This window comes from Rhamphochromis longiceps, linkage group LG15 (assembly GCF_057381845.1).
Source record: "Rhamphochromis longiceps isolate RC_006_pf linkage group LG15, R_longiceps_female_GT1.1, whole genome shotgun sequence".
Lineage (NCBI taxonomy): Eukaryota > Metazoa > Chordata > Actinopteri > Cichliformes > Cichlidae > Rhamphochromis > Rhamphochromis longiceps.
Window position 1 is genome coordinate 17135340 of NC_140571.1, and position 71672 is coordinate 17207011.

Below are 71672 nucleotides of genomic sequence, written 5' to 3' on the forward strand. Positions count from 1 at the left end.
CCAGTTTGGTCTTAAATTTGATTTAGAGGCATAGCTTTGGGCCAACAAGTGAATCCCAAAGAGCTGGAAATGTGCCGTATATGTGTGCAGTGAGTCCTTAAAAAATTGAGGAAATTCAACAGGTGGAGGAGGAAAGAAGTTCCAAGGCTCTTTCTTTTCAGTTGAAAATTTCAAATGTTTTTATTCTTATGGCACTGTCATGTTTAACTTAAAAAACAAAAACCTTCCAACATATTTTGGCACACAAGCCTTCATCAGGGGAGTCAGTAGATCAATTCTGGGTCCCCGTGTATGATTTATTGTAGATTTCTTTAACATTTTGTGCACATTTTTTTGAAAAGAAAAGCCTTTGAGTTTTTCGATGTTTAGTGCCTCAAATAGCAGCTAAACAGTTGACATTTAGCATTTCAGTTGATCAATCTACTGTTTGATAAGGTCTCGTCCTAAATGGTCTCATTGGAAAGGCAGCTGTCAAGAAGCCATTCTTAAAAAAAAGAAAAAAGAAATTGAGCAGAGTCCAATATTTTAGCACTTTCACACACCGAAGGAAATGCTGATCAGTGACCACAGACAGACAGCTAAAGGATAAAATAGTTTATTTTATAGTCTCATAGTAAAGGTAGGCCTCAACTTGCAAGACAATTGTTGGCAGTATGTACAACATACTTGTAATTTCCATGGAATGGAACTGGACAAAGACCTACTACACTAATAATATCCTTCTAAATAGAAATTAAATGGAAACAATATACATACACACACATTTCCTAGACACGAAAATGCTTCCTTTTTTTTTTTTTCCTTGGAGGGGGGGGGGATTCAGCAACATTGATTTTTACTGTGTAAAGCACAACACACTGACATGGACTTCTTTTGCTTCCCTGTACTGCAGGAGACGGGGGCTACTTTTTCAGATTCAAAACCTAGTTCATAACCTTGAAGAAAACTACATGTGACAAAATCAGCATCATCTCATGACTTGTGTGATCACTAAAGAAATGCATAACATACTGTTTGAACTTGAAAACATCCAATTAATGCTTTTTTGAAATATATAAAACGAGATGCCTAATGTATTCAGCCACCTAAAGTCATCCACTACTTCAAGCTAAAGGACAAAATACGATATAAGTTCAGGAATATTCTCCTTCAAAACATCAATTTCAACAGAACAGGTTTCTCTCTCTCTTTTCTTTTTTTAATCATCTTGTGTTGACAAGTGTGTGCTGCAGGAAACGTCTGCAATCCAGTGGGGCTGAGGTGGGTTATCACTTTTAACATTTGCTCCGAGCATCTTCACATTCTTTACTGGAAAAAAAAAGAAAGCTACAAATGTTTTATTCATTTTTAAAAAGGTAAATCTTTCCAAAACTTTTTTTTTTTAATCTAGGTGTGTGTGTAAATTCTAAACAAAAACAAAAAAAATACATAACATAGCAGTGCTTGAAAGAGTACACCTGGCTCATCCTTCCTCCCAAAGGGAAAAAAGATAACTTGGGGGAGGAGGAGGAGCTTTACTGAGGGTACACACACACACACAAAAGAGCCTCGAGTCCTTACATAGCCAAGCTGCCTCTTTTTAGGATTTGGATTGATGTTGCTAAAGAAGGGGAGGATACCAATGATGGAGAACAAAAATCAACAGAGAAAGAGGGGTGGAGGAGGAGGGGAACCTGAAGCTCTCTAGGTGGATTGAAGCAGTTGTCTTTCACCCTGCTTACAACCTCTCTCCCGTGGGTGGAGACTGGCTGGAGAGAGACGATTGTGGCGGCTGTTGTGAGGAGATTTGATGGCGACGAGTCTCCAGTGCGAGCCCATCCAGAGATGGAGGAGAGAGGATGACGAGGGAGGCCGAGGTGGTCGTTGGCATGAAGGTAGGAGAGGTCGGTGAGCCTCGAGAGCTTTGAAGGCCGTCTCCCCTCTCGCCCTCCGCTGTGCTCTGCTGCCTCGACCGCACCTATTTTTTTTCCTTTTTTTATTTTTTCGTTTTAAGACGCTCGGCTCTCTAGCTTGCCTCCACGCGCACCTTCTTCCTGGTGGGTGGCTCTTCTGCCTCCGACTCCGAGCTGGAGTCGGAGCCGCCGTCAAAAGCCGACACGGCGCTGCCTTTGGGGTTGGTGTACAGGCTGCTGTCAGACGAGGAATAGTTGGCCTGGAGCTGAGCTGAGCCCTTCACTTTCTCCAGAGCGCGGACTGCGTGGACACAAAGGAACAGAGAACTCAAATTTACTGAAGAAACGATTGGTCTGAGGAAACACTGCTGATCATAATTCTCTGCTTTTATAAGCTGGACAGAAACCTGATTAGGATGCATTCAAAGCACTAACAGATTACTTTCAGCGCGAGATCTTGAAGTAATTAAACAGATTTCAAACAGTCAAACTTAAGAGTGAATCTGAATCCTGGGGCCAGAATCGCCCCAGCAAAGATACCAATCTGGATGGCATTAGAAATTGTGAAGGAGGGCATTTACTTTGGACTCTTACCTGCAGTTTCATGAGTTTAACAACTTCTCTTATTGGCAAATAGCTCTCCCGTGGCTATTCATACTACACCAAAGTAAAAAAAGTAGTAAATCAACTATTAAATGACAAAAAAGTTACAGCACCAATTTCTGTAGTTAAACTTCTTTAGACCGACAGAAAGGGCAGCTTCTTTGGGCCGGCCCACTCAACATTAAATTGGGTTGTTTGTCGCCCACAATGTCACATGAGCTCAATCAAACTGCTTCAAAGCCTGAAACTGGACTGTTTATTGAGCCTACAAACAAACAAACAAACAAAAAAACCCCTTAATTTTACATATATTATCTTATTTCTATCAGTTTTGCTACAGCTGGCATTTTTGTGCAATCTAATGCTTAAAAGGGGGGAAGGGAAAAAATCAGAGTGATGACGCAGGGGTCTCACAAAATTTTAGCCTCCTGAGACCATGCATCCTTATGTGGGAACACTGCACTCAGGATTTTCTGTATCCTACACTTAACTCTGCTCAATGAAGCGTATTATACTTTGTTAAAAGATGGTGACTTATTGTATTATAGTGTAAAATAAAGCAAATGCAACCATTTTCGGCTCAGTTATCAGGAGGGTTTAAGACTTTAAGAAACAAACGTGATTCATATACATATGGAAAACATCCTCATTTTGCACAAGAGTATATTAATGCACCATGTCTAAGCTACACCTTTCATTGAGTTTTGGAGGATTTTAGGTACATCAGAGAGCAGAACATGATGGTCCAAATTTGCTCAAGGTCTAAACAATGACAATATTTAGACCTTTGTCTCTCCAAAGTCTCTGAGAAAGCTTCCTGTGCTCAACAGTTAAAACCATTTTTGTCTCTTGGATTCTCCAGTAATGCTTGGTACGAAATGCACATTTGTAGGTCCTTTTGCTTTTTATGTCGAAAATCAATCTTGTTTCCATCATTCTGAGCTTTGCCAGGTTTGTCTAATCCTTCACTCTGGTTTTAGTAACCACCATCTTCGTTTACATGACTGTTATGAGCTTACTGAAGAAAGCCGATTGTAACCTGGTTACTGAGAAGCGTGGAAATATTAGCCTTAGAGCAACCTCGGCCCTGGACGTAAAAATAGACAAGCACATCTCATACATAAACTTTAGAAACATGAGGGAGAGACGTTAGAGGGGCCATTCTCTTTTAGGTGATTACATGGAGGTACAAGGAGGCATGTTATTAAACGCTCAAACATAATGATAAAATGTTGTATTTCCCCCATGTAGTTGCAGATGATCCTATAGTAAATTTAGAACAGAAAAGGGGGCAGACTTGTTCTTTTTCTAAAAAAAAAAAAAAAAAAAAAATCTGTTTATGCGTAAAGAGCAGTGTGTTCTGAAACTATTCACACACACACACTCCTTTATCGCCAAAACATTCAAACAAACATTTATTGTTCGGCCGTCCACGCTTGCACCTATCAGGTGGAAAACCTCACAGCCGACCCAAACCAGCATTAATCAGCCCGCCTCTCCCCGATAAGAAGTGTTACCTTGTTGCTCAAGCAGTGCGTTCTGCCTCTTCAGGTCGTCGATGTCCTGCTGGTGTGTGTGGTTTTTCCGCCTCATGTACTGAATGTACTCTGTGGCTTTGTCTAGGATTTGAGCTCGAGACGCCTGTTTGGTAGACTGCTGTTAGTGACACATGCAAAAATTGAAGCAATGACGCAAGTATACAGAGTCTTTATCACATTTCTAACACAGTAACTCTAACCCCTGCCATGATGCTACGCAGACTGGCCCCAGAGAGCAGCACACTGCAGACTCAAACCACTGCAGGACACTACAGGGTATCTGAGACAGCAGTGCATTTCTCTACCTAGCTTGCCTTCTTTTAACCCCCTGAAATCTGCTAGCACTTCAGTCTGACATGCATAAGCTTTGTCATACCCCTGACAAGTTACGGTCAGAGGCCTCTCCTCGATTACAGCAGACAACAAACACTGCAGCAGCAACCAGCTCAGATTACAGCTTTGCCATCATGCCTACCTGGTGTCTGTCAGCTACTTGACCTGTACAAATTATGGCTGGGTATCACTGATTTTAAAAAAAAATCATTTAAAGGCTCCAACTTACCTTCTGTTTAAGAAAAACAAGTCTAATTTAAATTAAAGTGACAGTGACAGCAAGAGGTGTCCACCATAGAGAATGTGATACAATCCCCCGTTTCTAGGGAAAAGTGAAAAGTGCCAGATGTGTATGAGTGTCAAAGAAGGTGCCGAACCAAAGTTGCCTGCAGGTTTTTCTTGTGCAAACACTCGCTAACCAGTAGCTCAGGACAACTGGAGAAAGTGCTACACTCACTGGAAATGAGAACGCTTCCCTTAGAAGTAAAAGCTGTGCTGCAGAGCTGAAGCAAACATGATTTTCATTGAATGCCAATGATCTGTTTCCTGCTTGTGACGCAACAGCTCGGAGAGTAGCTGGACCATATTTGTAGACAACTCCATCACTTCCATTCAAACAACTGCAGCAATATGCTAGCGATCAAAGCAATCACAAGGCCAAATGGTCAGGGAACAACCTAGCAACAGGTGAGTCACTGGCCGGTCTGTAGGCCTGCGTGCCTGTGTCTTTAGCAATTATTTTCCTAGCAACTGCAATCAAACCTCCAGCAACCAGTTGGGGATTATGTATCCTTCACAACAGGCAGTTACCAGGTGGTCACTAACCACTCTAAGCCCAAGGCCTTATTCAGTTGATCTTTTATTGCCACACATCCAAAATTGGCAATAAGTTAATTTCACATGGCTAGCAATGGCACGTTTACAAAACTTCAATTAAGGTCATGCGTTGCAAAGAACACGCCACTGGAAATAAATTTAAGTATATTTGGGATTTAAGCTTTATTTAACTGTCTATACTGAGGCCACTATGTAGTTTATTCGAGTTGGCATATCTGCACTGCAATTTTGCTACTCGAATAGCACTTGTGAGTGGAACTTATCTCTTCAAGTTGAGCTGCTCTCTTCCCGTCAGTTTGGCAGATAGAGGCACAAGAAGTGCTCGTCAGAAATGCACAGATGGAAACGGCACCAATCGCAGTCATTGCAATGAAATGCAGTTACCTTTGTAGGGCGATGCATGTCTGGTCACGAGGTTTCATAGGATTTTGCAGTTACAACGTACCCACAGCATAAATTTAATGCAAACATTTAAACTCTACATTACTCTTATTGATAAAGGTAAGCCAAGTAGTATGGATAAATATATGTGGACATTTTCCTCTGCCTCAGAAGGTTAACACTGCTAACTGGACCTTCACCCCATCCACAGATGTGTTGCTGCCAGAGGAGGCAAAAAATGTCCATCAGATATATCCTACAGATGATATGGATGTCCCCAACTACTAATTTCATAACCGCTTTAATGCCTTTGCAGGTTAAACACTGCGTTAAAGGGGATACGAGTTGATTTCAGCTCCTTACCCTGCAACAAAACACATTTGGGCAGAAACACAACCCAAATATCTCCAAGTCTGATGGCAGTAAAGCTGCTCTTGGGTAGCGCTTTAGCAGCTCTACTGCTGAATTACAGCTCACCCCAAGAAACTCAGAAGGCTTTAAACCTTACTTCAACTCAAAGGCAGAAGCGGACTGACATTTAAGGAACAGACGTGTTTCTTCTTTCCCAAAAAGCAGTTAATCAATGGAAAATTAGAATTTAGACTGAGGATCAAGTCTAACAGTCAGGAAACAATAAGTGTGGCACCACCAGCCTTCCTTCCTTCTAGATTATAGGCTCAACATGCTTGCACTGAATGCACTTTCCAACGCTCAACTATTTAACACGTCCACATATTCTAAAGCAGCCAACATACTAGTGTTCATTATCTTGATCAAAACACTGCTTGAAAGAATTTTCCAAGATGCAATCTATCACATTTTTTTACTCTGCTTGTTTACGACATACATTACGGCCATTAGTGCAGGGGAAGGGGAGCTGTTGGGTAAGAAAAAACCAAACACTACTCAAGCCAAAATACCAACAAAAAACAGAAAAAAGATCAGAATTACAGTCAAACCACTGCAATCTTCTGTTTAACACTAGAAGGCCAGAACCACTAGGAACGTGAAAAAGATGCTCAATCATTAAAAAGGTTTGTTTATTTTGTAATTCGTCCCATATTTAAAGAGTTAAGCCTTCTGGTTAATCTGCCTGTTTATGATCAGCACATTGGTGCAAGTGATATGCCATAAACCAGCGGTCCCCGACTTTTGCGCCACGGACCAGCCTTTAAGGTGTCGCGTATAAATACAACAAAATAAAACTAGTACCGGTACCGAAAAAAAAAAGATTTATTCATAACACACGTGAAAAGACTCAGGAAAACCGAGTTAACGATAAAAACGATAACAAAATAACGCTGAAAACCGATAAAAACCTTGAAAACCATACATTTCACACCTGAGCCTCAACTCTCGCGGCCCGGTACCAAATGACACACGGACCGGTACCGGTCCGAGGCCCGGGGACCGCTGCCATAAACAGCCTCATAACCATTTATGCTAGTGTGGCTCGATCAGCCACACTCATCTCAAAGAAGGTTCACAACTCCCAATCCGTAACTGAACAGGGGAAGTCCATATTCCTATTTTTTACGTTAATGCAAGTTTAAGGTCTAAAAATTGGCAAAATGTTTATTATTGGGAACTGTGACCAAAGACTGTGAACCTGCCCAAACCACAACAGACTGCCACTTGGTAATCTTTGAAACACAGACTCAGAAGCACAAAAGTACACTGATTTGATACCCAGCCATAACTTGTTTTGTTGTTTTACAGTGGGGCAAAAAAGTATTTAGTCAGCCACCGATTGTGCACGTTCCCCCACTTAAAATGATGACAGAGGTCAGTAATTTGCACCAGAGGTACACTTCAACTGTGAGAGACAGAATGTGAAAAAAAAAATCCATGAATCCACATGGTAGGATTTGTAAAGAATTTATTCGTAAATTAGGGTGGAAAATAAGTATTTGGTCACCTCAAACAAGGAAAATCTCTGGCTCCCACAGACCTGTAACGTCTTCTGTAAGAAGCTTTTCTGTCCCCCACTCGTTACCTGTATGAATGGCACCTGTTTGAACTCATCATCTGTATAAAAGACACCTGTCCACAGCCTCAAACAGTCAGACTCCAAACTCCGCCATGGCCAAGACCAAAGAGCTTTCGAAGGACACCAGGAAAAGTATTGTAGACCTGCACCAGACTGGGAAGAGTGAATCTACAATAGGCAAGCAGCTTGGTGTGAAAAAATCAACTGTGGGAGCAATCATCAGAAAATGGAAGACATACAAGACCACTGATAATCTCCCTCGATCTGGGGCTCCACGCAAGATCTCATCCCGTGGGGTCAAAATGATCATGAGAACGGTGAGTAAAGATCCCAGGACCACACGGGGGGACCTGGTGAATGACCTGCAGAGAGCTGGGACCAAAGTAACAAAGGTCACCATCAGTAACACACTACAACGGCAGGGAATCAAATCCCGCAGTGCCAGACGTGTTCCGCTGCTGAAGCCAGTGCATGTCCAGGCCCGTCTGAAGTTTGCCAGAGAGCACATGGATGATACAGCAGAGGATTGGGAGAATGTCATGTGGTCAGATGAAACCAAAGTAGAACTTTTTGGTAAACTCAACTCGTCCTGTTTGGAGGAAGAAGAATACTGAGTTGCATCCCAAGAACACCATACCTACTGTGAAGCATGGGGGTGGAAACATCATGCTATGGGGCTGTTTTTCTGCCAAGGGGACAGGACGACTGATCCGTGTTAAGGACAGAATGAATGGGGCCATGTATCGTGAGATTTTGAGCCAAAACCTCCTTCCATCAGTGAGAACTTTGAAGATGAAACGAGGCTGGGTCTTCCAACATGACAATGATCCAAAACACACCGCCCGGGCAACAAAGGAGTGGCTCCGTAAGAAGCATTTGAAAGTCCTGGAGTGGCCTAGCCAGTCTCCAGACCTCAACCCCATAGAAAATCTGTGGCGGGAGTTGAAAGTCCGTGGTGCTCGGCGACAGCCCCAAAACATCACTGCTCTCGAGAAGATCTGCATGGAGGAATGGGCCAAAATACCAGCTACTGTGTGTGCAAACCTGGTAAAGACCTATAGTAAACGTTTGACCTCTGTTATTGCCAACAAAGGTTATGTTACAAAGTATTGAGTTGTATTTTTGTTATTGACCAAATACTTATTTTCCACCCTGATTTACGAATAAATTCTTTACAAATCCTACCATGTGGATTCATGGATTTTTTTTTCACATTCTGTCTCTCACAGTTGAAGTGTACCTCTGGTGCAAATTACTGACCTCTGTCATCATTTTAGGTGGGGGAACTTGCACAATCGGTGGCTGACTAAATACTTTTTTGCCCCACTGTAATCGATAGCTAAACAGCGATGTCCATGTGGTGATTCGGACTGAGATAACTATAGCCGAGCGTCTTATCAAGCCATTTTGCACTGTGTGTTTCCTGAACTGAAATAAAACCCTTGTGCAGCCAGTTGCTGAACCCACTCTAAAAATTCTCTACGTCAATGATGTCAAAACAGGAAGAGAGCAACAAAATGTCCTCATAATAACTTCCCAATGCTGCTCCAAGTACTTAGACTGCATCACTGCCTTCCTGTTGCCAGTCTGCACCCTTCTACCATTTACCCTCCACTAATCAGCTGCCCAATCAATGCCCTCCACATGAAGCAACAAAACATCTGCATCTCTGAACATCTACATGCTGTTTTCTAAACATCATAAACAGTAAAATTCACATTTTAGCATAGACATGACACAATAACAATTCATTCAAATTCAAATATTTTTCATACATGAGTGTGTAGTTGGCATTTGTGTGGTAGGCAGACTTACAGGCTGAGTGTTACCAACCTTTTCTCCCTGCAGGGAGGGTACCGAGTCTCGGAGGCTGTGAAAGCTGTCTTTGATGTGGTCCCTACGCTTGCGCTCCAGCGCATTGTGGTGTGCCCGTTTGTCTGCCTGCAATGACAAGAGTCACAGGGCCTTAAGCCAGGCAGCAGAGCAGCGTGGGTAGAGGGACAGCGGGTGTCCAGCCGTCCCAGTCAAACGTTCACAAGCCGCTCTGCTGCCAAGTCGCACTCTGCAGTAAAACACTGCTTTGTGCTTTTAATTCAGTGCAGCCATCATTATTATTAACCAACCATTACAGAGGAGGAGGACTCATTTAAGATGTAGTTAATATCCCCAGTAAGGCATCAAAATTAGTTTGTCTTCAATCTATAATAAAACACTGAGAATGATAGTCACACATTTTTAAGGCCATCTTTAAACTGCTCAACAGCCTCAACCTGTAAAAATTCATTTTACTATTAAAGATGTAAATCCTTTCCTTTTCACCAACTTCAAAATTTGTGAAACATAACCCTCCTTTCTTCTTTTTTAATATCAACACACTTATCTTGTCATTTTAAAGAAATTCATATTAAAACAGGGACTGCAGTTCACTGAAACTCATGCAAATATTATCGCTCTGTAATCCACAAGATAAAAGGTTTAACCTCACAGTCCTCAACGGATTTCAATATCAGCAGCCGATATGACAGATTCTACATAGAAGGCCAGATCTTAGTGTAGACCGTCATTACTCTGATATTTTACCCAAATTTAAATATGACCAAAGGTGAGAAAACTTTTCTTTTTAACTAAACATAAGGAAGATATAACATATTTAAACACAAAATGCTTAAATTTATTAGACCAATAGTCATAAAAACAATCAAGCTAATATTTTAGAAATAGTCCAAAACTTGTTTAAATCTAAAAAATTATATTGGTATTTATTAGAAAAACTGCATTTGTGTTTTTTAATACCTGCATTTATGCCGGCACACTGTACTCATCTGAGAAGTCCGAATTTAAGAACATCAGTCAACCATAGAAATCTAAATAAATAACTTTAAATTTTGCAAATTAAAGAGCATAAAGTGCATATTGGTGGATTAACAATCACAGAAACGTGAAAAATTATTTTGGTCATCACCAATAGTGTTAATCTAGTGTGACATAAACCTTACATTGGATAGTGGTCTAATAAATTTGCCAAGCACTGTAGATGCATTATTACATCTTAACATGCTAACAATGAAATGCTACTTCCAGCTCCCTCTTCATTTGCTGCAAAACTCTATTGTCTAAAATAGACCAAAATACGGAGAAATCGCTAAATTTGAACATGAAAACTAGTCACTGCAAACATGATGACAAATAATAGTGTCAGCTAACTCCCTGATGAGAAAGTAAACAGTTCAGCAGTCATGAACAGAGGTTGTTTTGCTCTCCAACCTTTATGGGGTTCGGCTTTTCACCGTAAATTTGAGGTTAATTTTAGGCTGTTGTATGAACTAAAATACAACATTTTTCATGTCTTTTGTCAAATCAAATAACTAGCTTAACTATAACAACCCAACACTATTAACAAACACCAACTAAAAACAGGCACATAACTAGCTGTTAATTCAAAACCACACATCTGAACTCCAATTATTAAACTCGAGGCATAAAACAGCTGCCATTAGCACATGACCAGAGCACTGATCAGCATGTAGTTCGGCCTGTTTTTAGGCCAAACAATTACAGCCTCCAATCAAATCTGACTCCTGACTAATCCATGCTGTCACCAGGCTGAGCCCAACTCCCAATAAGAGCCTCCAAAATCATCTGTACATCCACCATCACACAGCTTCAGCAAAGCACGAGATGTGACTAAAATATTAGCAATGAAAACAGAACAATATTTGTGGTCACGCCACAGTTTCAGGCAAAGAGAAGAGGAGACAGAAGTCAGGTGACCTTGTGTCATCTGACTCATTTTGTCCATGGATTACAACAAAAGCCAAAGTGGCCACGAGTGAGATGAAGAGCAGGTTAAGACAAGCCTTTCGCTGTGATCTCGGTGGGCGTAAAGCGTGACTCAAGTAATACTTTAAGCAAGTAAACATCCTGCTGAAGGTCTTAGCAAGAAGATAAATGCTGCAGAGCATGAACACATCCTAGACACCCTGAGTGTCACTGAAACTGAAACTTTAATTTAAAAAAAAAAAAAAACCCAAACAAAACCCCACATATATACCCTTAAAGCTACCCACAATGCATATCATGTGACTCAGTGGCAGCTGCTCCTACAGTGTGTTGCATAAAACAGAGACCAACCAGAAAGGAGAAAAAACCACCAGGACCATGTGCCTCATTGTGCCAAGCACTCCCTCCATTAATCCTTGCATGAACAAACATGACTGCTATTGATGGCATGTGCAATTACCAGTCTGGTGGCTGTATCTATGGATGCTTCAGCGACGAGACAATAGATACAGAAAGTGCACGTGGTTGACTTTCTTGTTCAACGACAATGAGGGGAAGACTATTATGTTCAGTATATTAACAGGAGTAAAGCCCAGAGTATGTTAGCATTCATTTATTATAGAATTCCTGCTTGTTAAAAGCAAGTGGTGACTTACAGACAAGCTATTTAAAACACTGGAACTGCTTTAAATACAGTTACCAATCAACGCTGGCCATTAGGTTTACTTTCCCTTTTGTAAATGTACAGTTTATTTGGCTAAACTCAGAGCTGGACGATAAAAATGACAAAAGAAATGCCCATGAATAAAGTTTTGCTCAATATAAATATAAGATATGGTCACCATAAAGCTGACAAACCTTATTCCAGCATGTTTTGACAGATAAGACAAAAGACCAATGATAATGAGAACACAGAGCCACGTCAGCATAGGCTGACATAGGAGGTGTAGCCAGTAGCACCACATATGCTAGTGTTTGGGCTGCAGCAGTACAAGTGAGTGTGATTGAGATAAAACAAAATAAAAAGTTTAACGACGACTCGCGGCACAAGACTCAAGCTACGAGAACTTTGCTGAATGGAACTGTCCGATAACAAGACACGATGCCAGTAAGCACAGTCGATAATGTTGAATTAAAGGAACTGACCATTAACATTTCTCGTACTTTCAAAGCTGTACATGGACTGTAGAGCGACGGCTGGACAGCTGTGTCATTCTTCGCCACCACACTGGCTTTGTGGTCAAGTTGCACATCTGATCCATATGAGCGTCACTGCCCACTTTGTTGAGACGGCACTTTGCTTCTTATTCGAAAAAGAAAGTGTACTTTACTGATCCCCGTGGGGAAATTCCTCTCTGCATTTAACCCATTCACTCAGTGAAGCAGTGGGCAGCCATTGGGCGCCCGGGGAGCAGTGTGTAGGGACGGTACCTTGCTCAGGGGTACCTCAGGGTAGCTGTTCAGGGGAATACAACCCGTTCCTCTGCTTCAGGGAACAGACGTTATAGACATAACTGTTCGCTTGTGCCTTGGAGCACAAGTGGCCCTAAACTATCTGAATGTTCTCCTTTGCCTGCATTTGAAAGGTTCTTGAATTTGTACAGACAGTCTGAATCTATATTAAAAAAAATATATATATCATTTTTTTTAATATCGGATTAATATCTAGGTTATACTTATTTGGAACAGACCAAAGATTTCAGTTTTCCATTTGTGTTTGTGTTCTTGGTTGTATATCTTGGTATGAAAAAGAACCTCTAAGCTTGACCGAAATTGTGAGTCCATTTACAGCACGATTTATATTTCAGACTGATAAGAAAGAAATTATTGTTTTATGACTTTCTTTCCCATATCAGCCAGCCCTAGTTAAACCTCACAATAAACTCCAATCCAATAATTCCATAAAGCTGCTTTTGTTTCCTCATTTCTTTCCATTCGTTTAAAATTAGCAAAAATAAGCTTCACAGGCGGATTTTGACAGGCCTTTCACGCTTCTTCAAAGTCTTCGTTCACTATTAAGTGCTGATTTGAACAAAGTTCCACCACAGATATATATTTTAGTGCCTTTAAGTTACTCTTTGGCAATGTAAGTCGCACTCTCAAGAGGATGTTGAATATTTACAAAAACCATCAGAATTTGAATTTATAATAAATGTTTTAAAAGCATATAAATGTTAAATGTTCATGCAAAGTTTCATTGCACCAGTTAAAGAGGAGACAGGGTACATAAAGACATTTAAAACCACTGCAGTTTAAAACAGTTTCAAGGTCTGCAGTAGTGACTTATAAGTATAAAATGTAAGTACTTTTTTTTAAGGGAAAAGTGGTTCTGTTCGGACAGTAAATATCACATTAGTAAAGATAAGGTTAGTCATTTCATGAAAAATTTGATTTATTTAATACCACCCACCTCATGACCTCAGAGGTAAATGATTTTTAGTGGTACACCAACTTCAGTCTGTTTAATTGAGGCAAGATTTTACCTTCATCCTATGAATATTTTATATAATTTAATATTTTTACAAGCCCGAAAGCAAAAAAACAAAACAACTGTATCTGAGAAGGTCTAGAGGAAACGCAGTTATTTAGATTTATATGAAATGACCCAGCTGTCTGCACTATACATGCTCTAACCTACATAATTATAATTTATATTGAACACTAATCTAATAACGATTAGCGGTTAATATGAAACTGCTTTTTTACATTACAAAATTTTATTAATCTGAGTACCAGTGAGGGTACTTTTTACTACTGTTAAATGTGTCTTTGGGAAAAGAAAACATCTCAAATTCTGTTTGTTCTTGTTGTTTCTTTTGAAGGCAAAAAAAAGAGTGAAAATAAGCTGACAGAAAACCTTGTTTTGGGAAAATTAAACAATATAATTGCCCCCAAATATCAAGATGTGACCCCATAGTACCGAAAGAAAAATAAGGAATCATGCCTCTTTCTGAGAGCAGATTAAAGGACAGACACCACACCCTTTACATAAAATAGCCACAAGATCTCCACGTATGTACTGTCACGTAACCTGACATACCTTTCAACAAGTCTGTTCCTTCAGAGAGCCAGGACTGCAGCAATGTTTTCTTTATTTCTGACTTGTGTAGGAAATTTTAATTCCAAGTGAATCCACTTTAAAGGTTACATCATGCACATAATTACATTTAACTAGGTCGCCAACACTAAACAGCTGCTATAAACACAGCAGTATCTGCATCGTCAAGCTACCTTGTTGAGCACATCAGGCTCCACAAAAAGCAGGTGTCCTATTACCTGCTTGCAACCATTATCACTTCACTGTAAAGCTGATACGTTCTGCTGGCGGCCTACGCCAGCTGAGCTTCTCCTCCGTTCTATTCATACCTGATCATGAGACATTACATAACACCACCAGGTGCCTAGCTGCTGCTTCCTGGCCATTCCTTGACCAACTCACCTTCCCCGCACGAAAGCCTACGCTGCTGTCAAAACTTTTTCCACCAGTAACCATGGAAACGCCACTAAAACAGATTCGCCAGCAAGTGAAGCAAAGTTGACGATTTAAAAAAAATGTCCTCTTTAGGACATATTTAAGATCTTACAATGACTGGTTTCACTGTTCATTAGTTTATACATTTCTGTTCTTGGAGCTACAAAACAAATCATATTTTGCCCCTCGTACATTTTCTAACCATTACACACTGCATACCATACATACATTAAGTGCTTAGCAGCCCCTTTGCTCCATGACTAGACAGCGTTCAGTCTCTTATCTCACCTTCCAAGACATATCTACAGACAACAGGCCCACTTTCCACATCACTATTCAAGTTTTGAGAACTATTCAATGTCTGCCACACCAAAACCATCATTACATTTTATTCCTATCTCTGTTTGCACAGCTAAAGTGGTGAATTTAGCTTTTTGGAAACAGAAATTGCAATCTGGGAAGTGCAATCCTGAGAAAATACGAGCCACAATCTAATTAAAAAATAAATAAATAACTGAGAGCATCTGAACAAGCTGACAAAAGTATTCTTGGTGGTAAATTTACTTGTCTGTAGATAATTAAACCACGAAGAGACACCATTCTGTTCTATTACTGCTGTTTGGCAAAACAAGAAGGAGGAAACTTCTTTTTATCCTTTATAAAATAATGATATTTCTCCACGCATCTGTGAGCACATCTGCCAATGTTGCAACATTTTTTTATACACTTGAGACCACTTTTTTTTTAAGCCATCTGACAAACATCCAAAATTACGACTAAGGTAACACTTCAATAATTGTGCAAAGCACTGGTGATTTTTTTCTAAAAGCAACTTGCCAGGTTTTGCTCTAAAGCTAGCTTTTCTCTAACTGTCTGAAGCAGTAAGTCGGGGTTTTCCTGCAAATAAAATTAACTGTGTTAAATATATTTACTCTTTTTTTTTTTAATGGGGTTTAATCTAGTTTAAATTCACCCCCCAGAAACAGAAAAATGCATAAACTTCTTGTAAGTAAGGCAACCATAAGCAGACCAATGGGACTTGCTTGCATAATCAACCCCGAAAGGCCCATTTTAAGCAAGAAGAAAAATGCTCCTACTGTTCAGCAGAAAACGAAATATTTTCGGTATGCATGTATAAACTAGACAACACAAGCAGAACATTAAAGTCAGTATTGATCAAAAAATAAAGAGAGAATTGCCTCAGGTCTGTTGGGGGGGAACCAGCAAAAAGGCTATTTTCTAATCTTTATATCACTTCATGTTAACATGTTAACACTAATATTTCCTAAACAGCTCTTCCGCATTTTAATTCTAGTTATTTGACAGGCGGGGAAACATGGTGTTTTTGTGTGCACCAACCAAATCGTGCAGGGTGTTTTTTCCCCCCTAGCTTGTATGCATGCAGCTATACGTCATTCATTTAGGCTGCCAGCCTTTTCGCTGCCTGTAGAGAGAAGATGGCTCTAATCACCGTCTGCAATACAGGAAAACATCCCGCTGCACCCTTTCCTGACACCAAGCCCTGTCCGAGGAGATGCAGCAGCCTCTCTACCCGTTACGCCCCCCTCTGCATCTGCATCATGGATGCAGAACAAAATGTAAACGCGCTCTCTTTACTAAGATGACCTACATGTATGATATGCAAACCTGATTGTGAGCGGAATCCCCGCGGAGGGGAGCAAAAAAGCCTGGGGTGGAAGAGGGGGGGAGACGACTCAGGCCACTAACCTGCTGCTACGGAGCACAGAAGGCTTTGTGTTAACCGGAAAAAAACAACAAACACGCGCACACACACAAAAAAAGCCTCTGTAGGGATAAAGCTTTGGTCTAAATATAGATTTCGTGTTACAGTCTCCCTATGGTCGGGTATACACAGGATGGGGGATACCCTGCAATACACTGAAGCCGAGGATTATCGCTTCACTTGCAGAGATGCATGAACAACTACACGCAAAGCAAAAAATACCGTCCACACACACATATATAAATAAATTTAAAACATACACGTGTTATCATCGAGATAACCGCACTATCACATTCTCTCTCATGACTAGCCCCCACCACCCAAATAGTGCAATCTGACTAATACACCATAATAAATAAATAAAAATTAAATAAGCAAAGTGGTGATGAATAAGTTAACTTAGCAATAATCAGAGACACATTTTTTTGTGTCGACAGTGGACAAATCCAGCATTACGCACCACAGAGTGATATCTCGGTGATTCTTCCTGCAAAGAAACAGAACAAAAAGTACAATTGTAGCCACAATTCTTCGTAAAGCTCCACAATCTCACTGTTTTCGCTGAAGAAAAGTAAGATAATTAATCAGGTCAACAATGAGCTGATGCAAGAAAGCCTACTGTTTCTTATCATTTAGCTGGAATCCCGATAAAATTACTCAGAAGATCAGAGCTAGCCAGCTTACTGCCAGCTAGCGCTTAGCCGACGAGCTAGTTGAGCTAAAACAAATTTCCAGCTGGCGGAATAACATCCTTAAAAAGCAAAAAGCAGCCATACTTACGTCACTATCGACTTCGATGTCATCGTTATCACTCATTCTTCGATTAAATAGGCTAGTTTAAACGGACGGGTGGCTAAAAAAACAACATGAATCAGCTTAGCACCGAGCGGCGCTCCTATACACGGACAGCTAACAGCTCACGTTCTGTTTGGACGGAGCCGAGGTGGACTCTACGGGCTCCACGTGACTGCACTCCACACACGCAGCTGCCACACCGCTGCACACATGCGCAGAAGCAAGAGGGCTTTTGGGAAGTGTAGTCGATAGGATTGTTTTTCTTAATTTCTCAGATGCAAATTAATATTTGTGGAGCATTTTACTACAGGTAGTATTTATAAAATATATAATTTCCCCTGGATGAGTCAAGAAAGCATTATACAGAAAGTCTGAATACCGTTGTAAATGTAAGCAGTTGTTATTTCTAAACTACAATATCCAGGAGGGATTTCGCTTGTATACTACGTCACAGCGTCTTTATTTTTCTGATTTGCATTCTGGGAATTGTGGTTGGAGTCGTATTTGTATGCCAGAAGAGCTAAACGGGCCATGGCTGAGACACGTGGATTTTAAGAACATACTGAAGAAACATAAACTCTCACATGCTCAGGCCCAGCTACAGCAGCCTACAAATATACACCAATCAGGCGATTCATTCCTAGTATGCCTCTCCTTCTTTTCTGTTTTTCTTTTTATTTCTTTTCATCTTGTTTGTGTTTTATGTGATTCGTTTTCTTTTTAGGGATCAAGAGTATGAAATTAAGATTGACTGAGTCCTGTCCAAAAACTATAACTTGTGTTGTTTTCTTAGTTTTTTTAAAAAAAATGATAAAAACAATAAAATATCCTTGGGTTATTATTTGGGATACACAAAATAATGTTAATGATTCAATTGATAAACTAAAATTTAAGAAAACAAACAAACAGACCTTTCTGTAATGCCAGTGGAATAAATGCAAATAGGAGCTGGTCTCTGCACAAATAATAGCAAGAGTAAGAGCAATAATCTGCTCTGGGGCTTCCTTTTTTCACTAAATTGTGCTGTAGATAAGGAGCTTACACTGTGGATTATTCTGCACTGCAACAGTGAATCAGTAATTGTTTTTTTTTATGGCTGGGAGAAGCCTCCTCCATTCCCCCACCAGCAGGTCAAGAGACCACATCAGCTGCAGGCAACATCCTGTTTGCTTTCCCTGCTGCTTTACACCTGCACTGACCTTCATCCTTCTGTCAAGCCAGTCTAGATCATCTGCCTCTTCTATTTCTTGTATACTCCGCCAGTTTTGGGCCCCATCTACAATTTTCTTGAATCTTATTGTATGTCCTGCAGCAGGATGGCCCAACAGGGTCACCTAGAAATATGGTCAGTAACAGCATACCTGTTTTTAATAGAAGACAACACAATAAGGCCAGGCTTTAATAATGCATCTGCTGCAGTGAAGCCTCTCCGTCTTCATGCATGACAGCAAGAAGCCATCAAGCTGTGTATGTGCACCAAAATTGAATTTAAATTACCTCGAGGGATGGGTTATGTTATAGAATAATAAGATGATGAAGTAGATATAGCAAAAGTCAAAATTTTCTGCTGTCTCACCACACCCTTAATACTGTTTCTCACAGGCCTGAGCTGAGTTATGAAGTGTGGAGCACCATTACAGTTCACAGTGTTCAGGCTGCAGGAAGGTAGAGACACTGATTAACTATAGAAGAAGAAAAAACTATTAAAATCCAGGTATAAGGAAGACTTGGCTGTAATTACAGCTAGAAAAGATGATCTGTCCAGACTGAACCACCTTCCCCTCCCCCCCGTGTCCTTACAAGATTGGCCTGCTAAACCATTAAAATGCCCTCCTTTTGTCCCCTTGCAGCGTACTGGCATACTGGAAGAGCCCCAGTATGCAGACACCATTAGAGATTTTTTTTGTCCTTCTTGCCATTGTTGTTGGTGCATCACTTATGAAAAGGAGGAAGGGGGGGGGGGGGGGGGGGAGCACTGCAGTGCCAGATAAATGCTAGAAAAGTTTCACTACATCCTTAAACTGTCTTAGATGATATTACTGTAGATTATTCTTGTAAACTTTTATCAATAAATCAGTTAACTATACATTATCAGTGTTAATCTAAATGGAGCAAATGAAATACAGTATACTAATGTAATATGAAGCGTGACTGTACTTAAAAATAATCCAAACTCATTTCCTGAACCCCCCCCCCCCCCCCCCTCAAAAGAAAAAAGATAAAAGTAAATAAATAAGAGTAAGTAATGTCATCCACAGAGAGATAAGCATGTTTATCTCAACTGCGCAGCACTAATTAGTATATCAAAGTGCGTGGGTTATCAATTTTTATGATAAATACAAACTGGAAGAGAGTGCTGTCAATTGCAATGCCCAGCACTGTTGGATGAGCACATGGAAGGAAAAAGTAGGATTGTAATTAAATCATCAACAGCTGCAGCAATAAAGTGTGAAATAATAATTATGATCCAATGATTCAGTTACGAGCCCCTTAGTACTTCTCTGACCTGCTGCACCCATATACACAGTCTCACATGCTATGGTCCTCAGCTATGGGGCTGTTTCTGTCCCTCCAGCCCTATTTTCTTTATGTATTTTTGTTTATTTGAACTATTTTTCAATAGATATACAAATATAAGTTATTATTACAATAATATGATGTTAAGATTAAATATATTGTGTGCTATTGAAATAATTGAGATACTCAGGACTGCACAAGAGCATTCATCTCATGTTCAATGTTTTCTCCATGTTTTCTACCTAAATGTTATTTATGATTGCATATTCTGATTTTCTGTTTCCAATTCCAATTTCATAGGCATTAATGTACCCCCATACCATCAGAGATACGGGCTCTTGAACTGAGCACTGATAACAAATTAGATGGTCTTTCTTCTCTTTAGTTGAGAGGACATGGTGTCCACGTTTTTTTATTTGGAAAACATTTTTGCATCATATTCACACATTCATAGCCGTTAGTCTTGTACTTTTTTGGGTAAACATTGGCAATGTTGTTTTTGGATTCTTGTAGTACACATCCAAACATTTTTGAGATGCTTTGCTGCCATCAAATTTAAAATGTGGTAGTATTTTTCATGAAATAATAAAATGTCTCAGTTTAAATGTGATATATTTTCCATGTCGTGTTGTGAATAAAATATCGGTTTATGGGTTTTTGCAGATTATTGTATTCTGGGTTTCTTTGCATTTTATACAGCATCCCAACTCTTTTTGGAATTCAGGCTGTAGTACCACCAGTGTAAATTTAATAGGAACATTGTGTTCGCCATTTCGAAAAAGGACAGTTATTTCACATTATCACAGTTTCCCTCATTATGTAGAAAGCCTTTGATCAATAATTAGCATTGCAATTATTTATAAGAATTTGCTGTTTTTGCGGTCCTCATTATTGGATAACAACATGCTTTGGAAATGTGGCAAATGATTAAAATTACATGATATTAGAAAAAGTTTGTAGCATGTTAGGCTCTAGTGCCACAATTTATTATATATTTTTATTTGGCTGGATGTCGACATACTTTTCAAATATTCAAATTACAATTAAATTTAATGCTGTGCATCATGTTATAGTAGCGAGATAGGACTTGTGTGCTGCAAAAAACAGAATAAAGATAATTATTCTGTTTTTTGCAACAGTAACCAAAACAGAGGCCGTTTAGCATTTTTATCTTTCAAGCAGGTACGTTATGACTCACTGTGCCTGTCTCACAACAGAATGCAGTCTGTGCTGTATGTCAGCTGTAGATCCCTTCAAGTGATTTACAGTAAATGGTGTTGACTTTTTTGGAAATGCCAATCTCTGCTCTTTCTGCGTCATACTGGGACATCTTGCCAATTTGCTTCAATGGAGTATTACTGTTCTCCAGACTTTCTTTTTTATTTGCACGACATCCAGTACCTTGGATTACTGTGTCTAAAGAAGCACCTGTATATACAGTATCTCACGGGGTCCACGTGTTTTACTTAAACATCATTATATATATGAAATTTGTTCTATATACATATTTGAAAAATTTTATTAGTGTCTTGACTCAGATTGAATGTATCTCTATTCTATCTACATTTTAAATGCTTTTGTTATGATTTTTCTGTTTTCTTCATAAACAACTGGTCATGCAGGGTTAAGGGAAGGACGTGATTCTCACAGCGTAAAAGCTGACACAATTGATACAATAGGCCTGTAGTGTTTGGCCTGTTGATCTGTTGTAGTTGTTGCTGTTTAGAAGTTATTTTGATAATAAATGCAAATGCCATCCACCCATTCTCTTCCGCTTATCCGGTTCAAGGTCATGGGGAGTGGGAGTCTATTCTAGCTTCCATAAAGCAGGAGGCCGGATACACCCGAATGTATCCCGCCAGACACAGGGCTAATGCTATATAAAAATACACTAAATGAACTAAATAAGCTAAATGTTAATGTATTATACCAAAATCTCAGCCCACACCACTTTATAAGCTACTTTTGTGTTTATGTGTGTATCTTCTTCTTTTCAAATAAATAGAGCTACTCCACATGCTTCCCACAAGTCCATCGGCAACAGTGGAAACTCATCTTTTTTTTATTTTATTTATTTTATTTTTTTATTTTTTTGTGGTTGTCACAGTTACTCCTAGTAGTGTTTTATTTATTTTAAATCAGAGGAGACATTAATGGTTTCTGTAAATTTATGTTCAATTTATGACTCCAAAGGGACACAAGTGTGTTTGAAAGAGTTCTACTAGATGAAAAAATTTTCAGGGTCATATATCTGGTATTGTCTTTTTTTTTTTTTTTTTTTTTTTTGGCCTGTCCCGTTTGGCTCCCCCGCCCTCAGAACTGCCGTCCAAAGGCAAAGAAAGATGCCCAACGGATCCACCACACCAAACCGACCATCCCAGCCTTGCCGCAATGGTCCACCCGATTCACCCTTTATCGTTCACTCTATTTTCACTTACTGAATAAGGGACAGACTTGACTGGGGGAAAGAAGGGGAGAAAGAAAGAGGGAAAGAGAAACAGCTGAGAAGAGGGACGGGGGAGAAGGGCAAAAGACAAAAACCAACAGAACGGGCAGAGAAAAAAAAAATGCATATATCAATCACCTGGGTCACCTGCTGAGAAAGAAAAAAGAAAGCAAGCAGAAGAGAACAAGAGTAATAGAATAAACAACATCACAATGATATATGGGAATATGACAGTAAATACTAAATGTTAAACATTATTGTGCAGCACATAAGATCAACAGAACACAGTGTGCTTTGAGGTAGGAGCCAAAAAGGGTGTAGTTTGTGGGTGTGATCACCCGTGTGTACACCTGTGAGCATGGACGCGCTTGTTTTTTGTTTTTTAAAAGGTTCCTTCATGTAATAATCTGCTAGAGGGTGTGGGGGGGCCACAGCCCCGTCCTCCAGGGCATGAAGCAGGTGTGGAGGAGATCAAAACTCCAGACATCCAGAGGCCCCCAGAACACAAGAGACCAAGGAAGACCAACAGAGGGGCAGCTGCGCCACTGTCCCGGAAAGAGCTGAGGAGAGTCCCAGATGAGGGCTCACTCAGCAGCCGCGGAGCAGAAGCCAGGGGGAGTTGCAGTGACGCGCCCGTGAGCTCCGCCGGCAGCCAGCTGCGCCTGAGTGACCGAGCCCCAGGCCGAGAGGCCGGGGGCACCCCACCTCCGAAGTGGCCCGAGCGAGCCCCAGGCTCCAGGCCCCGATAAGCGGCCGCCAAGGAGTGAGCCGGTGTGTACCTGGACACAAAGAAGCACCAACGCACCGATGTCTGAGGGGGTCCGCCACTGGCAGGGGAAGTGGTGGTAGGGGGAGATAGGCCTCCAAACCTTGGAGGGCCTAAGATGTCCCCAGAGAGGTGGCGCCTGACACCCAACCTGACATATAGACACAGACATACAGGCACACACAGATACAAACATCCATTCCCACCCTCATGCTCTCATATGCACTTACTCCACACTCAACCAACGTGGAGACAGACATAAAGAGACGCTGTACACACGATCACACTCCCCAAGCGTACTCTACAAACCGGGTCTAGGTACCCTTGCCCCTGGAGGGGGGAACTGCACCCAGACCCAGGTGGTGTTTCCCTTTTCCCTGCGGTGGGGGGAGGCAGACCACCCCGACTCCGCAGCAGCAGGAAGGCTCCACACTCCAGACCGCAGTCGGACGGCCAACTCCTCCTCCTAGCCCCCCTGCTCCAGCAGGTCGCAGAGAATGGGGGTGAGAGAAGACTCCAAACCTCCCTCCACCCGCTCATTGTAGTGTTGATGCATGTGTGTTTTAAGGTGCATTTAAAACCCAGGAGGGCATGGAGCTACCTGCCAGAGAGCAGCAGGTAAGCGCATGGTCCCTCCTGCTGGCCCTCAATGTCTATGTGTATTTAAAATTGAGAGGTGGGCAACGATGCCAGGGGTGGGGTGTACACCCTGATGGTACTTTGGACTCCGTGTATCGTGCCCACCCCCAAGATCCTATATGTATGTGTAATGAGAGTGTGAGTAATGTGAATGTCTAAGTTGTGGGATAAAATTGAGGCAGAGGCAGCCAGAAGGGGACAGAGGGGGGGGTAGCCTCCTCTGCACCCTGGTGACATACCCCTACTCCAAGACCCTGCATGTGTGGGTGGTTGTGGAGGAGCGGGAAGAGGGAGGCAGCTGGAGATGGGGAGGGAAGGAAGGGAGGGGCAAGTGACCCCTCCCTGGGGCCAGCTCCCCCGCTGACCCCAGTAGGCACCCCCACACTCCGCGACCCGCCAGGGAAAGGGGGCCCAGGCCCATCCAGACCGGGGCCCAGTGCAGCAGCGCCGCCCGGCCCCACAGAGCCCGGGACAGTCCACCCAACCCCACCACAGAGAAAACTGCACCCACCCCACCATCCACTCATCTTCCAGACTACATAAGACAATAAACACCCAGGCTGAGATCTTCCTCCACCTCTCCTGTATCTCCCCCTCCTGCAGAGGGAGCTCCTGAGGAGAGGAAAGCTCCTGCAAGATGTGACAATCTCCCCCACCAGTTGAAGAGCCCCCCAGGTGGCTCGATGCACCGGCGGCACCCTGCTCCAGGGCTGGGCCCCCATGCACCCACCCGCCCACAACCCCGGCAACACACCAACCAGGACCCAAGCCCCGGAGGCCCGGTCCGGGTCCCAGCCCAGAGACGGAGCGCCCCCAGAACCTCACGCCCATCCCAGACCCATCTGGAAACTCATCTTTATCACAACTATAACCAAAAAACATCTTAAAGCATAAAGCAGGATGTACTGTTGTCATTTCAGAGCTACTTCTATCATTTTTGGCATGGAATTATGAGCTCTTGAAAGCCAGTGAGGAACTTGGCATCAGTATTCAGGTAACAATCTGTCAGCTGTACATAACTTGTGATCATGTGTGGAGTTTGTACCTGGCAGATGCTAATCTGCTGGCAAACCAGCAGGCAAAAAGGTATCATTGCAAGTATTTTTAGCAATAAAGCAAGACTGCAGACTCCTAATGACTGAATCATCTGTTTGTATTTTTAATGTTCTACTTTTGATAAATTCTGACATTTTAAGCATTAAAAGCCCATTTCGGGTGCATCATTCCTCATCTAAAAGCAGAGACCTCTTCTTTCTGTATGTTTGTTCAGCCACTCGTCATCTGTTGAAATTTGTTTTTAAATATGCAACCCCCTGGATATGTTAAGATGGTGTTTCTGTGATTACAGCATTGTGTTCAGACAAAGGGCTGCAAATTCTTTTTTTTATTTATACTCTGTGACTCATTGTGGTCCATAACCAACGGGGCAAACAGAAAACATCTTTGGGAATCTTCCTCAGGGATTTCCACAATGTCAACTCTTTCACAGATGTTCATCTTCAAAGACACAATGCCTCTTGCTTTAAAGGGCTAAGCCAGCAAGGACACACAAAAAGAAAACAAAGACACTTTTTGACTTCATAAAGTTAGAGGAAGTTATTAGTTACCAGTTCATTCAGATTTATTTTTTATTTTTTACATTTCCATTGCAGAAGCTCCTAGATGAGCTTCACCTCTTGAGGTGCTGAAGTCAGTTGTGCACTAGATAATAATAATGGATTGGATTTATATAGCGCTTTTTAAGGCACCCAAAGCGCTTTACAATGCCACTATTCATTCACTCTCACATTCACACACTGGTGGAGGCAGCTACGGTTGTAGCCACAGCTGCCCTGGGGCAGACTGACAGAAGCGAGGCTGCCATATCGCGCCATCGGCCCCTCTGGCCAACACCAGTAGGCGGTAGGGTAAGGTGTCTTGCCCAAGGCAAGACACCACCTGATGAAGCCAGCTCGCACTTGAGAGGTTCAAAGCGCTGGGAATGAGAATCAGCACCTCCAAGTCTGAAGCCACGGTCCTCATCTGGAAAAGGGTGGAGTGCCCACTTCAGGTCAGGGATGAGTTACTGCTCCAAGTGGAGGAGTTTAAGTATCTCGGGGTCTTGCTCACGGGTGAGGTGAGAGGGGAGCGGGAGATCAACAGACGGAGTGGTGCTGTGACTGCAGTGATGTGGACACTATAGTTGTGTCCAAATTCATGGGCTGCATCCTCCTGAGGACCCGGCTCTCACGGTCTACGTGGGCCGGGTCCTCAGATGGTCGGGTAGGCCGGAAGTAAACGGCTGTGAAATTGGACAGTCTAACCTTCAGATTTGTGTCACCGCTGTCTTGGTGGAGTTTAATCAACTCAGCCGTCTGCTCTTTGCTATCTAAAATATAACAGGACACTGGTGTAAATTCTCGACTGTCTCACACTTCTGTTTAATCAGTTTTCTATTTGATGTTTATTCAGCTGTGTGAAAACCACCCGAGGGATAATTAAGTTTTATTTTATCTAATCTAATCTAACAACTTTAATCTCAGCCAAACTGATTCACTCATGAACAAATAAAACACTGAAAAAAGCCAAACAATAACATTTTTAGGTTGTCTAAGTGACTTATATATTACGTTTAACCTGAGTAGCGGAAGTCTGCGGTGATCTGAAAATGATGTGCCGGGAGTTGTGCCGTTCTCGGCAGCTCTAGTGACCCTCGAGCTCCCGGCTAGCTATCGAGCTGGCGGATAACAGACGTCTCCGAAAATGTCAGAGCACTTTTGCAAATATGCGATATCTTCATAAACTGAGCAGATATTTGAAGTTTACACAGCTACATTCTCGCCTGAAAATATGTTAAAAGTTTATTTTGTGACCCAGAAAGAGTAATAAGAGTAATATTAAAAACTTAGTAGCAGCCGCATTGTTCAAAACTGGAATTGGCTGGGCCGCGCTATGAGTTCTGGGATATGGTGGGCCATGAAGGATACACCCGACCCATCCTTCAAATTCTGGGAAAAGGAGGACGCATTTTTCGGCTGCATTCGGAGGAGTCTACGAATTTGGACAGCCGTCGTCGCGTTGCTGTGGCATAATCGGCCTACAAATGCAGCCTCAGGAGGATGCAGCCCATGAATTTGGACACGACCTATACCAGTCTGTCCTGGTGACGAGAGAGCTTAAAAGTAGCTGGTAGCTGACAGGGATGCCTACTGGGTGAGGCATGTCCCCCCAGGTGGAGGTCCCTGAGCAGGCCCAGAAGAGAGAGATTACATGTCTCGGCTCTCATCTCTGAATGTCTTGGTGTTGGGCTTTCCTTCAACAACAACAACTACAACAGCTCAACAGGCCAAACCCTACAAACCACTGCCCCATCCCTTTCTGCCTCAAATATTTGTCAGTAATTCTAAAATTTTAAGCACTAAATGACCATTTTTGGTGCATTATTTTTCATCTACAAGCAAAGCCTCACACAGGCATGTCTTTTTCTGGATATTTGTTCAAAATGCAACCCCCTTGTTCCTTCAATTACAGCTAATCAACAGGATACGCAGAAAACATCTTTGGGGACTCTTCGAGGAATTCCACAGTGCTGACTCCTTCACAGATGTTCACTGTCAAAGACACAATGCGTTCTTATCGGATTCATTCTTTGAATCAGATAAGATTCAAAGAATCTTATCAAAGAATCTTATCTTGCTGATCTGATTCATTCAAAGAATGAATCAGATCAGCAAGGACCCACAAAAACAATACATGGACACCTTTTGATTTTCTAAAGTTAGAGAAAGTTATTCGTTAATAGTTCAGTCTTTTTTTGTTTGTTTGTTTCTTATCGTTTTTCATTACAGAAACTCCCGGAGGAGATTGTTTTCTCTTAAAGTGCTGTAGTCAGCTGTGCACTAGATGGCACCTCTGCGCAAACAGAAGCCTCCATGTGTCATTTGTTACAGATAACAGGAGTGTCAACACAAAAGAGTTGATTTAATGACAAAGAGACGAGAGACGAGGAAAGGAAGAATCTGTCCCAGAAGGTAAAGAAAGCACTGAATACAGCAATACATATATATATTCAATTTAAAACTGCAGCTGTTCATTTCTTGGAAATCATCTTGAGAATTTTCCTAATTTCTTCTTTTTCCTACTTTCTGCAGACTGACCTCTATATTTAGGTGTGCAATTTTCACCTTCAGCACAGTCAAAAAGTAATGCTTGACACCTTTATGGAGCTTTGCTGTGCTGTAGGGTTTTTTTTTCCCCCAAACATGTTCTTGTTTATATGAGCAGAAAACAGAGATGTGCAATCTTGTGAAAGTAATTTGTGTGCACACAGCATGTGAGCATGCCAGCAGGGAGGATGTGGTTGTCACATGGAGATGGAGGCATGCTGGAGTTTGAGGTTTGAAACAAGCAAATGCTGCATGTTGTTGTGCATTAATGCACAGATTAACTAGATTTAAGTGACTTTCAGCGAGACATATGCTTTGTTTAGCTAACTATGCCATGTTAAACACGTTTTATCCAAGTGTTTTTGGTTAAATGTCAAGCACTGTACTTTTAAATGACTTTAAACTCCTTCATCTTCTTGTAAACACAAAATAAGTCATTTTATATGACTGTGTATGCAGCACTGTGTGTGCTATAAAAACAGGATGGTATAAGGTGTGTAGGCTGCAGCAGCATTACCTCAAACACAGTAAGGGAATTCAAAGGAGTTTCAAAGTCTGAACATCTACAGCACATGTAATGATTACATTAAATGGTCTCAGGCCCATATAATGTGTACTATGACCTGTACAACTACTATCTCAAAACAGGGAACTTATCTCAGGTCCACACAACATCGAGCTTTCTGGGAAAGTAAACAAAGTAGAAACCGTTAAGAGCGATTCAGTGAGGAATGAGACCCCTTTATTTGACTCTCTGATCTAGTTTTATAATTTATTTTCATATATTTTATTTAAGTGAACAAAACTAACTGATATTAAACACCTTTTTCAAGAGGAGTGCACCATAAAGCAGCTTCAACCTATCGAGGATTTCTCTGCATTAACTAGCTCAATAAAACTTAAAATTATCCAATTAGAGAACTTGAATTCCATCGTAATTATTAAGGTTTGTTTTTGCTTCAATCTCTGTGTATGCTCACATACAACAGAGTGTTTGATGGACAAAGGATACTCCTTTAAAGATGACAGTGTTCATATTCAGGGCTGAAAGCATCAATGGTTTCTAAGAGGAGTAATGGAGGCTGTTTACATCCACTGTGACTGACCATCGCTGAACAGAGACATTGTCTTATGACAACAGCTATCAGCCATCTACGATACAATCTTGCGAACCTTTTCCACTCACACCTAGCCTCTAGTGATCTCAAGAAGTCACATGATAGGGTGGGGCAAAGTCTGGTTTCACCCTTAACCCTCTAGCATTTTAATGAGCCATGCCTTGTTTCACACCTTGGCTCATGTGATGATCCACATGATTACTAGTAGGTCAATGACCACCCCTAAATAGGAAAACCTACATTAGGAGATTAATACCTGGGCCTATCCTCCTTTGGGCTTTAGAACTGAAGAAGCCTCTTGGATGAGAAGTGAAACATCCTCACAAACTTAAAGAAGGCCGGTTACCGCTTATTTTAAGCTCTCAAGGTTATAATGACCTGGATGACTGAGACCACACAGATGTGTTTAATGCTTCATTTCACTCTTCTGTCACTGAAATTGAACAGAATGAATGCTAAACAGAACAAACCTTTCATGGAAAAACATTGAAAATAAAAATGCAGGTCCTGCAAATAAGGCAGTTGTTAATCTTGGTGATAAATATGCCAATATACATATCATTAGCAATCTGACACGTTCAACTTGTTAAACGTTAACCTCCATACATTTGGAGGTTAAAGTTGCTCATTCATTGACCTGACTTTATTTTGCTTCACAGTGCATCACTCTGGCCTAATGAGCAGCAAACATAGTACCAACTGCAAAACCTGCAAAAAGCCAAAGTTAACTGTCACGGACTGCATTGCACACAACACCAAATCCATTGTGCAAGACTCACGGTTAAAACAGCTACAATTCCAACCAAATGCACCATAAATATTAGAACAGTCACACTGACTGAAATTTAATGCACCTCTTCTGTCCTCAGGATACAAAATTCTTTGAATGAGCCTGCAAAAGTCAGCCTGCTCTATCATTTGATTTTCCACTCACAGCTCTGATTTGAAGGCACCATGGACCACACAGTGGATATTATCTCCGATCCAGATCCGTGGCTCAACAACACAAATGCAAACAGCACCTCCAGTTACATGCCTACCATGTCACCAGTAATGGACAAAACCATCAACATAATTATGATAATTGTCTTATTTGTGACCATGGTTTCACTGGGATGCACCATGGAGGTGTCCAAGATCAAGGTGACTACAGCAAGTTCAGTTTCATATGTGAGCTAAATGTAAGGAGACAATCTTATGCTAATGTGAACTTTTCTTCTTCTGTTTCCAGCATCATATGAGAAAACCTAAGGGGGTGGCTATCGCAGTCGTGGCTCAGTATGGCATAATGCCTCTCACAGCTTTTTTCTTAGCTAAGGTTGGTACTGATGCAAAGTGAAATAAGAGTATAAACACTACAGTAAGAAAGGCAGTAGGCATAATATGTTTGTACTGGAAAATATTTGTGTTCCTGTTTTTTCTTTACTTCATTTTTAATTGTCATTTCTAATGTTAGTAGCGCTAAAACAGTAAAATAAAGTATTTTCTGTTTTTTTCTGAATATATAAAATGGTCATTTAATCTGTTCACTGATTAAGAATTTATTCATGAACTATGACATTAACTGCAGAGGAATCATCAGTAATTAAAAAAAGTAATTAAAGAAAATGCTAAAGGTATTCTTAGTGCACATTTGTGTCATTATGAGATCTTGCTTTTGTTGCTTTTGCATATGAGGTTACTATGATTATTGCGTTACAGCTGTTTAAGTTGGCTGAAATAGCAGCTGTGGTGATTCTGATCTGTGGCTGCTGTCCCGGAGGAGCTCTCTCCAACATCCTGGCTTTGGCTCTTCAGGGCGACATGAACCTCAGGTACACAAACAGAAAATATTTAGCTACAAAACTGTTAATGCATTGGGTTTTTTCTTAAACGATCAAACGCACAAAGACATAAATCCTTAGAGATTATTAGTCTTTATTTTATTTGTAAAATTCAAAACCCCTTACTGCGGGAGGAAGTGCATTCCTAAATGGTTTGCTGTTAAAATCTCACATTTTTTAGGTATCTTCTTCTGACACCTCCGAATCCAGATGGTTTAATTTTCTTTGAAACAACTTTAAATATCACACAAGTTAAAGACACAAACCTGAAACCGTTTGTGTTTATTTAAATTCAGTTCTGGGAAAAGATATGCAATAAACTGTTTTTTTTTTAAGTTAAGCAACCTCATCCGTCTTGTTATCGTACCGCTGATAATCATAATACACCTTGCAGTCTGAAAAGCAGTGATACACGTTATTAGAAATGAATGTCTTACAGATCATCAACATTTTATCATAACAGAGCGACACCTAGGCGTTATACTTTCACTCGGCTAGCCTTTCACCTCGTCTCTTATCTCTCCCTTATGAAGCAACAGGTGGTTACTTTAGGCTTCGAGACAGTCCTCCTTTATCTGATATGTGAGGACCTCGTTTGGCCTGTTGCTCTTAAACATGATCAGTGAGGACAGACTGTGGGCAATGAGGGCAAAGAATGCAGATTGTTTCAGTCACTACAAGCTTGTTATCTTGTTATATAACCAAGTGCCTGGAAGAACATCGTTATCTCACACAACCCCACTAATGTTTTATGAATTAGAATTTTTGTTTTTGTTTCATTTGGGAACAAGAAAATGACCACTGACAAAACAGGAACTCTGATCAACAAAGGAATGTTAACAAGAGCGTAATGGCATGTACTAGAGTTGCATAACACAGTGTAGCAGCCAACCTTGTAACAATTAGTTGGCAAGCATGTCATGGGCTCCCAAACCAGCAAAAATAACACAAGCAATGTTTCGGCAGGATATGAGGAATTTCCAGTTAGGCAGGGTTTTGGAAGTAATGCATGAGGCTCCCAAACGGTGAGCTGCTCACAAGAGGAAAAGTGGGAAAACTGGACTGTGCTTTTGATAGCATGTAGAAATAAGAGGAACATCCACTCTGCGATCTTAACAATTAACATAAGGACTGCTCTTGGCTTCTAGAGACCTTGCTGCTTAATTTAGACATGATATTCAATTCAATTCAATTCTATTTATGTGCCAAATCACAACAACAGTCACGTCAAGGTGCTTTATATTGTAAGGTAGACTGTACAATAATACATACAGAGAAAAACCCAAGAATCATTTGATCCCTATGAGAAAGCACTTTGGTGACAGTGGGAAGGAAAAACTCCCTTTTAACAGGAAGAAACCTCCAGCAGAACCAGGCTCAGGGAGGGGGGACATCTGCTGGGACCAATTGGGGTGAGAGAAGGAAGACAGGATAAGACATGTTCTGGAAGAGAGCCAAAGATTAATAATAAGTATGATTCAGTGCAGAGAGGTATATTAACACATAATGAGTGAGAAATGTGACTGAAGAAACACTCAGTATGATATGAAGTCTTTCCACTGGGCTCTTGCTTGCTATTTGTAAAAACTGCTTTTCTTCAGTCAAATTTTACCTCATCTAGATTATAATATTTTCAATTTTCAATTCACTTTTTGTAAAGGGGAATTAAAGTCCAGAGCATTCAATTTCTGGTAAAACGGGAATGTTTCGCAGTGGATTTTTGTTGCCTTTTTGCCTTGAAACCCTAAGTAATGTACACATGGCTGCACAAATATTCTTCTTCTACTATTTCTTGTTGTTGTTCATATTAATTATTTTTTTCTTCTCATTGCTTGGCTTAACCTCAGAATACTGATACTGAATACACATTATTTATGTTGTATGTAAACACATCTGAGACAGAAATATAGTCTTTCTGCAGTTTAGAAAGAGACAGTATATTTCTTCCACATTGGTTTCTCTTCATTGGCTCATAGGGGGTCATCTGATTGCAGGGTCTTTACCTTGCAAAATAAAGCACCTTGAGGTAACTGTTGTTGTGATTTGGCACTATATAAACAGAATGTATTTAACCTCTGGAACAGTCAGAATTTGTGCAACCTGTTCGTGTTGTGTTTATGAAGTGTCTCACACTATGATAAATTTTGAATGCATTTTGTCAACATAATGCTGAGAAGGAAATTTTGAGCATTATGGTGCTACAAAAAGATAAAAGCTGTCATGGTCTCACGCTTATCTTTTTCCTTCAGCATCGTGATGACCTCTTGCTCAACGTTGCTGGCTCTTGGTATGATGCCTCTCCTGCTCTACCTCTACTGTCAGGGTTTCTCCGACCTGCAGAATGCTGTCCCTTATGTTGAAATTATCGTATCACTGGTCATGATCCTGGTGCCGTGCGGCATTGGCATCATCATCAATACCTACAGGCCGCAGTACTCAAAGATCATCACAAAGGTCTGTGCATACTCACAAGAGTCTGAAGGTTGGACAGATCACTAGAACTGATAAACAGTGTTGATTAACTGGCACAGAGATGTTTATCAGTACATCATCAGTCAAAACTTTCTTACATCAATCAAGTGTTTGATTTTGTGTGTCACATGTTTTAAATGAATCTTTCTCATTTTTCTCACATCACATGACTACCCAGTGAGTCCTAAAGAGTTCTTTGGACCAGGGTGGTATATAGGTAACTAGGTCAATGTGAACCAGTACATGATTTAGAGAATGGTGTTCTGGTTTTTGGATGGTAAAGGATCTCTGTATCACTTCGAAATCAGAAATCAGGCTTCACTATTTGTTACTGGATCGGCTTATTTTTGGTTTTGATCTTTTTATTGGATCTGTTGACAACAGAGTCAGGTCCTTAAGTTTTTCAACAGTCATTTTTTGTAGTTTTGCATCTGTACACAATCATGGTGGGTTTTAAATCAAGCAATCAAGTTGTGACTCAAGTCAGACTTTCAGCTTTAATTAAAAAAAAAGTAATTACCTTAACTGTTTACTACTGTGGTCAAATACAAGTTCAGCTCACAATGTTTTATCTGCCACATTTGTTATGAAGTAAAAGGGAATACGCCTCATTTTGCCTTAAAATGCTTGTCAGTCAACTGTCAAATTGCTATGGAGTTGATTTGTTTCGTGTCCTGCTGTTTGCAGGTAGGCCTAATTATAATGATGATTTTTATTGTGGTGATCGTCACCTTAACCAACATTGGAATCGGAAGAGTCATGCTGACTGTGCTGTCTCCTCCGCTCTTGGCCATCGCTGCTCTCATGCCTTTGATAGGCTACTCCTTTGGATATGTCCTCTCTGCGATCTTCAGACTCAGCCAGTCGTAGGTTCTTTGGCTTAATTCAGTCATCGAGTCAAGTCAAGGCAATCACATCAAAGATGAAAGAATTATGAGCCTTTCTGTTTATATTCATGACTCATGAACATGTGTGTCTGTCACCAGGGAGCGGAGGACCGTTTCTGTGGAAACAGGCTGTCAGAACATCCAGCTGTGCATCACCATATTGAAGATAGCTTTCCCCCAGGAAGTGATAGGCCCTCTGTTTCTGTTCCCAATGATCTATGGGTCTTTTCAGGTGACGGAGGCATTGGTGCTCGTCGTGCTGTTCAGGTGCTACCGAAGGTTCACGAAAAAGGAGAAAGGTACATCAGGTTATCTAAGGCCTTTTATGACACAAGAAAAAACATGGGGAACAAACAGGGAGAGTAAACAAGAATAAGTTCAGCCTTGACCCTTTATAGTGTTGATGATTAATAACAGTTGTTAGTGGGCATTAATCTAAGCAAGGCAGATTTGATGTAAGCTTTTATTTTGTAGGTTATAGAGACCAATCTTGAACCTCTAATGACATACCCTCATTTGTTTCCTCATTTAATAGCATCAAAACTGACCTTTTATAAAGGTACATAGAACATAGAGGGGTGTTTATTCTACTGTATATAATTTCCTTGTTATTCATCTGAACTAAAGATATTAAATATAAAACAGACTGGAGTCTGAATTACAAGTATGAGATCTTAGAATAACTTTTGTTAGTTTTTAAAACAAAGGCTGTTGTAAATGTTGGGAAGGACCAGTTTATACTTTAGTCATGCTGAAACACTGAAACAAGACTTTTCACCTTAAAAAAACAAAAAAACAATGTCACTAAAAATATAAGGTATGAAGGCTCTAATACAAACAGTAAAGCCTTGCATTTGTGTTTTTTAAAAATTGGAAGAATAGTGTTAAAAATACTTTTTGATGTGTAGCGCAAGGGAAAGCTGGACTTTTTTCCACAACATACTTTTTGACTTCTCATTACAGTAAAGCACAAATATAATTTTTCTGTCCTGTCAGCCAGCATGAAGTAGCTCTCTTAAACACTGTTGGTGCTTTTTTCTGCTTCCATGTGTCAAAATTGGCCTATTTTTTATGTAGATGAATATCCAGACCACAGAGTTTCATATTTCACCACAAGTTGATCAACTTTTGTGCAAGATCTCGGTTTGTGTTTATAATGGATCTGCTTATTTGACTCACAGAGACTTACCAGCCTGCGGTCACTGAAGAGGAGCTGAAAGAGACGACTGAGGGGACTGTGTGACCTCAATCACCACCCATGTATTGTACAGCCTACAGCTGACTAAACAAACAGAAAAATGCACAGCCGTATAGCTGGTCTTGATTTTTATACTGTATTGTGATCTGAAACCTCTAAGTGCATTAGAAACTTCAGTTTTTTATTGGTTAAGTCTATTGTCTTTCTACACCATGCAAACATCATCATAGTTTTGACTGAAAATAAAATCTTCATGTACAAAAATGTATTTTTACAAACTCATTTGAAGACTACATTTAAAAGTCTGCAATCTACACATGAATCCCAAATAAAAGCACAGCCACGCAATATAATGCAAGAAGGAACAGCATCCTTTAGTCAGTCGTAACTATGGCCATAAAAAGCATGAACATATGTGATTGCAACATTATAATTGCAAACATGTGCTGCTGCTAGTCCATTCAGAGCTTTTATTGTCACCAAGAGGGCCGTCTTCGTAAGCTGGAAAACAAAAAACAACTTGGACTTCTTACAGTGGAAGAATCTCTTTCTTTAGATCCTTGGAAAAAGCTCAACAAGTTCAACAAGAAATAATCAGTTATCATCAGTAAACTAACACATGTTTTTCCATTGCATAATGTGATTGCAATTTGATGATTGATGATTTTGCAGAGTGGTTTGTGATGAATCATCTGCTGAATGTAAATAAGACCAGAGAGATTGTGATCAGCTTCAGAAGGAAGAGGACAGCTACAGAACCCATCACTGTCCTTGGACAGGATGATGCTGTGGTGTGACACAGGTATCATAGAGTATGTGTATAAGGAAGGCAAGGAAACGAATTTCTTAATTTAGAGGAGCTTATTGGGTAATAGTTGAGTAAAGGTCTCACTGATGTTAAACACGTTTTCAAGAGAGACCTGAGAGCTGCACCATGAAGCAGGTTCAGGTTAAAATCCCCAGTTATCAACTTCTTATTACTTGTTATCACTGGCTTCATGCTTCACATAAAACAGGGTGGCCTGTCGTTGGACTGTCATGTCTGCAACTTAAAAGAAACGGTGATAGAAGAATATGAGAGACATCAAGACAGCAAAACTGGATGCAGGACTGCTTTTTCTGGCCTGCTGGAGGGGAGGTGATTCAAGGTGACTCATTTTCTACATTGAATATTCACTATAATACCTCAAGTGTATGAGTTTTATTAACTGTAATACCAGCAATGTACAAAATATTTGTCAGAAATCTTTGGCAAATTAAAAAAAAAAAAGTGGAGGACAAGAGAAAACTGCAGCGGATGGTGAGGGCGGCAGAGTGGGCAACTGCCACTTCACTAACCCCCCTCAGAGTAGGGCTGTGCGATATGACCAAAATCTCATATCCCGATATAAAACATCTATCGTCCAATAACGATATAAATCACAAAAATGTAACATTTTCTGTAAATTCGGTGAATCTCGGGTAGCTGAAGTGTTTCCAGCTGGGCATCGTGCACTGTAAAATGTAATATTGTGTTTAATTAAAAATATTAAAAAGGCTGAACTTAGTTTTTATCAATTTGTTATTAGAACTCGATTTAAATAAGTTACCAGTACTTTTTATGCAAACACGCTGATAAACTCAATTTATTTGAGTTGTCTTAACTTAGAAAAACTAAGTAAGATGGAAGTTTTGCTTCTCAGTGCGGAAGGATGAAAGATGTGTTTTGAAAATGCCACGTGACTACCGTCCTCCTCCCTCTCGGATCAGTTCGCATGTTCATGGTGCCAGAATTTGTTATGGAATATGTTGAGCAAACCTGGAAAAGCGTCAGCTCAAGATATTATTGTTGTCATTGCTGTGGATCTTTACCTGATACACTGACTTGGCGAGTAAATGTTTACTCTTATTCAAACTGATTTTGTGGCTTCTCTTAGTTTAGCACCAGGTTTATAATCTTGTTAGCTAGTTAGTGTTAGCCTACACTGTTCCAAAAATAGTAATGTCAAATGATTTTACTGTGTATTTTACAGATGTGTACTGTTTTTCTAGAATATCATTACATTTACATAAGTAGACTGTGATCTGACACGTCAAATGTAAAATAACACAACATCACTGTAAATGTAATAAAACACAATTTACTTGTTTGTTAAATATATTTTGTTGTACATATGCATATTTAGATTGTAAAAATACATCCAGAAATGTCTCCCATCATGCCTTGGGACATGTGCTGCTGTTTAGATGTTCTTGTTTTATTGTTTATGGTTACGTTACTTTAAACCGTTATCTTGAATGTTGTGTTTACGCCGTGGTGCAGAGTCACTGACAGTTGTTGTTTTGTAGAGAGAGTGCTGTACCATGAGTGACTTCTGTTGTACTGTTGTTGAACATTGAGGCACATTGTAGCACCGTAAGTGTTTTATTAAGGAGCTCCCCCTACCAGCTTGGAGTTAAATAACAAGCTCAAGCTCTCTCTTTGAGCTTCTTTGTTAAGATTTCTCTGCATGCCACAATGTAAAACATTGCATGGCCACGCTGTGCTAATTATATGTATTGAAAAAGAAATGTAGAGGTAGGAATTGCAATTAATATAAATAACATGACGCTAAGCATCGGCCAATGAATGTGAACTAACAACAAGGTTGCGGGTAACGCTGCGACCGTAGGAAAAAACCCTAATATGAAGGTATTTTTCTGTGCATTTTACAGTAATGTTCTGTTCTTCTAGAATATCATTAAAGTTACGTAAATAGACTTTGACTTCACATTTTGAATGTAAATTAACACTAAATCACTGTAATGTAATACAACATAATTGTCATGATTATTAAATGTATCTGTCTGTACATATGCATATTTAGAATGTTAAAATACATTCACAAATGTATCATGATCTCACAAATATCTGTCCGTTATTTGAAAGATCGAATTCAAATGTAATGCTATGGAAAAGTATATAACATGATCCCTATAAGCTTGTGTTACATCACATAAGTATTATTATCGTTGCGAATTAGGCCGTTCGTGGCTCAAGAGTTGGCAGTTCGCCTTGTGATCAGAAGATTGCCGGTTCGCGCCCCGGCTCGGACACTCTCCGTCGTTGTGTCCGTGGTCAAGACTCTTCACCTACCGCCTACTAGTGATAACCAAAGGGGCCGATGGTGCGATATGGCAGCCTCGCCTCTGTCAGTCTGTCCCAGGGCATGCAATCAATTATTACTTAAACCAGCTGTTAACTGTATATTTCTGTACATTTACGTATTATGATTCATATTTCCACATTCAGTCACCTTGTTTATAGATAATTTCATTGTTTGATCTTCGGGAGGTGCAGCTGTAACAGGGTCATAAATCACATCTTGTTATAATTACACAAAATGTGTTCTAAACCCCCAAACCGTTCCTTTTATACCTGACTTTTAGGACCTCCAAGCCTGTAGTTATGTTCATTATCAGTTAGAGCCCCTCCTCATTCTTTTCTTCTTCTTCTTTGGTGCACTCCTATAAATACAGTGTACCCCTTTTGCCTCTCCCCTTTTCTACAATTCCCCTGTGGGAGAGGTGGGTGTCATTTCTTTCCAACACCTTAAAACACACATATAATTCATATTTAGCCACCCTGATGTTTCTGATTGTGATTTTAGTTCAATTATTGCCATTATTAAGCCTGTTTTTGTTAGATGTTATAAGTGTGTAGTGTATCATAAATGTGTTTTAGGCGCCATAAATGCTAGCATGAATATATACTCCTTGCTAGCTTGGAAGTTGTGGTGGGTTGAGCTAACCCTCTTCCCCACTGTTTGTATTTGGTCGTAGGAGCTGGAGTGGGCAAATTATTTACTTGGAGGTCTTTCTTTCTTTTACCTTTTTTTATCAGACACAACGCAGAACCACACTGGTTACACTTGGTGCCGTGACCCCTCACATCGCCAATCCTCCTCCTCCTTCTGCTGCCGCTATTTTCCCGCCTCCTCTCTGCAGCTGTGCGCTGTATGCCAGGGTCCTGTGCCCTGCGCTTTGACTCACAGGTTTTTATATTGTGCCTGTGTGACCAATGCCCCGCAATTTGGCTTGCAGGCATCTCTGTCACGTGTGAACTTAAACGGCAAATTCGTAGATGATCATTTCTGTCACTGTTTCATATTGTTGCCTCAAATTATACAGGCACGGATTGTAATTAATTAATAAATTTTTTTCTATTGGTATTGGCTTTTACAGTCTGTTTTAATTGAGAGGAGAAAACAACATTTGATTTTATTTTGTATGGTGTTTTGATTCTTTGATGCTTTTTCCCCCCCACATTTCATTGTTTTGTGAAGTTTTACATAATTATGTGTGGGGGTTAGGCTCATTTTTTTCTTCTTTTTGCTGTTAAACAGTGATATCCCACCTGGGCCAACTTGTTAGGTGAGGAAACTGCGGATAGCGCTATGCCTGATCTGTTCTTTGCGGGGAGTAATGTGACCTTTGGTTTGGGAAGGGGTCATCAGATTGCTCCAAAGTGTTTTGGGAGGGGTAGGCCAGTAGTCCTGGGTATTGGTACCCACACTGTAGACCAGTCAGTGATGCACTCACCATTAATGCCAGCTAGCTCCACACCAGCTGCTTGCGAACGCCAAACACACACCCAGGCTGTCACTAGTGACATGTTGAGCAGCTTGATTACTGACTTAGCAAAACAAATTGGGGAAAATATCACATCCTCTCTTAACTCTATGCACCAGCCAGCCCCCACCCAGCCACAGTCTCCCCAGAATGTGCCCTCGAGCTGCAATGACCAGTCCCAGCTGAAGGTTGTTGTTCAGTCAGACACCAAAGCTCCACCATACTTCAAGGGTGACAACACAGATCTATTTCCCATCGGTGAATGGGAGGACATGATAAGATGTTAGCTGCACAGAATCAGCTGTGACACAGATGAAGAAATGTTTGCCATATTAATGTCTAGACTGACTGGCAAAGCCAGAGATGTGGTCAAGGTGTCACTTTGTTGCCGCCCTGAGTTGAATCGGAATGATCTTATTACTGCTGTGTTTGACATACTGAGGTCAAACTTCAGCGACTTGACATATTCCAGCCTGCCCATGAAAGATTTCTCCAGTACTGTGCCACGTCCAGGTGAGAATGCCATGGATTACTGGATCCGGTTGAACAAGTCTATTGAGGCTGCTGATGAGTGTCTCCGCAGGCGCGGCAAGCTGGTAGAGGACCCCAGTAGTGAGGTTGTTTTGATGTTCATTAATCACTGTCCTGACCACAGTCTTGCCTTGTCTTTTCAACTGAAGGCCCCTGAGGAGTGGACTGCAGCTGAGGTTCAGAGCCGTCTGGACAACTATGTGAGGAAAATGAGACAGTCTAGTGTTTCGTCTCATAATACAGCATGTCTGTCCATCCCACATCAGAGCCCTGTTGCTGTTAACAGCCAGCCCCACTCCAGCGGTGCTCAAGCAGTCCCAGTAACACATGAGCCAGCCTCGTATCTTATGCCCTTTGGTCCCTCTGCAGCCACATGTCAGCCTCTCTCTTCTGGTGACATGGTAAGTGTTCAGCAGCCCTCTGCTTGTCCTCCCTTGACTCCTCATGTCATGCCCCCATCTTTGCCAGTTTCCGGCCCTCCTCCAGCTGAGCCAGGTGTTCAACAGATGGTAGCACTGTTTGACAAGGTTCTGTCCATGTGCACTGCATCACTAGCCACTGGTCCTAGGTGCCCACAACCCACAGGTCATTCCCATGGGCACCGCAGTGCTCATCGTGCTTCGTGCAGAGTGTGTGGCTCACATGAACACACAACCCATGTGCATTGTAGGCTGTACAAGCTATGCCACAGCTGCTTTGACCCTGGACACATGAGGCGTGAATTCCCACAGTTGCACCAGAAACCAAGCATTTCAGTCCCTCCTCCCACCAATGCTGCTTTAAACTAGCCAGCCCATGTAACAAGAGGGGTAGCATGGGCAGTGTTGATGAAACCCCCAGAAATGCAACAGACCCAGAAGCCATATATGTTAACTGCTGTAGTAGCCTCTCTGATGAGAAGACTGTTATTATGGGTTCACAAAGAGTTGGCAGGGCTAGTGAGTTGTTTTACACTTCAGTGTCCGTCAGTGGCCGGTGCTCCTTAACAGGCATGCTTGATTCAGGAAGTATGTCATGCACACTAAGTGAAGATGCTGATAGCAAGCTAAGAGCTGCTGGTGTTGCTCTGATTCCGCAGCAGGTCTCTGAAAATGTGGTGCTGGTTGGTTGCGGTGGCCTTCTCACACAACCCAAATGCATCTATGATTTGGACATTGAAGTATATGGGTCGAGGTTTCTTGTGCCAATGTTTGTGGTTCCTGGGCAAAAAGATGAACTCATTGTGGGGAGCAATGTGATCCGGCCCATCATTCAGAAGATGAAGGCTGATACAAAGTATTGGGAGCTTATTAACTCCAATTACACTGGCACTGATTGTGAAGACTTCCTGCAGTTGCTGAGCTGTATCTCGGTGGTCTGCTCCTGTGTTGCCAGATAAAGTAGGTACAGTCAGGTTGCGGAAGAGTGTCACCCTCCTGCCACAAAAAGAATATGTAGTTTGGGGAAAGCTGCCACCTTCTGCCCTTGTGTCTCCAGGAAGTACTGTCGTTGTGGAACCCACGTCAGCCCGTTCCACTCCAAAGAACATAATGGTGGGGCGCATTATAACACCCATGTGGGGAGATCGTTGGGTCCCTATGAAAGTCCTTAACCCAACAGAGAGCCCTGTGACACTTCGTCGCAATGCTAAGATTGCGGATGTCTTTCCTTGTATTGCTGTAGAGGACCTGCCCATCACTCAAGGTCTCTGCGAGACTCTGACTGACCAGCATACCAGTTTTCCTCCCTCATCAAACTCTGTGCCTGACTCTGCACAGCTACTCAAAGACGCTGGGTTGGCTGATATTGACATTGAGGGCTGCGAAGTGTCAGATGGGTGGAAGAGGAAATTGGTGAAGCTTGTGTTGACTTACCAAGATGTGTTCTCTTGAGACAAACTGGATTGTGGTGAGGCGAAAGACTTTGTCCATCATATCCACCTCACTGACGACCACCCTTTCAGGCTTCCCTATCGCAGAGTACCCCCGGCTCACTATCATAAGTTGCGAGAGGTGCTGTCAGACATGGAGATGAAAGGCATCATCAGTAAGTCCACCAGCGAATACGCCTCGCCACTGGTAATGGGTTGGAAGAAGACAGGTGACTTGAGGATATGCACTGACTTCCGCTGGCTCAAAGCCAAAACCGTTAAGGATGCTCACCCACTGCCCCATCAGGCTGACTGTCTTGCTGCCCTTGGTGGGAATGCTTTCTTCAGCACCATGGACCTCACATCCGGGTTCTACAACGTTCCCCTCCATGAGTCTGACAGACGGTACACGGCTTTCACTACACCTCTTGGCCTGTATGAGTACAACAGACTTCCCCAGGGTCTATGCAACAGCCCAGCATCTTTCATGCGGATGATGCTCAGCATCTTTGGTGACTTGAACTTTTCCAGCCTCCTGGGTTATCTTGATGACCTGCTGGTGTTTGCACCTTCAGAAGAGGAGGCCCTAAAACGTCTTGAGATTGTTTTCTCTAGCCTGAGGACCAGCAATCTGAAGCTGGCACAGAAAAAATGTCACTTTCTCAGACGCTCTGTGAGGTTTTTGGGTCATGTCGTGGATGCTGATGGTGTCTCGGTTGATCAGGATAAAGTGAGGGTTATCGCCAGTTTTCAAAAGACTGACCTTATGGATGGTGACGGTTGCACCCCTTCTCAGAAGAAAGTGAGATCCTTCCTTGGCATGGTGATGTTTTACCAGCATTTCATTCCAGGGTGCTCTCGTATTGCGAAGCCACTCTTTGCTCTAACTGCCGGTCAGAAGAGGACTAAAGGCTGCCATGGGAGTCGGAAACCTGGAACCTTTCGCAAGCTCACCCCTCAAGACTGGACTCCTGCTTGCGAGAAGGCATTTGAGGGACATCCTGATTTTGAGAGGCCATTCATCCTTTCAACTGACACTTCCATGGATGGGCTGGGTGCTGTCTTATCCCAGGTGCCAGCTGGTGAGGAGAGAGCAAGACCTATAGTCTTTGCTAGTAAGTCTCTCAGCCACAGTCAGGCCAAATACCCTGCACACCGGCTTGAATTTTTTGGCTCTGAAGTGGGCTGTGTGTGATAAGTTCAGCCACTGGCTCAAGGGTCACCGGTTCACTGTCTGGACTGATAACAATCCTCTCACATACATTCTGACTAAGCCAAAGCTGGATGCCTGTGAACAGCGTTGGGTCTCTAAGCTTGCACCATACTGCTTTGAGATCAAATATGTTCCTGGGAAGCTGAACATCGTAGCAGACACCCTGAGCAGGGAACCGTTTGTGAGGCCTTTGGCCCAGCGCCTCCTGTCGGAGCCCTACCTTGAGCTGCTAGGGCAAGTCAGTGATGTGAAAGATGCCAGTGTCCAAGATGCCTTCCGTTTGACCTGTCAACCTCAATCGATATGCAGTGCTCCACCCTCTGCTGTACTTGATGTGTCTCTGTCAACTGATGACGTGTCTTCTCTCATGTCTTCCCTCTGTGAGTGGGAGTCTGCTTCTCGCCAGCGTGCAACATCCCTCGCTGGTCATCTGACCTCCATTAGTCCACCTGACTGTGATGTCTCTCATGCGCTATCCCATGTTGATCTCCTGTCTCATCAAACAGGGGATCCTGTGATCTCCAGAGTAGCCTGCTATTTTGAGCGTAAGCACAGACCCTCCAGACGTGAGTGCTGTCATGAGAACCAACAAACGTTGCGGCTCCTGAAACAATGGGATAAGCTCACATTCCTCAATGGTGTCCTCTACAGAGTTGTGATGGACCCACTGACCAAACACAAGAGATTCCAGTTTGTGGTACCTGACTCCCTAAAACAAGTGGTGCTGTCTGGCATACACGACAATGCTGGTCATCAAGGTCAACCTCGCACACTCTCCTTGGCTCGTCAACGTTTCTTCTGATATGATATGGAGAAGGATGTGCGCGATCATGAGGGAAATTGCCACAAGTGTGTTCTCAGCAAGATCCCAGAGCCAGCAGCTAGGGCCCCGTTGGAAAGCATTAAGACCTGTGCTCCACTGGAACTTGAGTGCATTGACTTCTGGTCAGCTGAGGACAGCAACAAGTCAGTGGATGTCCTTGTGATTACTGACCACTTCACAAAATTAGCACATGTATTCCAATGCCCGGATCAGACAGCTAAGAGAGTTGCTAAAAAGCTCTGGGATGGATTCTTCTGTGTGTATGGCTTCCCTCAGCGCATTCACTCTGACCAGGGAGCTAGTTTTGAGAGTGAGCTGCTTGCAGAGCTTTGGGTGGCGTTACCAAATCCCACACTTCACCATACCACCCCATGGGTAATGGTACCACAGAGAGATTTAATCGCACCCTTGGAAACATGTTACGGTCCCTCCCCCCCAGATGTAAGCAGAAATGGCCGCAGATGATACAGTCCATGACGTTTGTGTGTAACTGTACGGCACACGAGACCACCGGCTTTGCGCCATTCTACCTGATGTTTGGGAGGGTCACAAGGTTGCCAGTTGATGTTTCGGGATGTCCTTCATGATGACACCATTTGTGACTATGATACCTATGTCAAGTCACTGATGGATGACCTGCGCTCTGCCATGCTCCAAGCCCAGGAGCACAGCACGATGGAGCAGAGACACCAGTCTGACCAGTACAACAGAAAGGTGAAGGGTCTGCCTCTTTCACTAGGGGACCAGGTGTTGTTGGCAAACAAGGGAGTCAGAGGAAAAAGGAAGCTCTCTGACAAATGGGAACCTGTTGTGTACACAGTAGTCGACTTGGATCCTGGTCTTCACATCTGCCATATCAGAGACAAAGAAGGTCATGAGCGTGTGGTGCATCACAACCTGCTCCTTCAGAATCAGAATCAGAATCAGAATGGGGTTTATTGCCAAATGTTGAGCAGGTTTACAACATTAAGAAATTGCTGCGGTGCTTCAGTGCAAACATGGTGTCATAAATAACACTTAAATAGACATGGAAAAAATAAAAGTAGGGATAAGAATTAAAAGTGCTACGTGGAAAGATATGTGCATGAGATATACATGAGATATATACATGAGAGTAAGAATTAAGAGTGCTACGTTGAAAGATATATACATGAGTGCAGGTGGTGATCAGTGCCAAACATGGAATGATACAGTGAACACAGCGTAAGTTCATGTGTTAGTGGCGGGGACAGTCATATGGTTATTGTTCATGTGTCCAACAGCAGAGGGGAAGAAACTGTTCTTATGGCGAGAGGTTCTGGTGCGGATGGACCGGAGCCTCCTGCCTGAGGGGAGCAGGTCAAACAGACTGTGTCCAGGGTGAGAAGGGTCAGCTGAGATCCGAGCTGCACGCCGCAATGTCCTGGAGGTGTACAGGTCCTGCAAAGATGGGAGTCTGCAGCCAATCACCTTCTCAGCAGAGCGCACAACACGCTGCAGTCTCTGTTTGTCCCTGATAGTGGCTCCAGCGTACCACACGGTGATGGAGGAGGTGAGGATGGACTCAATGATTGCAGTGTAGAACTGCATCATCGTCCGTGTTGGCAGGTTGAATTTCTTCAGCTGCCTCAGGAAGTACATCCTCTGCTGGGCTTTCTTGATGACGGAGGTGATGGTGGGCTCCCACTTCAGGTCCTGGGTGATGGTGGTACCCAGGAAGCGGAATGAGTCCACAGAGGTGATGGGGGTGTCAGTCAGGATGATGGGGGGGAGTGGGGCTGTGTGCTTCCTGAAGTCCACAATAATCTCCACTGTCTTCTGGGCATTCAGCACCAGGTTGTTGTGGCTGCACCAGGACACCAGACGTTCAACCTCCCTCCTGTAGGCAGACTCGTCCCCGTCCGAGATGAGTCCAATAACGGTGGTGTCATCTGCAAACTTGATTAGCTTGACAGACTGGTGGGTGGAGGTGCAGCAGTTGGTGTACAGGGAGAAGAGCAGAGGAGAAAGAACACAGCCCTGAGGGGAGCCGGTGCTGATGGTCCGGGAGTCCGAGACATTCTTTCCCAGCCTCACATGCTGCTTCCTGTCCGTCAGGAAGTCAGTGATCCACCGGCAGATGGGATCAGGCACATTCATCTGGGAAAGCTTGTCTCGGAGATGGTCTGGAAGGATGGTGTTGAAGGCAGAGCTGAAGTCCACAAACAGGATCCTGGCGTAGGTTCCTGGGGAGTCCAGATGCTGCAGGATGAAGTGTAGGGCCATGTTGATGGCGTCGTCTACAGACCTGTTGGCTCTATATGCAAACTGCAGGGGGTCCAGGAGGGGGGCCGTGAGGGTCCTGAGATGGGAGAGAACTAGGCGCTCAAAGGACTTCATGACCACAGATGTCAGAGCCACGGGTCTGTAGTCATTTAGTCCAGTGATCCTAGGTTTCTTGGGGACAGGGATTATGGTGGAGGACTTGAAGCAGGCAGGCACATGACATGCCTGCAGTGAGGAGTTGAAAATGCCAGAAAACACTGGGGCCAGCTCGTTTGCACAGTGTCTGAGGGTGGCAGGAGACACGCCGTCTGGGCCGGGAGCTTTCCGAGCATTCAGGTTCTTAAACTGCTTCCTCACATCTGCTTTATGAATATGAAGAGTTGTGGTGGGAGGAGGTGGTGTGAAATCCTCTTTTGTGTGGGGTGAGGAGGGGGGTGTTGTAGGTGAACGGTTTGAAGGTGGTGATGGCTCTATGGAGGGGGGAGAGGTGGGGGAATTAGTGTCCAAAGTGTCTCTATTGTTGGGGCCGTTGGAGGTGTGAAGGCTGCCTGATGGCTCGTCAAAACGACAGTAGAAGTCGTTAAGGGTGTTGGCCAAGAGCAAGTCATCAGTGGAGTGGGGGGTTTTAGGCTTGTAGTTTGTGATATTCCTAAAACCTTTCCACACAGAGGCCGAGTCATTCTCTGAGATCTGCTGCTGCATCTTCTCAGAGTGCTGATGTTTAGCAATGTCCACTTCTTTAGTGAACCTGTACTTGGCCTCTCTGTAGCAGTCCCTGTCTCCGCTTCTGAACGCCTTTCTCTTTTCCAGCCACAGCTTTTTGAGTTTAGGAGTAAACCAGGGTTTGTCATTGTTATAACTCATCCTGGTGCGTGATGGCACAATGCTGTCCTCACAGAAGTGGATATAGGAGGTGACAGTGTCTGTAAACTCGTCCAAGCTGTTAGAAGCAGCCTTCATTGTGTCCCAGTCTGTAGACTCCAAACACGTGCGAAGCTCCTCCACAGCCTCGTTGCTCCACAGTTTTTTAGTCCTCACGACAGGTTTGGAGAGCTTCAGCCTCTGTCTGTACGCGGGGATTAGGTGGATCATGACGTGGTCAGAAAGTCCGAGTGAAGCGCGGGGCACCGCGCGATAGGCCCCGCTGATCGTGCTGTAACAGTGGTCCAATGTCCTCTCCTCTCTGGTCGGGCATTTAATATACTGCTTGTATTTTGGAAGCTCATGGCTCAGATTGGCTTTGTTAAAGTCCCCAAGAGCAATGATGAGAGAGTCCGGGAATGTCCGCTCCGTGTGGAGAATCTGCTCCGCGAGTGCGCACTGAGCTGCCTGCGCATCTGCGTCTGGCGGGATGTAAACAGCGGCCAGGATGAATGAAGCAAACTCCCGCGGAGAATAAAACGGTTTGCAGTGGATAAAAAGATATTCCAGAGAGGAAGAGCAGTGCTGAGCAATCACTGTCACATCTGTGCACCAGCCACTATTGATGTAGAAGCAGAGACCTCCACCTTTGGACTTACCGGAGAGAGCGGCCTGCCGGTCCGCGCGCAGCAGATGGAAGCCCTCCAGTTTGAGCGCGCAGTCTGGGATGTTCTCACTGAGCCACGACTCCGTAAAACATAAGACACAGGAGGAGGCAAAGTCTCTGTTCATGCTTCTCATCAGGGCCAGTTCGTCAATCTTATTCCCGAGTGAGCGTACATTAGAAAGGAAGATCCCAGGAAGAGCGGTTCGCAGTCCGCGTCTCCTCAAACGCACGAGTGCGCCGGCTTGCTTCCCTCTCTTTCGGCGTCTCGCTTTCCTGGTCAGAGTCAGCAGTAAATCTGCCGCAGATGCGACAAATATTGGAAATAAATCCACAGGCGTTGTAGTCCTGTAGTTAAGGAGCTCTTCTCTGGTGTACGAATATCCAGAGGAGTGCCCAGACACAGAAGAAATGCACAAAAACAAAACAAAAGTAACGCACTGAAGCACCAGGGCGACCATCCGCGGCGCCATCTTGGTTAACTTTTTGCCCTTGGACACAACATTGAATGACAATGCTGCACATCCTGCTGTGAGCATTGTCAGTGGCCCCCCTGAGTCTGACCTGGATGGGTCTGTGACATCTTTTGGGGACACAGGAGCTGCACCTCCTGCCACCTGTACTGTGGATTCCATCTCCAGCATTGGCGAGTGTGATGACCGCACACTATCATGGATCCATCAGCAATCTGCCGCTGACCCAGTCGAAGATGGCGTTCATGAGACCCCTCCTATGATGGGTGCTCCTGATCTTGGTGGGCTGGCTGGTGATGGAGCCTCCCCAGGCTCCTCTGCTGACTCCCATAGTTTTCATTCTCTTGAACCCGAAGATGTGGACTTGGATTAGGGACTTACCACACGTTTTGGTAGAATCATTAAACCAGTTCGGCGCTTGATCGAATCAATGGCTCAACTCGAAACACTCCTTGGTGTTGAACCTGTTCAAGCAGCGGTTATCGATGTGTGAATTTGTTTATTGCTGTATGTTGTCCATTGCTATTGTTTTTGGTAAAGAATAATAAGAGGCACAGAGTCGATTGTATTTTGTCAGTTGTGCAGTCTGATGGTGATGCCCATAGATATTATGGCCTGTTTTGTGTGGTGTAAATGGCACCTCATTTTGTCTATTGTGTGTCCTGGGATCTTTCTAGGCGCCGAGCGGGTCTCAGGTGTCTTATCCTCCTTGGAGGAAGCTATGTTGCTGATCTAATTCATTGGATATGTGATGTGAATTTGTTTGAGGCCACTGTATCTGTTGTTGTGGGTGTATTTATACATTTCATTATTTTTTGTGTGTGTACTTTTTAGGATTTTGTGTAATTCTTGGGGGGTGAATGTAACAGTGTCATAAATCACATCTTGTTATAATTACACAAAATGTGTTCTAAACCCCCGAACCGTTCCTTTTATACCTGACTTTTAGGACCTCCAAGCCTGTAGTTATGTTCATTATCAGTTAGAGCCCCTCCTCATTCTTTTCTTCCTCTTCTTTGATGCAATCCTATAAATACAGTGTACCCCTTTTGCCTCTCCCCTTTTCTACAATTCTCTGGTGGGAGAGGTGGGTGTCATTTCTTTCCAACACCTTAAAACTAGGGCTGCTCAATTAATCGAATTTTAATCACGATTACGATCTGGGCTTTCAACGATCATTAAAAATGACTGAGCCGATTATTAGCCCCTCCCTCATTTATCCGCGACACCTTAAAGGCCGGTCCGTAAAAATATTGTCGGGCATAAACCGGTCCGTGGCGCAAAAAAGGTTGGAGACCGCTGATTAAGAGGACCTGAGGGAAGCTCGGAAAGCTAAGCAGAAGTTATTTGGAGAGGAGAGTGACTGCCGTTGGTTGAAAAGAGGTTATAAAAAAAACTTCAGTGGTGTTGCACACTATTTTAAAATATTTTTTAAAGTCATTGTTAACCCTTTAAATCCGGTCAGAGCAGCACGCTCCGTTTTGTGTAACTATTTTTAAATCCCTGTAGAACCTGAACCGTGTAAGCTAGCGCAATAATTTGTTTTGTATATGAAACCGGAGGAGTTGTACTTACATCTTACGCCATCAGCTTGTCCTCGGTCACGGTTTCCTTCCACATATAGCTTTGCAAAAATTGCATAAAAAGCGCTTGCAGGAACAAAAACATAATATTCCAGAAACACGCTTTGCCGATCCGATCAGCTGTTCGTAACACTTCCCACAGTGAAACAGACATCAGCGCGAACTATCGCATGTCCGCCATTTCCTGGCCGAAACCGGAAGTGACGTCATTTTCGCGGAAATGTAGTTTTTTACTTGTAGGCCTTAAAAACCTATACTGGTCATGTTTGACTTTTCTGAATAGTTTCTGAGATGCTTAGAACTCAAATTGCACTGCTGGAAATAGTTTATTTTGACGCACCTGCTGCTTTCTTTGCAAATTTGCATCATAGGATTGTTTTTTCGTTTTTTCTGCAGTGTATATAAAAATTGGTGTATCTCCAAAATAAAACTATGAAGACACTCAAAATAAATTTCCTGTTGTTGTAAACTATTTTTTGCAACTTTTTTGTATTTAAAGTTTTAAGGGATAAACCTCTTAAATTTCTCCAAGTAGAAATATATGTAAAAAACAAAACAAAAACTATTTTCAATTTTTTTGTAGTTTATTGCACTTTTTTGCAATTAATGTAGTTACTATGGACTTAATGCATACATATTATTAAAATATGGGCCATAACAGTTATATAGCAACTTGAAATGCTCCCACAAATATATATATATTATAGCGATACAAGATGGATAATGCACTTTTTAAAACTTCTGGAACCAGTTCCTTCATCTATTCGAGAGCGGAGCTGCTGGCACTAAGAACAAAGGGACAGACCGGCATGCGACACAACATCCCGGCCGAGCTAAAGAGGAGCTACAGAGGCTGCAAAGCTGGAACGAGGAGAGCGGATCACCGGAGGCGATTCAAACCATCAATCCCGACAGTGATCATGGGCAACGTGAACTCGTTACAGAATAAGATTGATGAACTGTGCGCTCTGAACAACCACAGACTATACCGTGAGTGCAGCTTGTTTATCTTCATGGAGACGTGGCTAACCGAGCTAACGCCGCAGGCTAACGTAGACCTATGCGGTTTCACATCCGTGAGAGCCGATAGGGACACGCAGGCCAGCGGAAAAAGCAGAGGTGGGGGACTCATTGTCTACGTTAACAACAGATACTGTAACCCTGGACACGTCTCCGTTAAAGTTTTGGTATGCCGTCCGGACCTGGAGCTGCTAGCTGTTAGCTTGCGGCCATATTATCTACCTCGGGAGTTCAGTCATGTGATCTGTGTGTGTGTCTACATCCCTCCGAGGGCCGCTGCAACAGCTGCCTGTGAGAAAATACACACAGTCACAGCAAGACTTCAGACACAAAACCCAGAGGCTTTCATTATTATATCTGGAGACTTTAACCATGCCACACTGGACTCTACTCTGGCTGCTTTTCACCAGTTTGTGAATTGTCCCACAAGGACCAACAGGACAATTGACCTACTGTATGCTAATGTGAGAGATGCATACAGAGCCACCCCCCTCCCCCCACTAGGGAAGTCAGACCACAACCTGGTTTACCTACAGCCACAATACACACCCCTCGTCCAAAGGCAGCCGGTCACAACGCGCTCCATCCGGAGATGGACCCCAGAAAAGGAGGATGCTCTGAGGGACTGTTATGACACCACAGACTGGGATGTGCTCCTGAGCCCACATGGTGAGGACATAGAGGGGGCGACACACTGTCTTACAGACTACCTCAACTTTTGTGTGGACACGGTCGCCCCTGCTAAGACGGTACGGTGTTATCCTAATAACAAACCGTGGGTAACACAGGAAGTCAAAGCTGTCCTCAACATGAAGAAGAAGGCTTTCAGGAGCAAAGTGAAGGAGGAGATGAAAGCAGCACAGCGGGAGGTGAAACGCTGCCTGAGGGAAGCAAAGGACACCTACAGGAGGAAGGTGGAACAGAAGTTGGAGAGGAACAATATGAGGGAGGTCTGGAATGGTGTGAAAACCATCACAGGCCACAACACCAAGAAAAGCACAGTGGGGGGGGGGGGGGGGGGACTGTGGAGAAGGCAAACGAACTCAACAACTTCTTCAACAGGTTTGACCAGCCCACAACCCCCCCCCACCCTCACCCTCACCTTCACTACAGAGTCCAATCCCCACTCTCCTACCTCCCTCGCTTCCCCCCCTTCCTGACACCATGACACCCCCCTCCTCCAATCCCTCTCTCAGCAGCAAGACATCTCCCCCGCTCCCCTCCTCCCAAACATCTCCCAGTGTCACAGTGGATCAGGTCAGGAGACAACTGAGGAAGCTTCGCCCCAGAAGGGCAGCAGGCCCAGACAAGGTGTGTCCTAGGATGCTAAAGGCGTGTGCTGCTGAACTTGGGGAGCCGCTACAACGAGTCTTCAACCTCAGTCTGCGACTGGGGAGAGTGCCCGCCCTATGGAAGACATCCTGCATCGTCCTGGTCCCCAAAAAGAACCGGCCCAATGAGCTGAATGACTTCCGACCGGTGGCACTGACGTCACATCTTATGAAGACTCTAGAGCGGCTCTTCCTCAACCTCCTCCGACCACAGGTACAACATGCCCAGGACCCACTACAGTTTGCATACAAGGCGGGTGTCGGAGTGGAGGATGCCATCCTGTACCTCCTACACAGAGCCCACTCACACCTGGATGGGGGAAAAGGCACGGTCAGGATCCTGTTTCTTGACTTTTCCAGTGCCTTTAATACCATCCGGCCCTGTATACTTCAGGAAAAACTGAACAGGATGGAGGTGGACCCCTGCCTGGTCGCTTGGATCTCCGACTACCTCACCGACAGACCACAGTACGTCAGGCTGAAGGACATCACGTCTGACACAGTGGTCAGCAGCACAGGAGCACCACAGGGAACTGTGCTGTCCCCTCTTCTCTTCACCCTGTACACCTCTGACTTCTGCTACAACTCTGAATTATGCCACATTCAGAAGTTTGCAGACGACACAGCCATCATGGGGTGTATCTGGGATGATCAGGAAGAGGAGTACAGAAGTCTGGTGAGGAACTTTGTCGCATGGAGTCACACAAACCACCTGCAACTCAACACCTCAAAGACTAAGGAACTGGTTGTGGACTTCGGGAAGTCTAGAGCAGGTCCACTGCCGGTTCAGATAGAGGGGGAGGAGGTGGTCAACAAGTACAAGTACCTCGGGCTGTGGGTGGACAATAAACTGGACTGGTCATGCAACACAGAGCACCTGTATAAAAAAGCACAAAGCCGACTGTACTTCCTCAGGAGGCTGAGGTCTTTTAACATCTGCAGGAAGCTCCTGAGGATGTTTTACCAGTCGGTGGTTGCTGGAGTACTTTTCTATGCTGTTGTGTGCTGGGGGAGCAGCACAGCAAAAAAGGACTCATCCAGGCTGGAGAAACTGATCAGGAGGGCTAGCTCTGTGGTCAGCATGAAGCTGGACACTCTGGTGACAGTGGCAGAGAAAAGGACATTAAAGAAACTGATGGACATTATGGACAATGCCAGGCATCCTCTGCACACGGCCATTAACAACCAGAAGAGTCTGTTCAGTGACAGGTTGCTTCTCCCAAAGACAAGAACTAACAGACTTAAAAACTCCTTTGTCCCACACGCCATCAAACTGTTTAACTCCTCTCTGGAGGGGAGAGGGAGGGGAAACAGGAGGACAAAGGAGGGGGGGAACAACTAAGTTGTAGTGCCTCTTCACCTCACTGTGCAATACCTTTTGTGCAATACTTTTGTAAATAGTCAACAGTGCAATAGACCTCAATACTTGAAATGTGCAATTCACTTGTATTTTTATTTTTTATTCCTATTTATTCTATTTATCCCCTTCGTATATTTTATTTATATTGTCTCTGTATTTATATATATGTGTGTGTGTGTGTATATATATATATATAATATTCTGTAACTCTGTAACTTCTGTCGGTGCTGTGCTTTTTTGGAAATCGAATTTCCCAGAGGAACCCACCCGAGGGATTAATAAAGTTCTATCTTATCTTATCTTAAATGGCACTACAACATGTAAAAAAATAATATAAGCTCTGGCGGACTTGGTTCTATGGTAGGTCTTAAAGGGTTAAATAAATATCGTCAAATAATCGAGATCTCAATTTCAGTTAAAATAATCGTGATTATCATTTTTGCCATAATCGAGCAGCCCTACTTAAAACACACATATAATTCATATTTAGCCACTCTGATGTTTCTGATTGCGATTTTAGTTCAATTATTGTCATTATTAAGCCTGTTTTTGTTAGATGATATAAGTGTGTAGTATGTGTGTATCATAAATGTGTTTTAGGCGCCATAAATGCTAGCATGAATATCTATTCCTTGCTAGCTTGGAAGTTGTGGTGGGTTGAGCTAACCCTCTTCCCCACTGTTTGTATTTGGTCGTAGGAGCTGGAGTGGGCAAATTATTTACTTGGAGGTCTTTCTTTCTTTTACCTTTTTTATCAGACACAACGCAAAGCCACACCGGTTACACAGCCTTTAGGGGTGGGGTGGGGTGTGGGGGGGATTTTCAATCCATAGCCATAATTGACTAACTAACTATATATATATAATGTTTAACCTGAGTAGCAAAAGACCGCAGGGGGTTGAAAACAATACCCCAGGAGTTAGCTGTGCTCGCGGACTCTTATCAAGCCTTGACCTCCCGGTCAGCTATTGCGCTGGTGGATAACAGAGCTCTCCGAAAACATGGAAGCACTTTTGCAAATATCTGATATTTTGATAAATTAAGTAGATATTTGAGCATTAAACGGCTACATTCTCGGCTGAAAATATCTTAAAATGTTATTTTGTGACCCAGAAAGGGTAGTCTGGGGAAAAGGAGGATCGCATTTGTCGGCCACGGTTGTCGGAGCCTGTGCGTACTTGTAAGCGCGGCAATGGCGGAGGAGCGGGGCTAAAAAACTTATTACTTTTTCTGGGTCACAAAATAAACTTTTAAGATATTTTCAGGTGAGAATGTAGCTGTGTAAACTATTTCATACTATTTCACGTGATTCAGTTTATTTTGAAAAGTCTGATCAGTATCTTGAGCTTTATTGTGAAAGGTTTATGTGGAAAATAAACAAGCGGACACGTGATGGTTTTACCGTCGTTGTCGCTAATGACAACGCATAAAAACAGGCGCTTGTCCATTAGTGTGGTTGTATTAAATATAAGAGAAAGAGAGAACTTTAAGAAATTAATATAGCCACTACAGTGACCATCAAAACGATGAAAAAATATTGCTGTAAACAGTTTATTTTGCAACACCACGAAACAAACGATAGCGTAAAATGAAACGATAAGACATTTTTATATTGTCATCCGATATATATCGTTATATGAACAGCCCTACCTCAGAGATGTTTTTACTGGCAGACTTCAGCGGAAAGCCAGTATTATCATCTCACAACAGACTGCAGTCTGAGGAGTATGTCAGCTGTAGATTCCTTTGAGTGATTTATAGTAAATATTGGTGACAAAAATTGGGTTTGAAGGCCTGATTTACTCCGTGAATCATACATTTAATTTATCACTATCTATAGTCAAAAGTTTCAAAAAAGCCTTCATGTAACAGACAGTTTTTTGAAAAAGACAAACTCAAAAAGAATACAGTCCAGTTATGTCTTTATTATCTTTGGCTAGATCAAAGATGAAAGCTAGATCACTCTGACTTGAAAATCTGTAACTTATCACTCCTTGTCAAAATATTCCCCTCTGAACTGCAGTGGGTTCTATCTGAGAGGATGTCGCCATTTGTCCACTGCATGAACTACATCTCCTTGGATGATGTCCACATATAATATCCAAGCACAGCATGCACACAAACCTCTCCAGTTGTCCAGATACCAAACATAATATGAAGATTACTTGGGGTCGGAACACCCTACCCTGTCTTAATTCTATGGCTTTTAGTTTACTTGTATTGCTATGTATCACTTTTATTTTATTTATCTCTTTAGTTTCAAATAGTTGTACAGCACTTTGTTTGAAAGCGCTTTATAAATAAAGTTATTATTATTATTATTATTATTATTATTACATGCTTTTGAATAGGTGGGGCAGTATTTGAAAACTAAAATATGCCGGTTTGTACACATACACGAGAGACACGAGAGTTCTTCCTTACTGATGTTTACTGTGCTTCTCTTAACGTACACAGGTACACCGTAGAACTGGTGAATACAAATGTACAAGAAAATTATATTTCAGCATTAAAACATATTACAATATAAAATTCACAAAATATAAACAAACATACCACTTTGGCCTGCAAGTAGACAAACCGGTGTAATTGGAACTTAGGGCTTATTTCTTCTTTCTTAGCTTGACTTTTACACGGCTAGACCGTCACCATGCGCAGCTTCTCTGACCTTACTTCCCAAAACAGGAAGTGACCTCTGCCCTTACCTTATACTTACAGAATTAACTGGTTACTTTCCATGTATCAAATTAACTGTACACCAATCCAGTAGGCAAAAAAGGAAAATGTTAACATGCTCAACACAAAAATAAAACATACAAAATAAAATGCGTTAGTTACATTATCATTACAAGAGCTCCGCCTAGTGGTCAAATAATAACATTTCACCAACTGTTACATAAAATAAAGTGTCTTGTAGTGCTACTTTAGTTCATTTCTTTCTTTATGTGGAGGAGGATGGTCTCCTCTCTAGGTGCTGAAGTCAGCAGTGCGCTAGATGGCACCACCAGAGGCCTGAAGAGATAAAAGAAGTGGCAACACAAAAGGATGTTTTGACAAAGAGACGAGAGCAGAGCAAAGGAAGAATCTGGCCTAAAAGGTAAAGCAAGCATTGAATACAGCTGTAAACATATCTGTCAACTGTTTATTTCTTGAAAATGCAGAGCAATATGCTTTGTTTAGTTAAGCATTAGTTAAATGTGTTAAACAGTCAAATAAAAGTTCACTGTATTTACACTGCATGCATACGATTAGTGAGAAATAGTGAAGAAAGTAGGCTTTTAAATGACTTTAATAAACCTCATGTTCTGTTTTTATTAGGGCTGTCAAATGATTAAAATTTTTAATCAGATTAATCACAGCCTAAAAATTAATTAATCATGATTAATCGCAACTCGAAATATGACCAAAATGTGTGCAAACATACGGACAGATAGCGGATTTTTACACACTTGTTAGTGTTATTTAATGCTAAGACCACGCTGAGTGGCCTGCGTTCACTCAGCGTGGTCTGACGTAGGCTGGGTGTTGTGCTGGAAGCGAATTAATCACAGCCTAAAAATTGATTAATCGCAACTCGAAATATATGTGTATATGTGTATATATGTGTAAAAATCGGGACAGATAGTGGTTTTTAACACACTTGTTTGTTTTATTTATTATTAATTGTGAGTACAAGCAGTACAAGCAGAACAGGGCTTCAAATAATTGTGAGGGATTTTTACTGAATGTTTTCCACCCGTTTAAATCTAGCACATTGTTTTATCCATATACATCTTCAAGTTCACAGAACATAGGCCTAATTCAACAAGCAAAATAGAAAAAATCTCCAATCATCCTTTTGGGTAAGGTAGATTAGTGCAAAAAAATATGAACAACAGTGAAAAGTATTGTTTAAATCACATTCAACCATAGAACAAGCTCTAAACACACGGTCCTCTGGTCTACTCATCCTTCAGCCAGTTGCTGAGACAAACCAACTTGTCCACGTTCTCTGAGTGCAGAGCAGACCTCTTCTTGTTCACAATGTGCCCTGCTACAGAGAACAGCCTCTCACAGGGCACTGTGGAGGCAGGAGTGGCCAGGTATCTGCGAGCAAGGCGGGCCAGCTGGCTGTGGGCTCCTGCATGAGCTGCCCACCACTGTAAGGGACAGTCCTCTAAGGCAGTGCAGGGCTCTGCTCTGTAGCGCTGTATGGCTCTGTCCTGCTGTACCTCCTCCTCTGACTCAGAGTCAGAGTCCATCTGCAGCAGGCTCAGCCTCTTCTTGGCTGGACCTTCTTCTGCAGTGTGTGATCTTCTAGGAGAGTCTTCATGCAGCATGCCTGCCAGTGTGGTCCACACTGCTTCTCTGTCAGTCTTGGGCACACTGCGTAGGTCTTTAAAACGTGGGTCCAGTGCAGTTGCGATCTGGAGCCATGCATAGTTATTATGTTCCTGGCGGGAAGCAAGGTCTTCCTTAAACTTCTCTTTAAACCTCACCACATATGCAGGGTCCTCATCAGTTACTTCCATGACACGGCGCAGGTGGCAGAAGGCTGGTAGAACTACAGAGCAGGAGACGTAGGCCTCTCCTCCCAGCAGTTCAGTCACATATCTGCAGTGGAATACACACACACACACACACACACACACACACACACACACACACACACACACACACACACACGCACACACACAGATAAGACAGCAAATTAAAAAAAGCTTTTTAATACTAGGTAATATTAATAAAATATTTGATTTCATTTATTTTTTAAATAAGACATTTTCATAATAACAAAACTGATTTAAGATGTATGTTTGATACATTTAATCTAAACCTACAATTATGGTCACAATGACAGGCTCACCTGCAGGGCTCTAGAAGTGTCTCCAGTCTCTGGAGTTTGTCCCACTCTGGAGGCGTCAGGAGGACAAGTTTATGCTTTTGTTTATCCAGAGTCGCGGTTACTGCAGTTTGGTTGCGGATCAAGCGCTTCACCATCTCCAGCGTGGAGTTCCAGCGCGTAGGCACGTCCTGGGCCAACGGCTCCTGCTTGCGCCCCAGTGACACCTGCTCTGCGTTCAGCTCTGCTGTGTTTGCTGGGCTGTGCTTAAAATGGCCAACAATTTTGCGGCATTTGGCCAGCGCAGTGACAAAGCCACTGTCTGCGAGACTCACTGTGACAAAGCCACTGTCTGCGAGACTCACTGTGATGCATCTCTGTAGAATGTGCGCGGTACACGGCATGTGATTGAATGGCGTGATGCGAGCCGCGGCGATCATATTGCGCGCACTGTCCGTGCCTACTGTTGTCACCTTCTCCTCAATTCTCCACCTGCGAGCAACAGTCTGGAACTGCTCTGCACAAGCCTCCGCAAAGTACCGCTCTTCCGTTTTCATTATAGTCAGCGCAAAGGATGTCAGACCCCAGGCTTCAGTGATTAAATGCGCATTAACTCCCAGGTAATTGTCATTACTCAATGATGTCCAGTGGTCTCCTGTCAGAGCCACGCATTCTGTGTGAACTAGAGCCTCTTCTTTTTTCTTTTTCTCCATTTCATACAGTTCGTGGATTCGAATTGTTATTGTGCTTCTCGCTGGGGGCTTGTAGGACGCGTCCTGAGATGCAACCTTTAAAACATCTGCAAAGCCATTGTCCTCCACAATGCTTAGCGGTCTACAGTCCTTTGCTATCTATTTGGCTATATTGTCGGTCAGTTTGTCCAAAGAAGACTTACCGAGTGGCCTGCGTTCACTAAGAGTGGTCTGACGCAGGCCGGGTGAAGCTGCTGCCCCGACAAACGCGTGTTTGGCATTAAGGTGGTATTTTAAGGTCGAATTTGAACGGTGAAATTGAAACTCTTTACTACAGTGAGTGCAAATTACAACGTGTTTGTTTATTGTCCCATCTATGTTCTTCTTGTATTTAAATTCCCCATCCAGAAGGCCATCCTGTTCCTGCTTCTCCATTTTCAGTGGCGCGGTAAACAAATCAAGTGGAATTATGGGAGCGACTTATCTGCGTGTTGCGCTAAATAGTTAAATATTCTAACGTAATTAATTCCAAAATTTAATTATCGCAATTAACACGTTAATTTCGACAGCTATAGTTTTTATCCTAAATTAACTCCTAAAATTAATTTTACTAAAACATCACCTTGTTCCATCTTGACTTCTTTTCTTGAACATTTTCACATAGCCAAACTCTCATAATCTATCATTACTCTTCTTCGCTTCTTGTATTTGAAATGACAGTGGAAAAAAGTAGGAATGCTACAATAAGGGAGTAACAAGTCAGGCTTTTACAGGAAAAACAAATACTTATACTGTAAGTACTGCATAATTTCTTGTGTAAATGCTCTGTACTTTTTGAGATGTGGGCTGTATTATGTATCAACCTTCCTTAACTTGCTGGTATTTTGCAGAAAATGAGACCCTTGTTTTGAAGGTTATGTTTGAACAGTGATTGTAAAAAACATCGAGTTAAATTAGACTTGGCTCCATCATTATAAGGTGATGTAACCCAGCAAATTTACATGGTATTTATTTTTTCTTAAAAGTTGGTAAGGGAAAGGCAAGGCTTGCAAAATTTCAAAATCCCTGGTAGCCCTTCGGGCAGGGACTCTTCAGTTTTTGGTAGCCCAAAATAAATTTAAGTAGCCGGAATAAAAAAGAGCAATTTTTTGATTGATGTTTTGTTTCCTGCTTTGTTTCCTTTACAATATTATACATTAAAGTATAATATTGTAACGGAAACAAAACAATCAAAAAATTGTTGAAACACAAATTACAACATTGTATAAAAATTACAATCATCAACTCAAATACTTGGTTCTAATTGAACAGAAATTTCTATGAACTTATAAGAACTGTTGTCAGTGATTTACAGTTAACAAACAGTCAGGTGAATAATCAACACTGAGACACTTGTGTAGGTTAACGTGCTGCACGGGTGAAAAGCTCAGAGCGAATCACACCGAACTGCAGTATTCGTTTATTTTTATAGGTTACGTCGTCAATATGCAAATATAATCACATTTCCTGTTACGCAGGTCCTGATGCTGTCTGTGTGTGTGTGTGTGTGTGTGTCACAAAGTATGTGTGTTGCAAGTCAATTTCTAAGAATAATATAATGCAAGTCAACTTCTGCGGATATGTATTTCTGTACTGGTCTCTTGTCAGTGTCACAGGGTCAGCTTCCTGTTTCAACAGAAAACTGTGTCTGGTGAAATATGTGTAACATAACTTTTGAAGCATAAGCAAGTAAAACAATAAAAACTCCCTAACAACTGTGTAGAACATGAATCAGTCTGTGTCAGATTCTGAATTTGAAATTTCCACTGAAGTCACGTGGAGGCAAGTGGAACCAAGATCGAGGCCATTTGCTTTTTGAAGTTTGCAAAGACTGCTAAATTTTGCCAGTGGTAGTTCACTCTTTGCAACATAGTGCGCTGTTCTAAACAGATTTTTCAGGTTTATTTTTAGTATGTTATTTGCAATTGGTGTTTGTTCTGGGAAAGATATTGCAGACTGAGCAATAATGCGTTTCTTGCATTTCTCATGGGTTCTAATGGGGGCCTTTCTTAAAATTACTGGTCCCAGTAAGAAAGGCGCTTGTCGACTCAGAAATCGAGGGAAAACCAACAACACACCTGGCAGAACATTATGTTATTTACACGAGTGCACATAAGTGGTCCGCATGTGCGCATTCGCTGTCAAAATAAAAGACGCGCACCAGATAAGAAGTTGCAACGCGCGTTTGTGTCCATATAAAAGTCACTGTTTTTGTCCGCTAGAGTGGGATTTTCACGACACATTCTGCACCACATCACTGTGCGCAGTGGCGTGTCTAGAAATTTTTTGTCGGGGGGGCCAGGTAGGGGCACAGATTTGGAGAAGGGTGGCAGATGTAATTGGCAGATAATGTTTAAAAAAAAATTCTACCAACCGTTAACCATAATTCAATAATCCTGTAAACCTAATAACTGAATGCGCTTTTAACTCTTATTAGAATGAGATTTTAACCACTACGGTGCAAAGTTTTTAGATACTGCGTTGATAAAGTACAAGAGATACAATCAGTGCTTTGTCAGTGTTTACTCAGCAGTCAAGGACATCAATATTTGCATAGTATTTTTACTGACATATAGTTCACATATGTTTTGGGCAAAAACATTTTTAATATTAAAATATGAACATTTGTAACAAACAATTGACAAATTAGCCAGTTCCAATGTAAAACTTTATCTGCCTGTTAAAAAAAAGAAGATAATCTTCTCACAAACTGGTGTTTGATTTTGAAACAGGAAAAAAGTGGAGAAACAACTGAAAAGACTAACATTTGAATAAAACCTGAAAGCAATTAAATACTTTCTATGCTGGCTTATGGTCAACTTTGGTAATATTGATAAAGAACAACACTGGCTGATGATGAAATACAGTCAGCTGGCATGGTGACACTGCCAGTATTAACCTGCAGGGCTGGACTGGGACAGAAAATCGGGCATTTTGACTAGAGACCGGCCCACCAGGTATTAAAGCCATAAAGCCTTTGAATGAAAACAAATGCTGTGGTGACAGTGATGTACAGTCTTGTTGGTATATGTATGATTTCTATACATTTTACGTCAAATAAAAACTTTGGTTGTAAGATTTAGAGTTACCAGCTGTCAGCTGCTTAGAAAAGGATCCTGGTGTTATTTGTCTCTCAGAAACAGTTCATAACTTCCCTTCAACTCATTCATGTGAACTAAAAGGTAAACCTGTTTCTCCATCACCTGTTCAGCTCTGATGATTCAGTAAGGACATCTCCTGGTTTCATCTTCATGTTTCCCTCTCATCACATAACCAAACCGATATCATGACCAGCAGCTTTACAGCTGTGGCTCCAGCAAACATCAGCTGATACTAGAAATTAATATTAAATAAATTCTAACAACAGCTGATCAAGCTTAAACGTGCTGCTGTTGTTTAGAGCGACATCTGCTGGTTTCCTCTTTCTGGCGCAAAGTGGGCGATAAATAAACAAGAGAGAAAAGCCGATCAGCTGATCATTGATCAGTTTAATGATTGAAGTAGCAACAGGGGAGGCAGGGGGAGAGAATGAGAGAAGAAGAGGCAGCTGTGCAGCATAACGACAGAATAACTCCTTTGTGTCTTTTTTTCATTATAGCTAAAGTCCGGGACAAACTGCGTCTCTTCTCAGCTCAATACGAAACGTGTAATATTTTCTCTGAATGAGGGACCATTCCATTTTTTAAGGAGCCGTTGGCAACTCTACTAACTAAACTTATGAATAAAATAAAGTTCACTATCAGTAACATCATAGCACCCACCCAGCTGTATAAAAACTCCGTCAAGCTGGCTAGAACGCAGCACGAGTTATTGCAACTGACGGTAAAAAGTCAGCACAACGAAAATAAACTCCACCTAAACTTGGTTTATATCTGACCCAGATAGACTGCAGGTCATAACTTCTTACCTGAAGTTCAGTTCACCTGACACTCGGACTGGCGGCTGCCTCGGGTCTCTCCTCCTGCCTCCCCTTCCCTCATCCACCTGCTGGCCTCTGTGGAAGCTCCGTCATAGCCACCACCAAACAACTGAGTTATTTTTACACATCGACCTGCATCTGGCCAATCCACCACCTCTCATTGTTCATGCCATTACAAAAAAAAATAAAAAATAAGTCACCAGGCATATGCCCGGTATGCCCGATGGCCAGTCCAGCTATGTTAACCTGCAACCAAATCTGCAGCTCCATACAGCAATGTTACGACTTAGATTATATCTTATAACTCATAACTCTTATGTTAGCTGCCCTCAGTAGCATACTGTCTGAAATATTCGATGGCTGCAATAATTCTTTAAGTGTTATTTTTTCCTTGGTATTCTAATTTCACCGAAGTTTACTAAACTCAACAAACTTAATATTACTTACCGGGACATTTATTCTGTCCTCATTTTCTTTCACCGAAAAATTGTTTCCTGCTGTGCCGTCTTTCGTGCTTGGCTCTCCTACCTTTGCTAACGTGATGTAGCGCAGAAGCCAATGCTGCATTCACTTACACTCAGATATCTCAGCTTCACCGTGAAAACATAATCGGACATTTGATATTTGATTGAATTTTATTGTTTTGCCTTTGGGGTGGCACCTGGGGTGGCCAGTCTGGTTGGGGGGGTGGCCTGTGCCCCCCCAGGCCACCCCGCTGGACACGCCACTGACTGTGCGTTCATCATTTGTTTGAAGCCAGCTCACCTCCTGCAACCTCTTTTCCGAGAATACGCGCTTCTTTTGTGGTTTGGACTCCTTCTGACATTTCTTTGGAGGTGGAGGAACACCAAAGTAATTACTTAAAGGAGCTTGCTTCTTCGACATCGTTAAGAGTTCTAAACAAATGTCTGTCCTCCTCCTGAAAATCTTATGCACACAAACACGCATTGCAACTTCTTATCTTGTGCGCGTTTTTTATTTTGACAGCGAATGCGCACCTGCGGACCACTTATGTGTAGCCCTGGTTATTTAGCTTGTCATATTGCAGTCACAGAAACCATAAAGCTGCACTTTCTTTTTGCCTTATAGTCTGATTTGTCATAACTTTTCTGTTTTGTGGTCACTTCTTCACCCTGACCTGTCTTATTTGGCTCAGCAGGACTAAAATATATATCCTGCTGCTTTTACACATGCACTCACATAACGCTCAGCGATTCTCTGCACGATCAACCTCTCACATGTTTAAGCTTTCTGCGGGAGATTTCACTTGTCATGTTTGCATAGTAAGCTAATGATTGATAAGACAATGTCGGAGGAATTGGTGCGCAAATTATCGTCACTCACAGATCAGTGCTGTCGCTCTCTATACACAGTTCGTGCGATTGCAAAGTGAAAGCAAAAAACTAGTGCAAATTCAAACGCGATCTCAATATGTCACATATTGACAGTGGCTCACCGATTCCAATGACATAATTACCCAGCTACATTTCTGAAAGAATGCAAAAGCATTGACATATATTTTTCCTTCCTATGATAACCCGACTGTCACAGGCTGGGTCTCTGACCCAGCGCTCTGAGTTCATGTTTGTATTTGTCTCATTTTGTTATGTGATTTAGTTTGTGTTATTTCCTATCTGCCTTTAGTTTAGGCAGTTATTGTTCCTGGGTTTTCTATGTTTTGGGGTTTTGTATTTATTCATCACATATTAGGTCTGTTAAGTTGTGTTGTCATGTTTTAGTATTTCCTGTTTTATTCTGACAATGTCATGTGTTCTTTGTTTATTGTATTTAGCTTTCCTCTCCTGGTCCTGTCATTAGGTTTATGTCTGTCAGCTGTTTCCCCCATGTGTCTCCACCTCCCCTGATCACCTCATGTATGTATTTAAGCCCTTTGTTTTCTGCATGCCATTGTCAGGTCGTCTGCTCATCCATGTCTCATCTCCAGGTACCCATGTCAGTTCACTATGGTTAAGGTTTTTCATGTTTTGTTATTAGTTCACCCAGTTTAGGTTATTGTTTAGTTTTCACCGATGCCCTATTATTTTGTACCCTCGTTGCCAACCTCAATAAACGGCTTGTTTTGTTAATCCATACCACATTTTGGTCTGCGTTTGAGTCCTCCTCTGCAACACATACGGTCTGCCCCAGTCAGACCGTGACACCGACGGGCAGGGCAGAGATAGATTTTGGCAGCCCGACTGGAAAAATCGCTAGCCCCGGGACGTCGGGCTAGCGATTTTGCGAGCCCTTAAAGGAGTCCTTATCACATGCATATCAATGTAATGAATATTAAATAAAGATGTAAAAAGGCAAAAGTAATCCATTTTATAATATGGCCAATGCCATATTGAAAATACAACATATTTTTAGAGTAAGATAGGAAAATATTGTTTGTTTTTCTGCAAAATTACCATGAAATTAGAGAATACTTCAAATTACTTATGCACAACTTAAGTTTACTTACAGTATTATTATTTCCTTGTTCATGTAAAAACATAAACCCTTTATTCTGGTCTGCCTACGTTTAAGTATTTAAGTGCAATTACATTATAATTTTAAATGTAACACATTGGAATTTCATTTAATTACAGGAATTTCCCCCTTAGTTTCGAGCCGTATTATAAAGTGCTATCCATAAAACCCCTAATTACTGTATCAATCTTGTTTATTAACACGGGCTTCCTGCTTCAGTCTCGGTGCATGCTGATGTAAAACGGGGTGTTTGAGTAAGAAAAATGATCACGGCAAAACACAACACAGGTCCTGAGAGAAAGGCAGAAGACCAGTGCTTCAGAAACCAGTTAATCCTAGTATGAGATGTGTTTTAAGTAGTCCAGAGTGTACTGTTGCAGTTATTGTTTCATCCCCAAAGTGTCAGCTGTTAAACTTTAAACTCGATCAATTTGAACACAAAGTTCTTAGAGGGCATTCAGGTGTGACACTCTTACAGAGAGCGCACAGAGATTTTAAAGTGGTTTTATTAATTTTTTTTATTTTTGGACAAATTAAAGTGAAATCATTCTCTGTATTGAATAGTCTTTACTACAGTGCTGTAACATATGCCAGATTTGACAGAACATTAAACCAAGCATAACAAACAAAAGTACATATACATGAATTTTCTGCATTTATTTCAGCAATTTATTGGCTTCTTTAGGTTCTATTACTTAAATACAGCTTAACTAGGAAGGAATAAAATAAAATATAAAAATTAAAGTTAAAAATGAAATAACTGTACAACACAAATTAGAGTGAAGGGTAAATTTAACTGGGAAAGAATAAGATAAAATATATAAATTAAAGTTAAAAAATAACACAACTGTACAACAAAATACACAATACACAGTATAGAACTATATAAGAATGCATGAAGAAATATAAATATATATATATACACAATAACAGCAGCTGTACAAGTATTAACTGGAAATGAAGAAATATAACGTCCAGTGTTGTGCAATCCACATTTGTAAGTGTCTCATGCAGTGCAAATATGCTTAAAGTGATTAAGTGATGAAGTGAAAACAATGTCCAGAGTGTCCAGTGTGTATAAGAACTATATGTGTGGGTCAGTACTGTGTGGTGGTGTGATTGAGAGACCGTATCGCCTGCGGGAAGAAGCTCCTCCTCAGTCTCTCTGTGTTGGTCTTCAGGGAGCGGAATCGCTTTCCTGACCTCAACAGAGAGAATAGTCCGTTGTTGGGATGGCTGAGGTCCTTCACGATCTTCCTGGCCTTGGTCCAGCACTGCCTGCTGTAGATTGAGTGCAGGTCAGGGAGCTCGGAGCGGATGGTGCGCTCAGCTGACCGCACAACCCTCTGTAGAGCTCGTCTGTCCTGCATGGTGCTATTCCCGAACCAGGTTAAGATGTTTCCCATCAGGATGCTCTCTATGGTGCACGAGTAAAAGTTCCTGAGCACCTTGGAGGGCAGTTGGAAGTCTCTCAAGCGTCTGAGGTGGTAGAGACGCTGACGGGCCTTTTTCACCACGGTGTTGATGTGACAGGACCATGACAGGTCCTGCGTGATGTGAACTCCGAGGTATTTGAAGCTGTCCACTCTCTCCACTGGGCACTCGTTGATGACGGGGGTCTGGTAGTTCCTCTCCTGCTTAGTGCTGAAGTCCACTATCAGCTCCTTTGTCTTACTGACGTTTAGAAGGAGGTTGTTCCTCTGGCACCAGTTCTCCAGACTCCTAATCTCCTTCAGGTAGGCCGTCTCGTTGTTATCAGAGATCAGGCCCACCACGACGGTGTCGTCAGCAAACTTGATGATGGTGTTGAAGCTGGTAGTGGCCACACAGTCATATGTGTACAGAGAGTACAGCAGGGGGCTCAGAACACACCCCTGGGGGGGGGGGCTCCAGTGCTGAGAGTGGTGGAGGCTGAGATATGTCCACCCATCCTTACTGCCTGTGGTCTGCCAGTTAGGAAGTTGGAGATCCACTGACACATAGATGAGCTGAGTCCCAGATGCTCCAGCTTGGTGGTGAGTGTGGAGGGAATTATGGTATTAAATGCAGAGCTGTAGTCTATGAAGAGCATTTTAACATAATTCCCCCTTCTAGTGTCCAAGTGAGTAAGTGATGTGTGGAGGAGATGACAGATGGCATCGTCTGTGGAACGATTTGGACGGTAAGCGAACTGTAGTGGGTCCAGTGTGTCTGGTAGTGAAGAAATGATGAAGTCTCTGACCAGGCGTTCAAAGCACTTGATCACTACTGAGGTGAGGGCTACAGGGCGATAGTCATTGAGAGAAGCAGGGTGGGGTTTCTTCGGGACAGGAACAATGATGGACTCTTTAAAGCATGTGGGGATGACCGACTGAGATAAAGAGATGTTGAATATCTCAGTGAACACAGGAGCTAGCTGGTATGTGCAGTCTCTGAGGATACGACCTGGGATGCCGTCGGGTCCTGCTGCTTTCCTGGTGTTCACTCTCTTGAAGGCTCTCCTTACTTCATACTCGGAGATGACGAGCACGTTTCCGGTGCTGGCAGTATCTTCCTGTCTGCAGCCGTTAGCGCCGCTAGCACTAGCATCATTGGAGTCCTTAGCTGCAGCCTCGAAGCGAGCATAGAAAGTGTTCAGCTCGTCTGCCAGAGTCACGGCCGCGTTCGTCATACCGGTTGTTGGTGCTTTATAATCCGTTATTGTCCTTAGTCCCCGCCACAGGCTCCTAGAGTCACTCTGTTGGAGTTGTGACTCTGGTTTCCTCCTGTAGCGCTGCTTCGCCTCTTTCACCGCCCTCCGCACTGTCAGGTTTCGTAGATCGGACTCACGCGCAGACCACTAGTGTCTTCAAAAGGTGCATTTATTTACAGTGTTCCTCTACAATGGAATTCATATATACATATAATGGTGTCAAGGGAAAAGGGGCCGGGGTTCCAGGGTCCAGGAGCGAAAGAGGCAGGAGTCCAGGAAGGGAAGGTTTTCATTCAGCCCTCGCACATCTCCTCTCCTTTCCTCTATCTCTCTTGCTTCCGTTCAGTCGCCATGCACAGGGAAAGAACAGGTCCAGAGGCAATCTATACACAGGCAGAAAAAAACCATTAGTTTCCTGGTTCAGACAGGCTCACAAACTGACTTTACAAAATACAGGACGACTGACGCTGATGGCTCAACGATCCAGCGACGAGTAGAGCAGACTCGCCCTCTTAAGAAGGGTTCCAATCTCTTATGATCAGCAACAGATGTGCTGATCACCTCCAGGTGTGTAGGCCAGGGGCAGGAGCCCATACTGAGCTCCGCCCCGGCAGGAGAAAGAGAGAATGGAAGAGGGTGAGAGAGAAAGGGAAACAAAAACAAAGCACCTGACAGCTGTCGAGGAGCGGAGACCATGACAGTACCCCCCCCTCAACGGGAGCCTCCCGGCGACCCACCAGGCTTGTCCGGATGCAGGTGGTGAAACTCCCGGAGCATGGGCACGTCCAGAACGGCCGCCCGAGGGACCCAGGAGCGCTCCTCCACACCATAGCCCTCCCAGTCAACCAGGTACTGACAGCCACGTCCCCGGCGCCGAGAGTCCATAAAGCCGGCAACCCATCCACGAGCCGGGCGTGAGGAGGGGGCCTGGAAGGAGGGCACAGAGGACTGGACTGGACAGGTTTGAGTTGTGAAACATGGAAAACGTCATGGATCCTCATATTGCGAGGGAGTTTTAACTTCACAGAAACTGGGTTGACCAAGGCGGAGATTTCAAAAGGGCCAATGAAGGTGGGTGTAAGTTTCTTAGATTCAGTCCTGACCGGAACAAAGCGGGTAGAGAGCCATACCTTCTGGCCGACAGAGTATTCGGGTGCTGGAGTCCGGTGCCGGTCTGCGATGCGTTTGTTGTTCTTCGTGCGTAATAGGGCCGCTTGAGTTGCCCGCCAAACTCTGCGGCACCTGCGCAGATGAGCCTGGGCGGAAGGTACAGAGTGCTCACCTTCCACAGCAGGAAAAAGAGGAGGCTGATATCCCAAGGAAGCTTCGAATGGAGGCCGGTGGCAGAGGCAGTCAAGCTGTTATGGGCGTACTCGATCCACGGCAACTCCTCACTCCAGATGGTTTGATTGGTGGAGGCGACACAGCGCAGGGCGGTCTCCAGTTCTTGGTTGGCCCGCTCGGACTGGCCGTTGCTCTGAGGATGATAACCCGAGGATAGACTGACCTTTGCACCCAGGGAGTTGCAGAACTCTTTCCAGACCCGAGAAGTGAATTGAGGCCCTCTGTCGGACACTATATCTTCCGGGATCCCATGCAGGCGGAAGATGTGAGTGGCGAGTAGGCGTGCGGTCTCTAGAGCTGTGGGAAGGTTAGGCAGAGCAATGAAATGAGCCGCTTTAGAGAAACGATCGATTATGGTGAGAACGACAGTGTTACCTGCTGATGGAGATAGTCCGGTGATGAAGTCCAGTGCTATGTGAGACCATGGCCTGGAAGGAGTGGATAACGGATGTAGCTGACCCGCCGGGGGTTGGTTTGATGGTTTGTTTCGGGCACAGACCGTACAAGCAGTGACGTATTCCCGAGTGTCTTGGGTGAGTGAGGGCCACCAGAAGCACCGCTGGAGAAACTTAATGGTGCGATGTATCCCTGGGTGGCATGAGAACCGGGCCGTGTGAGCCCATTGTAGAACCTGGGATCTGACAGAGCGCGGAACATAGAGTCGGTGGGCGGGCCCCCCCTACCGGATCGGCTACCTGAGCCGCCCGGACGGCCGCCTCGATCTCCCAGGTGATGGCCCCGATAGTACAGGTTGCCGGCAGGATGGAATCCGGATCCGCCTTTTCGTCAGCAGCGGAGAACTGACGGGAGAGAGCGTCCGGCTTGACGTTTCGGGAACCGGGTCTGTAGGTGATTGAGAAGTGGAAACGGGTGAAAAACAGGGCCCATCTGGCCTGTCGAGCGTTAAGACGTTTCACCGTTTGAAGGTAGGCCAGGTTTTTGTGATCGGTCCAGACCACGAAGGGTTGAGTGGTGCCCTCCAGCCAATGCCGCCATTCTTCCAGGGCGAGCTTAATCGCCAAGAGCTCCCGATCGCCCACGTTGTAGTTACGTTCTGCAGGGGTGAGACGACGGGAAAAATAGGCACAAGGATGCATCTTACCCTCCCTCTGTTGGGAAAGGACGGCCCCCACCCCTGAGTCGGATGCGTCGACCTCCACCACGAACTGAAGAGTGGTGTCAGGTTGGACCAGGATGGGCGCTGAAGCAAACCGTTTCTTGAGCTCCTGAAAGGCTGATTGGGCAGCGTCACTCCACTGAAAAGCAAGCTTGGGAGAGGTTAACTGGGTTAATGGTAAGGCAATCCTGCTGAAGTCCCGTATGAATCTCCCGTAGAAGTTAGCGAAGCCAAGGAAGCGTTGCAACTGGCGACGGTTGTTTGGTTCAGGCCAGTTCACAACAGCCTTGACTTTCAAAGGGTCGGGTCGGAGATCTCCACGCTCGATTATGTACCCTAGGAAGGCAACTGAGGGCACATGAAACTCCCATTTCTCGCTTTTGACGAACAGCCGGTTCTCCAGAAGGCGTTGCAGTACCAGCCGGACCTGGGTCTCGTGTTCAGCCTGGGAGGAAGAGAAGATCAGAATGTCGTCTAGATAGACAAACACAAATCGGTTAATAAAGTCCCTTAGAACATCGTTGACCAGAGCCTGGAATACTGCAGGTGCGTTAGTGAGGCCGAATGGCATTACCAGATACTCGAAATGTCCAAGGTGGGTATTGAACGCCGTCTTCCATTCATCGCCATCCCGAATCCGAACCAGGTGGTAAGCGTTTCTCAAGTCCAGCTTGCTGA

General features: G+C 42.9%; 3 protein-coding genes across 11 annotated transcripts; 1 reads left to right on the plus strand and 2 right to left on the minus strand.

Annotated features, from left to right (window-relative positions):
* Positions 1-579: 579 nt before the first annotated feature.
* max (myc associated factor X) lies at positions 580-17534 on the minus strand. Of its 8 annotated transcripts, none has more exons than XM_085382660.1 (5): positions 17351-17534; positions 17031-17057; positions 9390-9515; positions 4013-4136; positions 580-2193 (listed from the first exon to the last, which is right to left on the minus strand). In XM_085382660.1, exons 1-5 carry the CDS (start codon positions 17384-17386, stop codon positions 2006-2008), a joined length of 501 nt encoding a protein of 166 aa, XP_085238786.1. In that variant the 5' UTR covers positions 17387-17534; the 3' UTR covers positions 580-2005. The 8 variants fall into 8 exon arrangements, with proteins under 8 accessions (XP_085238786.1, XP_085238785.1, XP_085238789.1 ...); XM_085382659.1 differs by having other exon boundaries at positions 4013-4151; XM_085382663.1 differs by having other exon boundaries at positions 9408-9515; positions 17351-17531.
* Positions 17535-27710: 10176 nt separating this feature from the next.
* slc10a1 (solute carrier family 10 member 1) lies at positions 27711-35604 on the plus strand. 2 transcript variants are annotated; one of them, XM_085382063.1, is made up of 8 exons: positions 27711-27743; positions 29933-30139; positions 30228-30314; positions 30698-30810; positions 33069-33273; positions 33979-34157; positions 34278-34477; positions 35360-35604. In XM_085382063.1, the coding sequence occupies exons 2-8, from the start codon at positions 29951-29953 to the stop codon at positions 35419-35421; spliced, it is 1035 nt and encodes a 344-aa protein (XP_085238189.1). In that variant the 5' UTR covers positions 27711-27743; positions 29933-29950; the 3' UTR covers positions 35422-35604. The 2 variants fall into 2 exon arrangements, with proteins under 2 accessions (XP_085238189.1, XP_085238190.1); XM_085382064.1 differs by lacking the exon at positions 27711-27743 and having other exon boundaries at positions 28047-30139.
* A 22144-nt stretch (positions 35605-57748) lies between these two features.
* LOC146652475 (E3 SUMO-protein ligase ZBED1-like) lies at positions 57749-59297 on the minus strand. Its single transcript, XM_085382885.1, has 2 exons — positions 58765-59297; positions 57749-58511 (listed from the first exon to the last, which is right to left on the minus strand). The coding sequence occupies exons 1-2, from the start codon at positions 59295-59297 to the stop codon at positions 57860-57862; spliced, it is 1185 nt and encodes a 394-aa protein (XP_085239011.1). The 3' UTR covers positions 57749-57859.
* Between the last annotated feature and the right edge of the window lie 12375 nt (positions 59298-71672).

What these genes read in the sequence shown, in the direction of transcription:
- max (XM_085382659.1), bottom strand. Translation starts at nt 17,386, where the DNA reads ATGAGTGATAACGATGACATCGAAGTCGATAGTGAC. An exon ending in ACATCGAAGTCGATAGTGAC is followed by an intron (nt 17,058 to 17,350) that starts GTAAGTATGGCT and finishes GTTTCTTTGCAG; the next exon opens with GAAGAATCACCGAGATATCA. An exon ending in CACCGAGATATCACTCTGTG is followed by an intron (nt 9,516 to 17,030) that starts GTGCGTAATGCT and finishes TTGTCATTGCAG; the next exon opens with GCAGACAAACGGGCACACCA.
- slc10a1 (XM_085382063.1), top strand. Translation starts at nt 29,951, where the DNA reads ATGGACCACACAGTGGATATTATCTCCGATCCAGATCCGTGGCTCAAC. An exon ending in CAGCTTTTTTCTTAGCTAAG is followed by an intron (nt 30,315 to 30,697) that starts GTTGGTACTGAT and finishes ATTGCGTTACAG; the next exon opens with CTGTTTAAGTTGGCTGAAAT. An exon ending in GTTCACGAAAAAGGAGAAAG is followed by an intron (nt 34,478 to 35,359) that starts GTACATCAGGTT and finishes TTTGACTCACAG; the next exon opens with AGACTTACCAGCCTGCGGTC.
- LOC146652475 (XM_085382885.1), bottom strand. Translation starts at nt 59,297, where the DNA reads ATGAAAACGGAAGAGCGGTACTTTGCGGAGGCTTGTGCAGAGCAGTTC. An exon ending in ACACTTCTAGAGCCCTGCAG is followed by an intron (nt 58,512 to 58,764) that starts GTGAGCCTGTCA and finishes ATTCCACTGCAG; the next exon opens with ATATGTGACTGAACTGCTGG.